This window comes from Pelobates fuscus, chromosome 5, assembly GCF_036172605.1.
Source record: "Pelobates fuscus isolate aPelFus1 chromosome 5, aPelFus1.pri, whole genome shotgun sequence".
Classification (NCBI taxonomy): Eukaryota; Metazoa; Chordata; class Amphibia; order Anura; family Pelobatidae; genus Pelobates; species Pelobates fuscus.
The window spans coordinates 374508569-374580657 of record NC_086321.1 but is presented as its reverse complement, the minus strand read 5'-3'; the positions used below and the strand labels follow the sequence as shown (position 1 = coordinate 374580657).

General features: G+C 40.4%; 1 protein-coding gene and 2 long non-coding RNA genes across 3 annotated transcripts; all 3 read left to right on the top strand.

Moving 5' to 3' along the window:
• Positions 1 to 25273: 25273 nt before the first annotated feature.
• Positions 25274 to 31514, top strand: LOC134611921 (uncharacterized). Its single transcript, XR_010090919.1, has 3 exons — positions 25274 to 25330; positions 26491 to 26592; positions 31458 to 31514. It is a non-coding gene; the product is annotated as an uncharacterized LOC134611921 (long non-coding RNA).
• Positions 31515 to 32998: 1484 nt separating this feature from the next.
• On the top strand, positions 32999 to 37339 carry LOC134610452 (uncharacterized). Its single transcript, XR_010090858.1, has 3 exons — positions 32999 to 33089; positions 34710 to 34829; positions 37282 to 37339. It is a non-coding gene; the product is annotated as an uncharacterized LOC134610452 (long non-coding RNA).
• A 3122-nt stretch (positions 37340 to 40461) lies between these two features.
• Positions 40462 to 61968, top strand: LOC134612296 (uncharacterized). Its single transcript, XM_063456635.1, has 11 exons — positions 40462 to 40524; positions 41031 to 41091; positions 43004 to 43092; positions 44797 to 44940; positions 48598 to 48639; positions 49020 to 49157; positions 50695 to 50759; positions 52061 to 52112; positions 53693 to 53759; positions 56440 to 56540; positions 61786 to 61968. Exons 1-11 carry the CDS (start codon positions 40462 to 40464, stop codon positions 61816 to 61818), a joined length of 855 nt encoding a protein of 284 aa, XP_063312705.1. The 3' UTR covers positions 61819 to 61968.
• The last annotated feature ends 10121 nt before the right edge of the window (positions 61969 to 72089 follow it).

The following is a 72089-nucleotide window of genomic DNA, read 5'->3' as shown; positions in this document are numbered from 1 at the left end:
ATAGATATAGATATATTCAGTAAGGATTTTCCATATTCATGAACTATTTTGTGTGATGTACATTTTGTGTACATTTGTTCCTCTGAATTTCTTTATTTTATTCAATGTTGAGCATGGTAGAAATACACATGTTTTTGTATTCTTTTTGGGTTTGCAATGTTGTGAGTGTTTTGTCCAATCTTTATTTGTATATGGTAAATTTGAAATCCCCGGATGCATTCCTAATAATCTATAAGTTAGTCATTAACACTGATAGTGTCATGAGTGGGCAATCTTTTTTATATATATATATATATATATATATATTTTTTTTTTTTTTTTTTTAACAAAAGTTATACAAAACCATGGTCATGACTTACACAAAATATTATTCACAATTCCGTAGTCACTTTTAAAAAAGCATGCTTCGGTAAATTTCATTGCTTCCTGGTAGAAACTAAATCTAAGTTATATAAGCACCGTCCTATTGGCATACCTTATTTTTAATTAAATGAATAAACTTTGGCTGCAAAAGAAAAGCTGGCATAACAAACATTTAAAGGCAAATAGCAAATATTTCCTTCCTGAAAAACAAACGTTAACACTAACAACTGCCAAGAAAATAAAACCTTCAGCACGATATGTTATTCAGAATCCATGATGGAATGGGATGTTGGCCAAACTGTAGAAACTCAGTGAATCCTGAGCACGAACACTGGACAGATATTCTTAAATGTACGACAATAACTAAATGTGATTAAGGATAATCCAATGCTTTTCTATGGACGTTCTGCACGCTGGATGCGAAATTCGCATCCAGCGTCGCAGATGCACCTCTAGCGGCTGTCAGGAAGATAGCCACTAGAGGCGGGATAACCCTGCTATGTAAACATTGCAGTTTCTCAGAAAATGTTATGTTTACATCTGAAGGGTTAAAACCTGGGGGACCTGGCAACCAGACCACTTCATTGAGCTGTAGTGGTCTGGGTGACTATAGTGTCAGTTTAAAATGTCACCGTGACGTGCAGGCAGGGAGATTTACTTACATTAAGCTATCCCTCCTCAATGCCGCCATCTCCTCGCCGTTATATGTCTTTTCTGTCATCAATCATTAATATAGAATTAACTTGATTATGGAAAACTCAAAAGTGACAGAGCCAATTAACTGGTCACTTAGCAGTGCTTGTGTATTCAGGTATAAGCATGTGTTTGTATGGAGAGAGAGTGTGTATGTGTGTGTGTGTGTCTGTATGTGTGTATACTGTTGTGTATTTTTATGTACTATTGTCATTTGAAAACAGTGGTTAACTTGTGTTGAGTGTTTGCCTTTAGGGATGTTGCGAACCCGAAATTTTCGGTTCGCGGACGGCGAACGGGAACTTCCGCAAACGTTCGCGTACCGGCGAACCGGGCGAACCGCCATTGACTTCAATGGGCAGGCGAATTTTAAAACCCACAGGGACTGTTTCTGGCCACAAAAGTGATGGAAAAGTTGTTTGAAGGGGACTAACACCTTGACTGTGGCATGCCGGAGGGGGATCCATGGCAAAACTCCCATGGAAAATTACACAGTTGATGCAGAGTCTGGTTTTAATCCATAAAGGGCAGAAATCACCTAACATTCCTAAATCGCAATGAATATGGATTGACACCTGACATATGACATATTGACACCTTGACATATGGATTGACACCTTGACATATGGATTGACACCTGTCCTCAGAGACCCTGATGCACACTGACACAGAGCAGAATGGGGAATATTCACTAAATGCCAAACATTGTTATACAGGGGAATATTCAGTAAATAAGGATAAGGTGGGGGACCTACTGTCCTCCCCCCTCGGCCCCCACCCCTGCGTGGTGGGTCGGGGGCATAAATCACAATGGGGGGGCCTACTGTCCTCCCTCCCCGCCCCCACCCGAGAGCGGTGGGTGGGGGCCATAAAAAAAATTAGGGGGGGACCTACTGTATGATGTTGTATCGATCAGGTAGTGTAAGGGTTACGCCCGCTTCACAGTGACAGACCAAACTCCTCTCAGTGGACGTGTATATGGCAGCGATTTTTGGAACAGCGAGATGGAAGAAGATGCTTGGTCGGTCCTCCTACTTCAAATTTGGGGCACTGCGCGTGCAATCTAATGTGCCACCAGATAGGAGTGGTGTGTTTAGTATTATTCTTATCAGTTTAATACCTGTTGCGTCTCCTATCAGTGGACGTGTATATGGCAGCGATTTTAGGAACCGCACACCTGGGACCCGAGCAAAGTCACCTCGTTCAACAGGCTACAACATTTGTCCCTGGAAACCTAGCCTGGACATCATGCACAACTTGAATGGAAAACGGGACTAACAGGTCAACCCTGCGTACAGAGACTCTCAGGTCATTGATCGTGTCAAGAGGAGGGGAACAACTTCAAAAAAAGATTACTGGCAAATTCTTAAAAAAAAAGTGGAAACGGCTGCTGCCGAAAATTCCAATACCTGACTAGAACGCTACAGATCCCATTACCCAATGCGTACTTGTGACGTCTACAAAGGACTCTCACTAGCTTCGTGTGGGCACACAAAAAATATAATATTCAGTAAATAAGGATAAGGTGGGGGACCTACTGTCCTCCCCCCCGGCCCCCACCCCTGCGCGGTGGGTGGGGGGCATAAATCACAATGGGGGGACCTACTGTCCTCCCCCCGCCCCCACCCGAGAGCGGTGGGTGGGGGCCATAAAAATAATGAGGGGGGACCTACTGTATGATGTTGTATCGATCAGGTAGTGTAAGGGTTACACCCGCTTCACAGTGACAGACCAAACTCCTCTCAGTGGACGTGTATATGGCAGCGATTTTTGGAACAGCGAGATGGAAGAAGATGCTTGGTCGGTCCTCCTACTTCAAATTTGGGGCACTGCGCGTGCAATCTAATGTGCCACCAGATAGGAGTGGTGTGTTTAGTATTATTCTTATCAGTTTAATACCTGTTGCGTCTCCTATCAGTGGACGTGTATATGGAAGCGATTTTAGGAACCGCACACCTGGGAGGCATGGCATAAGGATTTGAGTACAGTCTTCTAAGAAAAACAATGGAACCAAGCCTTCATAGCCCATAAAAGTAGATCCAGATGCGCATCCCACCTAGAGCTAATGCGCAAGATACAATATAGGTGGTACTTGGTACCGACTAGACTAGCGATCATATATCCCGACACCTCGAGACTTTGCTGGAGATGTTTAATAGAGTAGGGCACAATGCTCCACATCTGGTGGGCCTGCTCGGCCTTCAGAGGATACTGGAAGGCAGTTGAGGGGGTGATAAAAGGGGCACTGGTCACGAGAACCAACCTGAGACCAGAAAATGCCCTACTCTTCATCTCGATTGACCCATTCCCAAAAACACATGCCGACCTAACATATCATATTTTGATTGCTGCCAACTTATTAATAGCCAGAGGGTGGAAACAACAACAGCCACCGGAGAGATCTAGCCTTCTCCAACAAATCTCCCTAAACCTAGCATATGAAACAAAAACCTGCCAGCGGCTACACCCCCCACACCACATAGTGGAGGCCAGGAACATATGGGAGGTGTATCTGAGGAAGGAGGAGGAGGGGGTCGTGTTAGAACAATAACATATCACATATATATATATACACGAAGGATGAATAGTACCACTCCTAAGACCTAACTGCTCTGACGCGGGGAGACAACGACTCCAAACACCATGGTACAACAGCCAACATTGAGGTATACCAAGCTGAGGTTAAACAATCTACAGGGCATAACGGAACAAACACCCACATTGTACATAGTTAAGTAGTTAGATAAGGGAATAGACCCGGTGACCGCAAACAGCGTGCTAACTAAGAAGGAGACAAAGGGAGATGAGGGGCTTCCGACGTCTATTTCCCCCGTTCTTCTTCCCCTACCATAGCCTGTCCCCAGGTTTCCCCCTTCCCATACCCCGGACCAAACCCAGGTTTAGAAGAGAAAGACAACCATGACATGGTACTAGACCAAAGGCACAAGGGCAGCGGAAAAACTCCCACGAGAATGAATAACTAGTTTGCTCTTGAATGTATAAGATGTGAATAAGATCGATGTACCTTAACCGCTTACCCTCCCTTTTTTCCTTTCTGTATCCCGAACAAGTTCTCTGATAAAATAAAAATTGTCAGATTCAAGTTCTTGTGCCCCACAGCTCAAATTAACATTCAAATGACAATTCATGACAGATCACACAAGTGAATAGCCCTGCCAACGTCGTCTCAGAATTTTTTTGTTATCTAAGAAGAAATAGAAATGCAAGAGCAGAATAGAGACTGTTCCCCGTCCTCAGAGACCATGATACACACTGACACAGAGCAGAATAGAGACTGTTCCCCGTCCTCAGAGACCATGATACACACTGACACAGAGCAGAATAGAGACTGTTCCCCCTACATAGGGTCACTTGGCAGATATGGATTGACACCTATCCTAAGGATCCCTGAAACACACTGACACAGAGCAGAATAGAGACTGTTCCCCGTCCTCAAAGCCCCTGATACACACTGACAAAGAGCAGAATTCACGTTGTTTCTATGATGTGCATAACATGTTCTTGTAAATGTTTGTAAAATTTTTCCTGGAATTGTAATTTTTGAATCTGAATAAAGTCAAATCCCTGATACACACTGACACAGAGCAGAATAGGGACTGTTCCCCCTACATAGGGTCACTATGTGCCTTTTTTTTGGTTTGGTTTTTGAAGCCACAGTGCAGCACCAGAGGGCCTAAAAATTAGGCATGTACACATGCCTGAAAAATTTGGTATTGTTGCAGCCGCTGCTGTAGCAGCGGCCAGAAAAATTGATGTTTGTTTCACAGGCAGAAAGTGCCCTAAAACATGGCGACTTGAACCCTAGTTGGTGGCGGATAAGTCACGCAAGTCAACCGGCATTCAGAGCTAAAATACAGCAGCGTGTGGACCATTTTTAGCCCAAGGCAGCTCATCTCATCAGGCCTTTTTTAATCGAATGTATCGCCCAGTGTAAGTCCCTTCGGGATCCATCCCTCATTCATCTTAATAAAGGTGAGGTAATCTAGACTTTTTTAACCTAGGCGACTTCTCTTCTCAGTGACAATACCTCCTGCTGAAATGAAGGTCCTTTCTGACAGGACACTTGAAGCGGGGCAGGCCAGAAGTTAGTTAGTAGTCAAGGGGTTCATCACTCCTCAGAGTGTCGATATCTGCAGTTAAGGCGAGGTAGTCTGCTACCTGTCGGTTGAGTCGTTCTCTGAGGGTGGATCCCGAAGGGCTGTGGCGATGCGTAGGGCTTAAAAATGGTCTGCATGTCCTCCATCAACAACACGTCTTTAAAGCGTCCTGTCCTTGCCGGCGTGGTCGTGGGAGGAGGAGGATGACTTCCACCTCTCCCCTGTTAGATTCCCGTTGTGCTGTGACATCACCCTTATACGCTGTGTAAAGCATACTTTTTAATTTATTTTGCAAATGCTGCATCCTTTCCGACTTGTTGTAATTCGGTAACATTTCCGCCACTTTCTGCTTATACCGGGGGTCTAGTAGCGTGGACACCCAGTACAGGTCGTTCTCCTTCAGCCTTTTTATACGAGGGTCCCTCAACAGGCACGACAGCATGAAAGACCCCATTTGCACAAGGTTGGATGTTGGATGCCGAGCTACTCATTTCCCGTTCCTCCTCCTCACTGATGTCAATGAAGGTATGTTCTTTCCCCCAGCCACGTACAACACCACAGGTACCAGATAGGTGACAACGATCACCCGGGGATGCCTGTTGTGGTTGGTCTTCCTCCTCCTCCTCAAAGCCACATTCCTCCTCTGACTCCTCTTCCTCACAATCCTCTTCCAGCGTTGCCGCAGGTCCAGCAAGCAATGCTGATAAGGCTGTTTCTGGTGTTGATGGTGACCACAACTCTTCCTCTTCCTCTCCACGCTCATCTACGGCCTGATCCAGCACTCTTCGCAGGGCACGCTCCAGGAAGAAAACAAATGGTATGATGTCGCTGATGGTGCCTTCGGTGCGACTGACCAGGTTTGTCACCTCCTCAAAAGGACGCATGAGCCTACAGGCATTGCGCATGAGCGTCCAGTAACATGGAAAAAAAAATCCCAGCTCCCCAGAGGCTGTCCTAGCACCCCGGTCATACAAATATTCATTAACAGCTTTTTCTTGTTGGAGCAGGCGGTCGAACATTAGGAGTGTTGAATTCCAACGTGTCGGGCTGTTGCAAATCAAGCGCCTCACTGGCATGTTGTTTCGCCGCTGGATATCAGCAAAGTGAGTCATGGCCATGTAGGAACGCCTGAAATGGTCACACACCTTCCTGGCCTGCTTCAGGACGTCCTGTAAGCCTGTGTACCTATGCACAAAGCGTTGTACGATCAGAGTACACACATGTGCCATGCAACTTCAATGCCGCTAACAAATTTGTTCCGTTGTCACAAACCACTTTGCCGATATCCAGTTGCTGCGGAGTCAGTCACTTTTCCACCTGTGCGTTCAGGGCGGACAGGAGTGCTTGTCCGGTGTGACTCTCTGCTTTCAAGCAAGTCAAACCCAAGACGGCGTGACACTGCCGTATCCGGGATGTGGAATAGTACCTGGGGAGCTGGGGGGGTGCCGTTGATGTGGAGCAAGACGCAGCAGTAGAAGAGGACTCAACTGAGGAGGTTATGGAAGAGGATGGAGTAGGAGGAGTAGAGGAGGTGGCAGCAGGACTGCCTGCAAGTCGTGGCGGTGTCACCAACTCCTCTGCAGAGCCATGCATTCCATGCTTGGCAGCAGTCAGCAGGTTTACCCAATGCGCAGTGTAGGTGATATACCTGCCCTGACCATGCTTTGCAGACCAGGTATCAGTGGTCAGATGGACCCTTGCCCCAACACTGTGTGCCAGACATGCCATTACTTCCTTTTGCACAATCGAGTACAGGTTGGGGATTGCCTTTTGTGAAAAGAAATTTCGGCCGGGTACCTTCCACTGCGGTGTCCCAATAGCTACCAATTTTTTGAACACCTCAGACTCCACCAGCTTGTATGGTAAAAGCTGGCAGGCTAATAGTTCGGACAAGCCAGCTGTCAGACGCTGGGCAAGGGGGTGACTTGGTGACATTGGCTTCTTACGCTCAAACATGTCCTTGACATACACATGACTGTGGACAGATGAGCGGGAACTGCTCAAGGCGGGAGACGGAGTGGCGGATGGTTGAGAGGGGGCAAGGAGGACAGCAGTGGTTGACGTGGCTGAAGATGCTGGACCAGGAGGAGGATGGCGGCTTATAGTAGGCGTGCTGCTTGTACTCATGTGTTGATCCCATAGGCGTTTATGATGTGAGATCATGTGCCTACGCAAAGCAGTTGTACCTAGGTGGGTGTTGGACTTCCCACAACTCAGTTTCTTTTGGCACAAGTTGCAAATGGCATCGCTGTTGTCAGAGGCAGACACACACAAAAAATTCCACACTGCTGAGCTCTGCAATGACGGCATTCTGGTGGTGGACACAGCATGCGTTGATTGGCGTGCTGTCGGGCTGACCCCGGGTGCCGATGGATGCTGTCTGACTGTGCCACTAGCTCCTTGCGACGACCTCCCCCTGCTTCCAACTCGTCTCCTCCTCCTCCTCTCTGTCTCCCCATCTGAACTTTCGCCCTGTTCTTCTTCTTGCCGAGCGGGCACCCACGTGACATCCATGGACGCATCGTCATCATCAACCACTTCACTTGAATCTGACAACTCAGCAAAGGAAGCAGCAGCGGGTACAACATCATCATCATCACACCGTACGTCCATGTGTGTAATGCTGCCTGCCTGAGACATATCCCTGTTATCTACATCCTCTGGCATTAATGGTTGCACATCACTCATTTCTTCAAACGGATGTGTGAATAACTCCTCTGACATACCAAGTAAAGCGGCTGTGGTGCTAGTTTTGGTGGTGGCGGCAGGCGGGTGAGTGGTATCTTGAGAGGTGCCTAAAGCTAAGCTGGAGGAGGATGGTGTGTCAAGGTTCCGAGCAGAGGCTGTAGAAGATTGGGTGTCCTGTGTTAGCCAGTCAACTATGTCCTCAGAACTTTTCAAGTTCAGGGTACGTGGCCTCTGAAAACTGGGCATTATTCTAGGGCCAAAGGGAATCACAGCACCACGACCACGATGGCCCCTGCAGGGTGGCCTGCCTCTGCCTCTGTCATTTTTTGGGGTATTAGTGGTACTATGCGTGCAAGCTACTGTGAGACCAGATATGAGTGGCAATGTGCAATGGCAGAGGTCTGCAGAGTACACGCTGTAGGCCTGACACCCGCTTGAAGACAACTAACTGCTATTCAATCTATAACAGTGAAGAAAGTTTTTTGGTTTTAAATGCACAAAATTGTGACACCAGATATGAGTGGCAATGTGCACTGGCAGGGTTCTGCAGGGCACACACTGAAGGAAGGCCTGACACACCCGCTTTAAGGACACTGACTGCTATTAGTTTACACTGGAAAACTGTTTTTCTTTGTAAAAGCACACTACAGAGACACCAGATATGAGTGGCAACTGTCAAAGTACGCTGGCAGGTTTCTGCAGGGCACACGCTGAAGGCCTGAAACACACGCTTTAAGGACACTGACTGCTATTAGCTTACACTGGAAACCTTTTTTTCTTTGTAAAAGCACACTACAGAGACACCAGATATGAGTGGCAACTGTCAAAGTACACTGGCAGGGTTCTGCAGGGCACACGCTGAAGGAAGGCCTGACACACCCGCTTTAAGGACACTGACTGCTATTAGCTTACACTGGAAAACTGTTTTTCTTTGTAAAAGCACACTACAGAGACACCAGATATGAGTGGCAACTGTCAAAGTACGCTGGCAGGTTTCTGCAGGGCACACGCTGAAGGCCTGAAACACCCGCTTTAAGGACACTGACTGCTATTAGCTTACACTGGAAACCTTTTTTTCTTTGTAAAAGCACACTACAGAGACACCAGATATGAGTGGCAACTGTCAAAGTACGCTGGCAGGGTTCTGCAGGGCACACGCTGAAGGAAGGCCTGACACACCCGCTTTAAGGACACTGACTGCTATTAGCTTACACTGGAAAACTGTTTTTCTTTGTAAAAGCACGCTACAGAGACACCAGATATGAGTGGTGGCACTGGGCATATGGGCACAGTATCCACTGAGCCTGACACAGAAGCTGGCAGACAACTAACTGCTCTTCTTCAATCTATTACAGTGAAAAACTTTTTTTGGTTTTAAATGCAAGCTTAAGCTATGATACCAGCAGTGAGTGAGTGGGGGCACTGGGCAAATGGGCACAGTATCCACTGAGCCTGACACAGAAGCTGGCAGGCAACTAACTGCTCTTCAATCTATTACAGTGAAAAAAGTTTTTTGGTTTTAAATGCACGCTATAGAGACACCAGATATGAGTGGCAAATTACACTTGCGGAGGTTGTCAGAGCACACGCTGAAGGCCTGACACCCAGATGCTTGCAGACAACTAACTGCTATTAGCTTACAGTGAAACCCTTTTTTTTTTTTTTTTTTTAAAGGCACGCTATAGTCACACCAGATATGAGTGGTGGCACTGGGCAAATGGGCACAGTATCCACTGAGCCTGACACAGAAGCTGGCAGACAACTAACTGCTCTTCAATCTATTACAGTGAAAAAAGTTTTTTGGTTTTAAATGCACGCTATAGAGACACCAGATATGAGTGGCAAATTACACTTGCGGAGGTTGGCAGAGCACATGCTGAAGGCCTGACACCCAGACGCTTGCAGACAACTAACTGCTATTAGCTTACAGTGAAACCCTTTTTTTGTTTTTAAAGGCACGCTATAGTCACACCAGATATGAGTGGTGGCACTGGGCAAATGGGCACAGTATCCACTGAGCCTGACACAGAAGCTGGCAGGCACCTAACTGCTATTCAATCTATTACAGTGAAAATAAAAATTTCTTTTTAAATGTCAAGCATAAGCTATTGTGAAAACAGATATGAGTGGTGGCACTGGGCAAATGGGCACAGTATCCACTGAGCCTGACACAAAAGCTTGTAGACAACTAACTGCTCTTCTTCAATCTATTACAGTGAAAAACTTGTTTTGGTTTTAAATGCAAGCTTAAGCTATTGTGACACCAGATATGAGTGGTGGCACTGGGCAAATGGGCACAGAATCCACTGAGCCTGACACAGAAGCTGGCAGGCAGGCAGGCAGCTGCAATTACATTACACACAAAAAAAAAAAGCAGACTGATGTTCTAGCCCTAAAAAGGGCTTTTTGGGGTGCTGTTCTTACAGCAGTGATCAGATGAGTCCTTCAGGATTGTAGTGGACACGGAATACCCTGGCCTAGCTATCAATTTCCCTGTCTAATCAGCAGCAGTTGCCCTTTCCCTCCTCTCACTAAGCATGCAGCTTCAGAATGAATCTAAAATGGATGCTGGGAGGGAGGTGGGAGGGTGTGGAAGGGAGGGTCTACTGCTGATTTGCTGGAATGTGTCTGCTGACCGTGAGGCACAGGGTCAAAGTTTGCTCAATGATGACGAATAGGGGGCGGATCGAACCGCCCATGTGTTCGCCCGCAGTGGCGAACGTGAACACGCTATGTTCGCCAGGAACTATTCGCCAGCGAACAGTTCGGTACATCACTATTTGCCTTTGAATGTAGTGTGTCTGTATGCAGTGTTGACATTTGAATGCAGGGTATTCGTGCGTAGTGTTGATGTTTGAATGCCAAGATGTATGAACATATACATATGCACACTGATATACATGCACATACAGACACACATGCAAATAGTGACATACATCCAGATACACACATACACAGGTACATACATTCAGGTAAACAGAAACACAAAGACAGATACACAAACACACAGATACACACACTGACACACATGGAGATACACAGACACACATAATAAAAACATAGATACACAGAATGACACACATTCATATAAACAGAATAACACTCATACAGATACAAACAGTGACACAGAGATACACAGAATGATACTCATACAGATACAAACACTGACACACATAGATATACACAGAATGACACACATACAGATACAAACACTGACACACATACAGATAAACAGACACACACAGATACACAGGGGCATACACTGACACACATGCAGATACACAGACACACAGATACACATGCAGACACACAAATACTCATATACACACACATATACACAGAAACATACACACATGCAAAAATAAAAAATAAAAATGTATCCACCCTCCTGTTTCCTACCTTTTGGGTGCAGGAAGGTGCCTTCCCTGGAGTCAATCTAGCTGACTGAGCCTGTTGGGAGTCAAAGGCCCTCCCTGACCGCACCCCTTCCTCTCTGTTAGCGGGGAGGAAGTGACAGGCTGTCACTTCCTCCCAGCGCTGCCACCATGACCCGGCCTCTGAGGACACATTACTGACAGTAGTTCCGCACATACCATTGTCATTTCCCCCCAAATAAAAAAATCCTGCCTACTTCACTCACCCTTATAAGTATAAATCTAATTCCTAATTCCTGTAAAAAATAATATTTGATACTTACCAACAGGTCTTCTTTCTTCTTAAACCTTCTTTTCTTCAGCCTCACGAAAAAAAAAAAAATATATATATATATAGATTTGAAAAGAAAGAAAAAAACTTTTCCATTTGAGCCCTTGTGGAGCTCTGCACAGACAGAATGAGTTATGGAAGAAATTACAATTAGCTAACGTTGTCTAGGTCTTAATTTAGTGCCCCTCGTTGAAAAGATTTGATTTGACACCATGTAGAGTAGATCTGTCACATGTGGGATCTAGGCATTTTTTTTTTTTTTTGCAAAAACCCTGCAGATACTCATTTTAAGTTCCTATGGTTTGATAGTGACTTAATCTGCTATTATATTATATCACTATTATACGCTATTCACCACCTATATAATTTAGTAAAAAAGTTGATAAACTTTGCCATCTAGTGGTGAAAGTGTATACCTATTTTATATTTCACAGCTACACTATTTGCTATTTTTTAAGATCTAGACAATGTTAGATAAGGGTCATGTCTTCCATAACTAAAACTAGAATTAAATAATTTTTTAATAAATCCAGTGTTGTCAAACTCCTCCCGTATATCCACATCTTAAGATCATTGAAACTGGGCATTGCAAAAATGACTTTCTTCTACCTCGTGTTATTTATTTTTGCATTAATGTAATTTTTTCTTTATTGTTGTTACGTCTATAATTTCACCAACAAAAAAGCAGGTATTCAGCGGTCTCCAAAGATACAAATTCAGAAGCGTTTTTGGAGTCAATTCTTTGTTTGATACCAGTTACCAGTTACCAGTTTACGTCAACTTTGCCGAAAATGCATTTAATAAATATCCAAACTCCAATGTAGGTGAAATCTGGGGAAATATCTTAACGTTTAGGATTTTGAAAAACTAGCACTTAAGACAAAATTGTCAAATTGGATAAATACCTCTCAAGCATTAAATCCACTGTCAACTAAGCACAGTTGTTTAGTGTATAAGTCCCTATGTGTGGTTAGAACTCCGACTTTATTATTGTTGAGTGCATTTATTGTCAGTTTATAAAAATATTTCCAAGTGATTTAACGACTCGGTGACTGTTTGAGAATTCTGCATTTCTTTACTTAGAGGATTAACAAAGATTAATCTGATATGTTTGTGACATTTATGAGCAAATACAGGCCGTAAAATAACCAGCTTTTAAACTGTTAAACATACTAATGTGGTGGAATCTCGGTAAAAATAAATTTAGTAGGCCGAGATTACCACGTGGCATGTGTACGTGCATATGCTGACGTATCGATCAGTTGGTTGCACGAGGCAAGATACGATCAGTAGTGTACGGAGCATGTGCAAGAATACAGGATATAGTATTCCCCTCCTCCATTGTGCTGGACAGGCCATGCGGTCAAGCAGGAAGTTAATTCTTATTTGTATTGATTGGTCAAGAGAATGTGCGGGTGGAGCTTAATATGGGAGGAGTTAGGTGCCTATATAAGGAGCCTGCACTATTGTCCGGGGCTCAGATCTTGCTGTATTTTGGTGACACTAGTCCCTCTGAGTCCCGATCGGTGATCCAATAAAGAATCTCTTCCTTCCTGAAGAAACCTGTGTCCATCTCTCTGTGCTTGGCTTCCGTCAGTTTCTCCGGTATCATTTGGTGCATTGGCCGGGAAGCTCATCGTTCAACGGTAGCTGAGAGGCAGAGGCGTGAGACGGTCTATCTTTGCCCACGTTCTCTACGGCTGCACCCCTGAACTTCTGCGTGGACCTCCCTTCGTCTCGGCGCCACTGGTCTGTTGTCCAGGAGATCATCGGCCTCTACGTAAGAAGTGCTGGGGTGTCCCCGTCGATGAGTGTGAACTCAGGTTCAGGAACGAGGAGGTAAGACAACTGCTGTTTTAGACGGCAGACCCACTAGGGGTATACCGATTGTGCGGTAGGCCCAAAAGGGGTTTAAATCTGTGTATGGAATCTGCCCCCTCTGTCGGAGGGAAGGAGCGAAGGCGCACCGCTCAATCGAACGCTCTTTAGTAAGACCGGTTGATTTGGTTTGGAGTCAGGCGGGGTCCTGTGTAAATAGCCCTAGCCGGACACCGGTGTCTTGTCTAGACTAGCGTTCTAGGGTGTATATTATGTTCGCTAGGTCGGAGGGACCGGGAGACTAAGCGGCGCCTGTGTAAATTCGGTTCGCTAGCTCTCAACCTATCTTGGCTAAGTGGGAAGGCGTGTAAATTTGGAACCCACTAGATTTTTGATAGAGTAATAGACTAAGAGGCGTCTGTGTAAATTCGGTCCTCTAGTTCGCTATATGTGGTGCTTGGGCAGTGTGGCTAACCAAAACGGGTGTATATAGTTTGTTGCTGTATCATAGTGCACGGTACCATAACCCTGTATATTTACTGACACTGTATATAAGTACTAATCATTGTCGTCTATTGCATGTTTAACACCATAACCACTAATAATTGTATTGTGACCTTAAATTGTGCTTTGACCTATGCTAACCGTACTGTAACCGCTATTTGTAAAAGACGATGTTACTGGGGTGTGTTATAGACGGGTAATTCATATATAGAGAATTATAGCGTGGGTGACTGTATAGTTTCGCCAAAGGGCATAATATTGATTATTTAGTGACTGGTGTAACAGCTGTGTGTGTTTATTGTGTTATTGTGTACGTTTCACTTGGTAACCGTACCACGTGGTGCTGTTGCCAGAGGAAACGGGTGCGACTGTTGAATAGAACGCGTGTATAGTATTTGTTGTCAACGACGTTCCATTGATAAGTATGGGTGCGTCGGAGTCAACGATTCCGGATCCCTTAGGTTGTATGGTAAAGAATTTTAAAAAGGGATTCAAAACATGTGATTTTGGGGTTAAAATGTCTCCTGTACGTTTGGTCACTTTGTGCACTAGGGAGTGGCCTACTTTGGTTGCGGCATGGCCGCCACGTGGCAGTTTGGATCCAACTCTGGTACAGCGTGTACACGTGGCTGTATCAGGTAGGCCTGAACTTTACGGGCAGTTTCCATATATTGATTGTTGGAGACAGGCCGTAAACGACTCGCCAAAATGGATTCAGATATGCCACGAGGAGCAATGTCGCCTCATGGTGGCCAGGACTTGTTTGTCCACTAGGACTGGTGTTAGGCCCATTTTGGACACGCCCCCTGAGTCCGAGATCCCTTTGCCGCCCCCTTATTTTCCTTTAAGAGGAAGTGATGCGAATGCAGGAAGTCCTGCACCCCTTCCCTTATTGCCCCCATCCACTTCCACTTCCTCCTCCAGTACAGAATCCACCCCCCCTCGTATTAAATCTCCCCTTCCGGAACCAGGACCAACCCCCATTAGATCTGAATATCCTGATTTGGCGCCACTTCAAACTTCCGGTCAAGCTTCTTCTAGCTCGGCTCGGAGTGTTCTATTCACTAACTTTTCCCAAAATCAAGCTCCCATATCCTCAGCCTATATCGATGCCGCAGGTCAAATGGCACATGCTGACCCAGTCTTCGTATATGTCCCGTTCACGACTACCGATCTCTTGAGTTGGAAGACTCACAACTCCTCGTACACTGAGAAACCACAAGCTATGACCGATCTGTTCACCTCAATAGTTCAGACACATAACCCGGCATGGGCTGATTGCCAGCAGTTATTAATGACATTGTTTAATAATGAGGAAAGGACAAGGATTAATCAAGCGGCCATTAAAGCGCTAGAGGATAGAGCCCGTGCTTTGAATCAAGCCAATCCGGCAGCATGGGCTGCAACACATTACCCTAATACCGATCCCGATTGGAATGTTAATGGCGCAGATATGGTTCAACTCCAAGCCTATAGAGACGCTATAATTGCTGGCATGAAAGCCGGAGGGAAGAAAGCTATTAATATGTCGAAGACAGTTGAGGTGATTCAGAAAAGTGATGAAGCGCCCAGTGTCTTTTATGACCGATTACTGGAGGCATACCGCTTGTATACCCCCTTTAATCCGGAAGACGCTGATAACTCCCGAATGGTGAACTCCGCCTTTGTCAGCCAAGCTTACGGAGATATTAAGCGCAAGCTACAGAAGTTAGAAGGGTTTGCAGGTATGTCTATCACCCAACTAATGGAGGTAGCGAATAAAGTATATATGAACAGGGAAACAGAAAGTAAGAAAGAGGAAGAGCGCAAGATGCGTAAAAAGGCAGATATGCTAGCGGTAGCGATCGCAGGCGTAGATAGACGGGGCCCAGATAGAGGCGATAGTAGATGGAATAGGGAGCCTTTTAGTAGGAATCAGTGCGCGTATTGCAAGGAAGAAGGGCATTGGAGGAACGAGTGTCCGCAAAGAGAGCAGTACGAGAGAGACCAACCCAGGGCAGGTTACGGAAACTTTAGAGGCAGAGCGAGAGGTAGAGGAGGCCCCGAAGGGAGCAATGGTAATAGAGGGAGTAATGGGAACAGAGGAAGTATAAGGGAAGATAGGTACTATCCAGCAGCGCAAAGGTCCCGCGATAGAGAAGGTAGGGACTTTGTGGGATTGGCTGACACGGTCATGGAGGACTATTGATACAGACCGGGCTCCATCCCCCTTGGTCGAGCGGAGCCTATGGTCGATGTATCAATAGGGGGAAAAAGGAGTGCGTTCATGATCGACACTGGTGCTGAACATTCGGTGGTGACTAATCTAGTTGCTCCTCCATCTGGAAGAACTATTACTGTAATAGGAGCAACTGGAAGAAGTGCTGAAAAACCGGTTCTTAAAAGTCGACTCTGTCGACTCTGTACATTGGGAGGCCACGTAGTAAAACATCAATTCCTTATATGCCTGAATGTCCAGTCCAATTGCTGGGACGTGATATGCTATCCAAATTACAAGCACAGATTACGTTCCTACCAAATGGAACAACATCTTTAAAGTTTAATGGACCTTCAGGTATTATGACATTATCCGTACCAAAGGAAGAAGAGTGGCGACTTTATACAGTGTTGACTAGCCAAAACCCTAGGAGTGATGAATCCTTATTCAACATACCAGGAGTTTGGGCAGAAAACAACCCAGGACTGGCCCGCAATATTCCACCTATTAAAATCGAACTAAAACTTGGGGTTTATCCAGTGAGCCTAAGACAATATCACATCCCGCAGAAGGCTAAGAAGAACATCCAATCTTATCTGGATACGTTCATACGGTATGGTATCCTAAAATTCTGTACTTCCCCCTGGAACACCCCATTGCTGCCTGTTCAAAAGCCCGGTACAGATGAGTATCGACCTGTGCAGGACTTGAGAGCAGTCAATGATGCGGTTGTTAGTATACACCCAGTTGTGCCCAATCCATATAACCTGCTTGCTTTAATTCCGGGCGGGGCTACTTACTTTACAGTCTTAGATCTCAAAGATGCCTTCTTTTGCCTCCGAATTGCCGCAGAAAGCCAATGTATCTTCGCTTTCTAATGGGAAAACGCTGTAACGGGCTCAAAACGCCAAATGACCTGGACAAGACTGCCCCAAGGGTTTAAAAATTCACCTACCCTATTTGGTTCAGCTCTAAGTCAAGATCTATTGGATTTCGAGTCTATTCCAGGAGAGTGTGTATTGTTACAATATGTAGATGACTTGTTGATAGCAGCAGTTACAAAGGAAATATGTCAGCAAGCAACGCACGATCTACTACACATTCTCTGGAAGGCAGGATACAAGGTGTCCAGAAAGAAGGCTCAGTTGTGCTTGCCAACTGTCAAATATCTGGGATTCCATATCTCTGAAGGTCAAAGAATTATGGGGCCAGAGAGAAAAGAAGCTGTGTGCCAAATACCAATACCCAAGAATAGAAGACAAGTGCGAGAATATATGGATTCCCAGCTACGCGATACTGGCAAAACCTCTGTATGCAGCTATCAAAGGTACAGAGCACGACCCCTTCTTATGAACTCAAGAACAGCAAACGGCATTTGAAGATGTGAAGAAGGCTTTGATGAGTGCCCCAGCATTAGGTCTACCTGATCACACACGACCATTCTACCTGTATGTACACGAGCAAAGAAGAATGGCTGTGGGAGTATTGACACAGTACTTGGGATCATGGCAAAGACCTGTTGCCTACATGTCTAAGCAACTGGATGCAGTGGCCAGCGGTCTTCCACCTTGTCTAAGAGCCGTAGCTGCAGCCGCCCTGCTAGTAGCTGAAGCCGATAAACTCACTCTGGGTCAAGAACTTTATGTACGAGTTACACATGCAGTACAGACGTTGTTGGATTACAAAGGAAATCATTGGTTTAGTAACAGCCGTATGACCAAGTATCAAGCAATGTTGTGTGAAAACCCAAGAGTGCATTTAGAGACTGTAAACACCTTAAATCCAGCTACCCTTTTGCCACAACCTACTGAAAGTCAACATGATTGTTTGGAAGTAATGGATGAAGTATTTTCAAGTAGACCAGATCTTCGTGATTTTCCCATCCAGAACCCTGATGTTCAATATTACACCGATGGCAGAAGTTATGTGAAAGAAGGGATCCGCTATGCAGGATATGCAGTAACAACGATAGACAAGGTGATAGAAGCTCGGCCACTGGCAAAAGGAACATCAGCACAAAAGGCAGAATTGATAGCACTGACACGAGCGTTACAATTGGCTGAAGGTTTAAGAGTGAACATCTACACGGACTCCAAGTATGCGTTTTTAACCACTCATGCCCACGGAGCTTTGTATAAAGAAAGAGGACTATTGAATTCAGAAGGCAAAGAAATCAAGTACGCAGCTGAAATCCTACAACTATTGGAAGCAGTGTGGGAGCTGAAGTCGGTATTATACATTGTCGAGCGCATCTGAGAGGAGATGGTGATGTAACCAAAGGAAATCGGATGGCAGACAGTGCGGCTAAGCGTGCCGCTGAATCAGGAAGACAGGAATATGTGGAGCATATAGCTGCTCTTATACCAACTCCACTGTCTCAATGGACTCCAGTTTATACAACTCAAGAAGAGGAGTGGTTAAAGACTGAACCTGGAAAGTATTTGGAGAACAAATGGTATCAGTTAGAAGATGGAAGAATAGTTATTCCAGCATCACTAGCGGTAGAAATTGTCCAAAACTATCACAACGGGACACATTCTGGGAGAGACAGTACAGAAGAATCTCTCAGAAAACATTTCTACATACCAAGATTGTCTAACTTGACTCAGGCCATTGTACGAAGATGTGTAACGTGTGCTAAAAATAATGCAAGGCAAGGACCAGTAAAGCCACCAGGAGTCCAGTTTACGGGGGGACTCCCCATGTCCGATTTACAAATTGACTATACAGTGATGCCTAAATCTGGTGGACATCGCTACCTGCTGGTAGTTGTGTGTACCTATTCAGGCTGGGTAGAAGCATGTCCTACTCGTACAGAGAAAGCAGGAGAAGTTGTGAGATTCCTGCTACGAGAAATAATACCCCGATATGGACTACCCTGCTCTATAGGATCAGACAATGGTCCAGCTTTTGTTCATCAGTGCCTACAACAACTGACTCATATGCTTGGTATAAAGTGGAGGCTTCATACGGCATATAGACCCCAGAGTTCTGGTAAGGTAGAGAGAATGAATAGAACTATTAAGAATCAGTTGGCTAAAATGTGTCAGGAAACCTAACTTAAGTGGAACGTTCTCTTGCCCATAGCTCTATTGCGAATCCGCAGTACACCTACCAGAAGGATGGGCCTCTCTCCTTTTGAAATCATGTATGGGCGACCACCTCCCGTACTTAGTAACTTAAGGGGGGATTTGAGTCAGTTGGGAGAAGGAATTACCAGGCAGCAGGTTGTAGAGTTGGGTAAGACTATAGAGGAGGTACAGAAATGGGTACAAGATAGATTACCTGTGAATATTTATCCCCCAGTTCATAGTTACCACCCAGGAGACCAAGTGTGGATTAAAGAGTGGAATAATGTACCGTTAGGGCCCGAGTGGAGAGGTCCTTATGTTGTTCTTTTGTCTACCCCTACAGCGATAAAAGTAGCCGAAGTGACTCCGTGGATACATCACTCCAGGGTTAAACCAGCAGCAGTCGATTCTTGGCAAGCTACAGCAGATCCAGAGAATCCCTGCAAGATCCGGTTAAAACGCACGACTCAGTCGGAGTGACGAGGAACCTTGTGGATTACACATTTTATTGTTTCAGAGATTTGGTAAGTGAGTGAGAAGGCCATAATAAAGCCTGTCCGCTCACCAACGAGTATATAAGTCAGGATAAGTCTCGAAGGGACCCCTGTGAAGACGAGCAGAACTCCATTCCCTGCAGCCCTTACAGCCTGGAAGCTGAGGTGCCTTCGCATGGACGAAGACTGAGGATGACGACGAAAGATGTGCTTATAATAATGTTTTTATATGTGTATTTTTATATTCAGGAAGGTAGAGGTACCGACACTCCTAGCTGTGAGGTATGCATTAAGACTACAAGAACAGGTAACCATATATCCCAGACCCTAATTTGGCATTCGCAATATGAGTGTAAAGGAGATGTATCAAGATGTAGATACCTAAATATAGAATATAGTGTGTGCCATTTAGGAGTAGGAGAACCTAAGTGCTTCAGTCCAGAGTATCAACCCCGTACAATTTGGTTGACTCTCAGGATTGGAGATCCTCAGGGGACCCTAATTAATAAGACGGTATTAGAATCCGTACATTCTTCGGGTGTTCTGCTATTTGATGCGTGTAAGGCGATATCAAGTGGTAGAAAGCCGTGGAATGTATGTGGGGATCTTAGATGGGAGAGAACGTATGGGTCTAACGATAAATATATTTGTCCCAGTAGTAAAAATAAGTATGTGAGTCCTAGATGCCCAAATAGAGATTATAACTTTTGCCCATATTGGTCTTGTGTGGGGTGGGCAACTTGGGGACAGACAGCAGACAAGGACATGATTGTGACTAAGTTGCCTACCAATCCATATTGTAAGTCTATGGAATGCAATCCAATCCATATACTTATAAATAACCCCGACAAGTTCTTAGATAAATATGGTAATTTATTTGGGTTTCAAATATATGGGACGGGTTTAGATCCTGGGACAGTATTGTTTATAGGGATAGAGACTGATACGGTATCCTCCCAGACTCATCAAGTATACCATTCCTTTTATGAAGAGATGAGCATAGATAATAAGATCCCCCATAATGCTAAAAACCTGTTTATTGATTTAGCCAAAAGTATTGCCGGTAGTCTTAATGTTACCAACTGCTATGTGTGTGGAGGTACTAACATGGGAGACCAATGGCCTTGGGAAGCAAAGGAGGTAATGTCCGGTTCTGAGGCAGTTGACCAATTAATATCTACACAAGCCGATTATCATATGAGTGTTAGAGGTAAATCTGAGTGGAGATTAAAGACCTCCATCATAGGTTATGTTTGCATAGCAAGGAAAGGAATGATGTATAATACTTCTGTAGGAGAATTAACTTGTCTAGGGCAAAAAGCTTATGATGATGATACAAAGAATACAACTTGGTGGTCGGCTTCAAATGTCTCAGAACCATCTAACCCGTTTGCTAGATACGCCAATTTAAAGGATGTGTGGTTTGATTTATCCATCACATCTAACTGGAGAGCCCCAGCAAATTTGTACTGGATCTGTGGTAAGAAAGCCTATTCGGAGTTGCCACAGGACTGGGAAGGGGCATGTGTGTTGGGTATGCTCAAACCATCCTTCTTCTTGTTACCTATCGAAACAGGTGAGACTTTAGGTGTTAAAGTGTATGATGTGAATCATAGGAAGAAAAGGGGACCCATAGAGATAGGTACCTGGGAAGATAATGAATGGCCTCCCCAGCGTATTATAGATTATTATGGGCCAGCCACGTGGGCAGAGGATGGTACCTTTGGTTATAGAACCCCAATTTATATGCTCAACCGTATTATAAGATTACAGGCAGTGGTTGAGATTATTACTAACGAGACATCACAAGCGCTCAATCTTCTAGCGAAGCACAATACCAGGATGAGGACAGCAGTCTACCAAAATAGATTAGCCTTGGATTACCTTTTGGCAGTAGAGGGAGGTGTATGTGGGAAGTTTAACCTGAGCAATTGCTGTCTTCAAATAGATGACGAAGGGCAAGCAATAGCTGAGCTTACTAGCCATATGGTTAAACTAGCGCATGTGCCTACTCAGGTATGGAAAGGGTATAATCCAAGTAGTTGGTTTGGTAGTTGGTATGAGTGGTTTGGAGGGCTTAAGGCAGTGGTAGGTGGAGTCCTACTGATTTTAATGTTGTGTCTACTCCTGCCATGTCTTATCCCCTTAGTAGTTAGGTCTGTGCAAAGCCTGATAGAAAATATAGCAGAGAGGAAGGCTGCTGCACAGATAATGGCAATTTATAAATATAAGGCTCTAGATCAGAGAGAACCAATGCAGGAAGATGAGTGTTGAAGATTCACATCATAAGATAAGTCTGGTCTGGTTCAAGGTAACTTGCGGTGTATGCAAACCAAGGTTAAGTGATGCCTCAAGTAATTGTGAAATATCAAGAGGCATCAAAGGGGGGAATGTGGTGGAATCTCGGTAAAAATAAATTTAGTAGGCCGAGATTACCACGTGGCATGTGTACGTGCATATGCTGACGTATCGATCAGTTGGTTGCATGAGGCAAGATACGATCAGTAGTGTACGGAGCATGTGCAAGAATACAGGATATAGTATTCCCCTCCTCTATTGTGCTGGACAGGCCATGCGGTCAAGCAGGAAGTTAATTCTTATTTGTATTGATTGGTCAAGAGAATGTGCGGGTGGAGCTTAATATGGGAGGAGTTAGGTGCCTATATAAGGAGCCTGCACTATTGTCCGGGGCTCAGAACTTGCTGTATTTTGGTGACACTAGTCCCTCTGAGTCCCGATCGGTGATCCAATAAAGAATCTCTTCCTTCCTGAAGAAACCTGTGTCCATCTCTCTGTGCTTGGCTTCCGTCAGTTTCTCCGGTATCACTAATTGTCATTAAACAGGTCTGTATACTAGTGTGCATTAAAAACTGTGCAAGGTAAAAACAAAAAAGGACACTTTGTATTTCTCTTAAAAGATCAGTGGGACACACTAGTGAGACTCGTGGGTTACAAAGACTTGTCTAACGTGACAGTTCCATTATAAATGATCTCCCAGTGTAATGCCTCAAAACTCATGGCAAAAGGAGATATCCCCGTGTTATTTGTTGTGAGTCCGTCTCAGCAAATGAAAACATGCCATCATCACATTACTGCTTCCAAGGCATTGTGGGAGATTACAACAACAGGGGATCTGCATTAGGACTCAATAAATACAAAATGTCCATTTATTACTGAGTATAGGAGTTTAATTTGTAGGTGATATGGGCATCTAAAGGGTTAATACAGTGTGCTTATTCCATTCAAAATATCTCAATTAAAGTGCAAATTAATTTCCCCTCTTTATAATTAATGTTAAAAGGAAAGTATAGTGCTAGGAATACAAAACTGTATTCTTAGCACTATAGTACCCTATAGCGCCCCACCCCCATGTCCCCTGTAGCTTACGCCTCCCCCCCCCCTTTCACACAGCGCAAAAAGGGTTAAAAACCCTTTGTCACTGACCTGAATCCAGCGCCGATGTCCCTCAGAGCTGGGTCAGACTCCACCTCTACTCCTCCTCCACTCATGTTGGCCGACGGACACCCAATGCCACAATCGATTTAGGACAACCCCATAGGTATGACGTTTTAGCTGACACTGGAAGTCCGCATGCAGAGCGTGAGGATGTCCAGCGTCAGCTAGGCATCAAAAAGTCACCTAACAACCTGAAAGCACCTCTAGTGGCTGCCTGGTAGACAGCCACTAAAGGTGGAGTTAACCTTGGATAGTAATTATTGAAGTTTCTAAATAACTACAATAATTACCATCATTGCACCCAGACCACTTCTTTGATCTGAAGTGTTCTGGGTACCTCTAGTGTTAGCTAAGAGTGCTGCCATCATTGGCCATTATGTATTCAGGTGCCCAGATCAGGTGTGCTGGGCCTGCTTGTTGTCTTTTCACACTATACAGTCCAATTGGACAGATATTTCATTTTATTTAGCTGTATGACACACTTACACATTGATTGGCAAATGGTTTAATTTTAATTTGAAATGGGAGACCATTAATCAATAAGAGACAAAATCAATGAGAACCCAAAATCTATGACATTTATTTCAATTGTGTTTGTGCCTACAGTGTTCAATTTTTTTTTTTGTTGAAATTTTTCTATATTGGACTTTTTGAAGAAACCACTTGCGCATCTGTCCAACTTATCCTTTCTTACAACCATCTTTATGTACCTTGGCTCAAACCGTCAATAATCGGACCCAATGCCATTTTCCAAAAGTCTGTTGCGCTTCCAAATAAGCTGAGAGACTGGTAAAAAGAGCACGCAATTTGTAAAAGCAATGGATTATTGTAAAATGAGTGAGCACTGGGGCAGATAGGCAGGGCCGGATTAACATAGGGGGTGATGGAGCTGCAGCTCCAGGCCCATGCCTAGGGAATAGGCCCATTGATTTAAAATATATATATATATATATTTTTTTTATTTAATTGATTTTTTTTCTTTAAATAATATTCTTCACATGCTCTTGCTTAAGTATGGAAGCTTAAAAGGGATGTAGGATAACAAAACTGGTGTGGACTGGCTGAAATTAAATTAGTTAAGGTAAAGCTGACTTTTTGCACTATGCAAATGCTCTTGCCGCTTCAGTCTCTCTAACACTGTGGCATATTCTACAATCACTACATACACTTTTTCTCTGTCCCAGACTGTATAAAAGCAGCTTCTGTCTCCTAAAAGGAAGGTTAGGAGAGGAGTGGACTAGCGAGTGCTAGGGGACAGTCCATAGAAAGTGTTGAGCGAGCACATCATTAGACGCATTTATGTCAAGCTCAGGGTGCTGTCTGCACAGTGTCCCCTTGGTTGGTCATCCTGCATGATTGGCAGGCAGCCTGGTATGCATTCACAACACCGTTCTGGTTACGTGATTCACATCAGTGGCCCACCGTTTTACCCTGCCCACCAAAATCCTGCTTCACCGGACACTGCTCTTAAGGGGTATAGATTTACTTGAACGATGAAAGTGATAGATTAGCACGGGTAATGTGTTTTCTGATCGCTATATCCTGTGAGTTTCCCTCCAGCACCACCTCCACCATGACGCTTGGGAGATATAACTGGTTTAGTGTTTTCTGTCGATAAGATTCTGTAATTAGGCCCATCATAATTGTCAGCACCAGGCCCAATGGGCTCCTAATCCAGCCCTGAAGATAAGTGACACTCCGACCATACCAGCTGACTTCAAATTGTATTTTGAATTCTGACCAAAGGTGCATATAGATGGCTGTTAGAAAAGAAAGAGTGGGGTGGGTAGGCAAGGGATTTCTTCAAAACTTTTAGCCTATGTGAATATATACTTTTTTTAATTATGAGATGTAGTAGTGTAAAAAACTAAGATTATATTAATGCATTAAGTAATTGCCATTAAATGTCAGTGTTCTTTTAAGATTTTGTATAATTGAATTAAATTTTTTTTTGCAAAAGTTGTCTCTCCACATGTGAAAGAAGGAAAGAAAATTCTTGCCAAGGAAGCAACTCAAGGACTTGTCCCTCTTGCACGACAATCCTTGTTTGATTTGGATGACAATCAGATCTTCTGTTTGTCAAGAGGATGATGTATTCACTTGACATTCTAGAACACTTCCTTAACTCAACCCAGTTGTTGGGTATAAATATTCACCTCCCGATGCCATTCTCTCAGCAACAAGTCAGAACTGATCAAAACACAGCATTTTCCGATCATCGAGGTATGTGAATGCTTAAATGAAAAGATCTTTTTAAATTACAAAATACTAAAATCGCATTCATCAAATAATTATCAAATATGTAATGAAATTGATTTAAAAAGGGGATCTCATTGGAGCTAAAATTGAATACCAAGTAGTTTTTTGTTTATGCGTTGATTTTTGTTTATGCGTTGGTTTTTTTCATTTTATTTTTTATTTTATAATGAACGTGCAATAGCCCTTTATTTGTAATTATATTTTAGTAAAAATTAGCAGGGGTAAAACAAAGTCCTGAGAAACATGTAAAGTAATACTCAATACTACTTCTCTTTAAAATAACATTTGTATATTAAGTATTTATAATAAAGTAATTTGAAAAGAAAAATCGTAAAAACTAATTCATTATTTCCTAGCAACTTCGTGTAACATACTTTAAAACATGTTACATAGGCATTTATATATATTTTGTTAAACTAACAATTTTGCCATGTATTTTGTGATTAATTGATATTTTTCAAATACGCAATGTTATCTATATTTCTGCAGGAGGCAAAATTAGACTACAAAAGGCATTCCACATTATCAATATCTGTAAAGGTTTTTACTCAGTTGTGGCACACACCAGATATTAATTATATTAAAATAGCAGCTGAAAAACCAAAAAATATAGAAAACATATATACATTTTTGTGTGTTTATTAATATTTTAAAATGATACTATTTACAGCCAATCATAATAGTTTTTTTTTTTTTTTTTTTTGGCAATAATGAATTATTCTTACATCAAGATTATTTAAAATAGTGCGTGCCATAGTTTCTGGGTAAAAAAAAAAGTACATACAATAAAATCGAGCAGAACATTACTTAAAAAAAATATAAAAGATAAAATATATCCATAAAAATAAAATAGTACTATTTACAAAGTGGGTTGAGAACCCCTGTACTAAAGCATACGTCAATTACCTTTCCTAAAAAAAAAAAGAATTTGGATGATAAAAGGTGGAGGAGTGAAAAAAATTGTAAGATCACAAATTTGTCTGTTATTTACTTTGTGCAAACTACCATGACTAAATGAAACATTTTGATATTGAGACATACCGCATGTATTGTAATGTATGCTACGTTGTATTTAGTACTAATCTCAAGTTTTTTTTTCCTTATGGCGCTGTGTTGTTTGTCAGTTAGCAAGATGTTGAATCTGTGGATCCTGGTCTTACTCGGCTTTGCAGCAAGTGCCGTTCAAAGTTACACTTCATGCGCATCGACCAAGGCTATAGAACAACGTAAGTTCTGTAACATACGTTTATGTCATTGTTATTTGCGTCAATTAAAGACAATATTATTTCAAATGATGCTGTTTCTGCACATTAGTCCATGTTTTACCCAGTTATAGATTTGCAGAAACCTGTTAATCAGGTATTGATTGATTATAAGTTGTTGATTGCGACTTCTGCACAAATGTTACAAATGTTTTGGTGGTAGATCAACTGTGTATCCTGACTACAAGTCCTTAGTAGAGGTGACACTAGAAATGCTTTGGCATGACAGCACTGGTTATCGTAATCACTAACAATGACAGACTATGTGTAAAAACTATCTGGTCTTAAAATAAAATGTCCCACTATTTACTGACAACATGGCTTTATATAAACAGATTTTTATAGACCAGATTGTGACAAAGGAGTAGAACGTTACTGTTTTTTAATGGGTTAATCACTGTATGCTCTCTCCGATAGTTTTTATGCCATCAGTTGCGCCCCAAAATTGCTATTTTCATATAATAGCAAGAACAGGTTCCTCTTAACAAACCCTAGGCAACTGCCCTCAATAAACTAGTTACTCTAAAAAAAACTGATTTCAAAACTACCCCTGTGTCTCGTAATTGTTTAGAATTCGTGTTAATGTATCTATTGATGAATGGCTAATTCCATGTACCTAAAGGGGCCTTCTAGTCATCAACCAGCTTAGTAAAGTGCCTTGGGTATACAGATGCTCATGTAGTCTCACAGTTCATTTTTCTGCTGTTTACGAGTTAAACAACTTTATTTCTACATATTTAGACACACCTCTAGTGGCTATCAATCACACAACCTCCCTACATTCCTCTTGAAGTTTTATAAGGAACCTATCTTACCATTCAGCTTTAATGGCCTCTTTTAGATCTTACAAGGAAGAGGAGGGGGGAGATAAATACATATGGCCGGTGAGATAGCTCAGTGGGCTAATGCATCATCAGTAGAATCTGTTAAACCCTTCATCCTTCTGAGGTAGATAAAATTAATACCATTAAATTGTGTCATTGTAACATTGCCTGAATGTTGGGGAAGAGTAAGTTCCCCAGGACGTACTTGGAAACCAGAGTAATCTGAATGTGCCTTTTCTGGTTAAATACTTTGTTATTATTACCACCCAACTGAGAGCTGTGAAGTATTGACAAATCTGTGAACGACTGCTATGGCCAACAAAAATCCAGTATTTAACCCCTTAAGACCGCAGGGCGTTCTATGCCGTCCTTATTTAGATGGCGTTCTCTAAACGCCGCAGGGCGGCGATCTTTTGTACTTACCCGGTTGCCGGCGATCCCACGCCGGCGATCACAGTATGGGGACTTACCTGGGAGCTCAGGGAGTCCCCCTCCGTCTTCTTCGCCCCCCCCCGGGCCATGTGATCGCGAGGTCCTTGCGAGGACCCCGCGATCACATGGACAGCATAGCCCTCTAAGGCATTGCCAGTGGGGGGAGTGCTTGTAATGACAGGTACTCCCCCTGCTGCCTGGAAATAAAATTAAAAGGTGTTAAAACAGTGTAAAATTAAATAATATATACTTAGATCATATATATATTTATTATATATATGATCTTAGTATAGATACACACATATACACACATACATAAACACTGTCTAAGTGTATTTTTATATTAATATATACATAATTATATATATATTAATATCAAAATACACGTACAATGATATTGATTAAATATATACATAATTTTGTAATTATATATATATATATTTATATATAATAATAAATAAATATATAAATACGTTAAAAAATAAAATTCAAAAAATAATAAAAAATAAATAGATAAAAAATATATATACATGCGTAATTTCGTTCTAACTGTATTTTTAAATTAATATATATATATATTGATATCAAAATACATGTAGAACGAAATAATATATATATATATCTATATACATAAGTATCACTTGATCCTGAGGAAGGTCCCTGTGCGGACCGAAACGTCGATCTTCTTTTTTCTATTTTCGATGGAATAAACACCATTTAAATTTACAAGTCCGAGAGTGCAGCCTGCTTTACTTCACTAACTATATACATAAGTATATACGTATATATCACTCTATATATATATTTATACCTATATATAAATAAAAATAAAAAAATGTAATTCTATACATATATATATACACATATATATGTACACACATATATATATAATAATTATACGTATATATTTATGTAATAATTATACATAATTAGGTCATTTTATTAATTACAATTTGCAGGACCTGCCTGACAACCCAGGCCGAAAGTTCAGGGAATTAAATTTTCTAGCACTATATTTAACCCTGTATCTTTCTAAGACACCATAAAACCTGTACACGGGGGGGTACTGTTTTACTCGAAAGACGCAAATATTAGTGTTTCAAAACAGTAAAATGTATTACAACGACGATACCATCAATGACAGTGAATTTTTTTGCATGTTTCACACACAAATGGCACTTACACTGACGATATAATTGTTGTGATATGTTTTACTGTTTTGAAACACTAATATTTGTATTCAGCGAAGTCTCCCGAGTATAACAGTACCCCTCATGTACAGGTTTTCTGGTGTTTTCAAAAGTTACAGAGTCAAATATAAAGCTTGCGTTTCATGTTTTTCACATTAAAATTCGCCAGGTTGCCTTTGAGACCGTACGATAGCCCAGGAATGAAAATTACCCCTATGATGGCATACCATTTGCAATAGTAGACAACCCAGGGTATTGCAAATGGGGTATGTTCAGTCTTTTTTAGTAGCCACTTAGTCACAAACACTGGCCAAAATTGGCGTTCAAATTAGTTATTAACACTAACTTTGGCCAGTGTTTGTGACCAAGTGGCTACTAAAAAAGACTGGACATACTCCATTTGCAATACCTTGGGTTGTCTACTTTTGCAAATGGTATGCCATCAGGGGGTAAGTCTTATTCCTGGGCTACTATATGGTCTCAAAGGCAACGTAACCAATCTGGCGAATTTCAATGTGAAAAAAATGAAATATGTAACATGCTATATTTGACCCTGTAACTTCCCAAAACACCATAAAACCTGTACATAGGGGGTACTGTTTTACACGTGAGACATCGCTGAATACAAATATGTGTATGTTACTGCAGTAAAAGCAAACAGTATTTTGACATTCACAGTTAAAATGTCACGTAGAACTAAGAAAATTAAAAAAATTCTTATTTTCTCCCATTGTTTTATATTTTTTCATATTAAATTATGTTCCATACCTAAATAGTTGATGTTAAATGAAAGCCCTGTTTCCCCTGAATAAAATGATATATAATAAGGGGGGGGTGCATTTAATATGAAAGAGGTGAATTACGGTTAGACAGACATATAGCGCAAATGCCAGGTTTTGTTTATGTTTTGTTTTGATCACAACTTGTACATTTGGCTGCGGTCTTAATGGGTTAATTGTATACTAATGTTATACGTTGTTGTTTTTTTTGTTTGTGTTTTGCTAATACCTATTTTTATGAATGTTGTTATAGCTTACACAGTCATTGGGGATTTATTGACTAAAGTGAAAATTCAGTTTTAAATTCAAAGTTAATTCCAGAGTAGCCAAACTGAAAGCATTTTTTTACTTTTTCCGATTCAGCTATTTTAACCTTAAATTTGAAATCCATTTTGAATTCACATTGCAAACTGTTATTTGAATGAGTCCCTCAAGAACAAACAGTTTAGTATAAAGGGAGTGGGTCAGCTTCGCTGCAAATTCTGCACCAAACAAAAAGTATGATTTAATACAGTTAGGAAAGGGTTTTTTTTTTTTTTTATAAACTTGAGCATAGAAACATAGAAACATAGAATGTGACGGCAGATAAGAACCATTCGGCCCATCTAGTCTGCCCAATTTTCTAAATACTTTCATTAGTCCCTGGCCTTATCTTATAGTTAGGATAGTCTTATGCCTATCCCACGCATGCTTAAACTCCTTTACTGTGTTAACCTCTACCACTTCAGCTGGAAGGCTATTCCATGCATCCACTACCCTCTCAGTAAAGTAATACGTCCTGATATTATTTTTAAACCTTTGCCCCTCTAATTTAAGACTATGTCCTCTTGTTGTGGTAGTTTTTCTTCTTTTAAATATAGTCTCCTCCTTTACTGTGTTGATTCCCTTTATGTATTTAAATGTTTCTATCATATCCCCCCTGTCTCGTCTTTCCTCCAAGCTATACATGTTAAGATCCTTTAACCTTTCCTGGTAAGTTTTATCCTGCAATCCATGAACCAGTTTAGTAGCCCTTCTCTGAACTCTCTCTAAAGTATCAATATCCTTCTGAAGATAGGGTCTCCAGTACTGCGTACAATACTCCAAGTGAGGTCTCACCAGTGTTCTGTACAATGGCATGAGCACTTCCCTCTTTCTACTGCTAATACCTCTCCCTATACAACCAAGCATTCTGCTAGCATTTCCTGCTGCTCTATTACATTGTCTGCCTACCTTTAAGTCCTCAGAAATAATCACCCCTAAATCCCTTTCCTCAGATGTTGAGGTTAGGACTCTATCAAATATTCTGTACTCTGCCCTTGGGTTTTTATGTCCAAGATGCATTATCTTGCACTTATCCACATTAAATGTTTTTGGATTTTTTTTTTCTAATCGCTTTTTTCAAATGCATTAAAAGGTATTCATTCCGTAATCTAGACCTTCCCGATAATTAAGGTCAGCGTCAAAAATAAGTGATAAACAAATGTTCTAGTCAATGTGTATCAGCGAATACTAAATGTTACATTTCTTTATCTGTGAAATAGAAATCACTGAAATCAGTCAAGGCACTGAAAATCATTAATGTCCGACTAATTTACATTATTTCTATATTTCTACAATTTCAGCAATTAATTCAGCATGTCAGACACATCAAAATGATATGATACCACCTACATTTCCGGATCTTTCTCTTGGTTTAATCGGTGGCCTTACCGGGTGAGTATTCCGTTACTGTTCTAAGTTAGAATGCAACTCTTGGGATGGATAGCAACATGTCACCAAAAAGCACTGCCTAAATCTTAACTAGATAACTCAAATCTAAGACAACATCTCAACTGGTACTTAGAGTAAGACGCATCAATGTGTAACATCTTGGCAATGGGTTATGTAAGGGTTTATTTATTTAAAGGTCAAGTGGAAGCACATGTAACATCAATGCAATTGTGTAGATGTGAGCAGAGGCAGCTTGGAATGTTAGTGTCCATCTTTTAAACAGCACTGTGACCATCTGTGGACTTTGTAAAATTTGCCAAGACCCCTGACGGTGACATCGCCGCTGATGGTCCGGTGGCCAGGTGGGGGGCAGGGAAAGGTGTGATTTGCGTACCTGAAGCTGTCCCTCTCAGGTGCTGCCATTTTCTTCTGGCCTTTCCTCTTCAGTGTCAGGAGCTGACTTCACTGATGTACTCTAGATGGGTGTAGCTCCACCCAGTGTCTAGAAGTGTCAGACAGTCAGTACGAGTATTTCATAAGGAGTTTATCTCTATGAAATGCACATTTTGCGAGAGCGGGAGAGTGGGGGCAGCTTCTCTTTAAAGCTAAGCAACAAAGCAACTGTAACCTAAAGGGTCACTCTACTGTCCAAATAATAATAGAAAGAAAGAAAGAGAAATACTATTTAGGAGGAATACCCCAAATGAAACCATGCATGCATTTTATTATTATTTTTTTCTTTCATTGGAGATATATCTAAAACAGCTTTTTATTTTTCAAAAGCCCAGACTTTCTGTGGCTGTCCAATCACAGATTTCCTAATGCAGCTCATTGAGAAATCTTTGCCAGGCAGGTGCTCTGGGCAATTGCTGCCTCTTGAGTTTAGCTTCACTGAGCTAAACAACCAGGAAGTAACAGGACTGATTGACAGCCAGGGCAGGGGAACAAAGTTAATTTATAAAAGTGCCAATTTCTATTGAAATGTTCCCTTTTTAAGAAAAAAGAGGCCCTACTCTTCCTCATACATGAAGCATTTTAGCAAGATAAGGTACTTTATGCTTCCCTGCCAAAAGAGCGCACTTTTGTACAGCAACGGAGTGTGCGTTGGTTCAGAACACTGCTAATCAGATCGATGGTGAGTAAAGATTGCTGTCAGAATGAGGGAGATAGTGTATACATCAATTAAAGGTGTACAAGATAAAGATTATATCAATAGGCATTGTGTGTGTCAGTGATCCCTTAAATATATAGAATGTGAAGTTTCTGGAATGATAAATATCACCATTGCGGTGTGTTTTGGAACATTCTGGTTACAGCACTAATTAGTTTGGGGATTATTCGAGAGTTAAGTCACATACAACATAAGAAGTATGAAATAGAAGCTTAATGTTCCCACCTCCCAGGGTGATTCAGAAATATAATGTAAACTCTCTCTTTGTTTTTTTCAGAATAAAACTTGTTAACATTGCTTCAATTAAAGCCAGTGTAGACCCTTCTAACTTGGCGTTGTCTATTAATGTCGAAATTAGTTTATCCTGCAAAGAGTAAGTACAAACATTAATTATTATTATTATTATTATTATTATTATTATTATTATTATTATTATCAGGATGAATGTTTCAGAAACCAATGTCACATTATCTGCAAAAATCAAGTAACTGAATTAAAAGAGCCCAGATCCATTCGTGTTAACCCTTTCTGCATCTCAGAACCATCTTGACTTTTCATTACTTTACTGTACACTCTCCCACTTTGTTGTCACTGATTTCTTTCATCTCAACCCCACCCCCAACCATATCTGCTGTTAATTGGCAATCCATATAAAGCTCTCCTCTACATCAGTCACCCGCAGCCCTTTCATGTAGGTTCTGTCCTCCCTCTTTATTTTAGTCCTCCCTATATCAGTCCTCTCTCAGCCCCTCCATGTTGGTTCTATCCTCCCTCTTTAGTAAAGTCCTCCCTATATCAGTCACCCGCAGCCCCTCCATGAAGGTTCTATCCTCCTTCTTTAGTAAAGTCCTCCCTATATCAGTGCCCCCCTCCCTATATTGGTCCTCATCTTTTTTCCCAAATTGGCTGTCTTTTTTCTCCTTATTTCAGTTCTTCCTTCCCAAGTCAGTTATTTTAACAGTCCCCATTTTGGGTAATTTCTTCCTCCACATATTGCTCTTCTTGTCCTTTCCCATATCAATTTACTTCTCCCTCTCAATCTAATTTATCTTCCGCCTCCCTCTATCGGTCCTCCTCTCTCTCATTGTATTTATCTTCCTACTCATATTATTCCTTCTCTCCCTCCTTCAATCAGTCCTCTTCTCCCACCCCCTATCAGTCCTTTTCTCTCTCTGCATATTATTCCTCCTTTCCCATCTCCTATCAGTCCTCTTCTCCCACCCCCTATCAGTCCTTTTCTCTCTCTGCATATTATTCCTCTTCTCCCACCTCCTATCAGTCATTTTCTCCCACCCCTATCTCTTCTCCCACCTCCTATCAGTCCTCCTCTCCCACCCCCTATCAGTCCTTTTCACTCTCTGCATATTATTCCTCCTCTCCCACCTCCTATCATTCCTCTTCTTCCATCCCCTATCAGTCCTCTTCTCCCACCTCCTATCAGTCCTTTTCTCCCACCCCCTATTGGTCCCCTATCGGTCCTCTTCTCCCACCCCTATCAGTCCTCTTCTCCCACCCCCTATTGGTCCTCTTCTCCCATCCCCTATCGGTCCTCTTCTCCCATCCCCTATCAGTCCTCTTCTCCCATCCCCTATCGGTCCTCTTCTCCCACCCCCTATTGGTCCTCTTCTCCCATCCCCTATCAGTCCTCTTCTCCCATCCCCTATCAGTCCTCTTCTCCCATCCCCTATTGGTCCTCTTCTCCCACCCCTATCAGTCCTCTTCTCCCACCCCCTATTGGTCCTCTTCTCCCATCCCCTATCAGTCCTCTTCTCCTTCTTTGTGAGATTCAGCATTCCTTATAGTCCCTGCTCTGATAAAGTAGTTCAGAATTGTTTTGCATCGAAACAGTGTGCTCTTATTAATAGCCAGAAATATCATATTTCTGTTTAATATATTACTGATCTGTAGGAAGTCTTTTCATCTTAGAAATCCTGTAGTTTTGTTAAGTATTTTCGTTTCCCTGAAACTGTTTCTCTAACCTAATGTTTTCTAGATTTCCAGGTATCATACTGGATTTGAACATTAACGCTGGAAAATTGTTAGCATCAGCATCTAATGGTGTTCTTTCACTGAAACTAGACAAAGCCGTGACCATCATAGTTAGTCTGAATGGGTAAGTGTATCAGTGGAAATCCAGTGAAACCAATTCATTCTTCATTCATCTGACAAATAATTCCTTGTTATTTTGTATACTGTCCAGGGTTTAGCTCAACAATAATTAAAAAAGGGAAAATGCTGTATACAAAGAAAAATCCTAACAGCACTATTGGATACATATCTTTTGTTTAGTTTTTTGTAATCTTTATTCAAAATGCTTTTTTCCCAAAAGACAAAAAAATATAAATACAAACACATGAAATAAAATACATGCAGAAGACGACACAATTCCTTGGACAATAAACAATAAACGTGATATTTTTATGCCATATGGATACATATCTAAATATACAGAAAGGAAATCTGTTACAGTACACTTTGGGAGTGATTGGAAACATAGTAAATACTTTCTTTGAAGTTGTAGATGTTATATTGAACTCTGTCTGCATTGAAGTTTTTCTATCTCACTTGCTATGATATTTAAACAGAATTTTCCATTTTGTTAACTTAAACTGGTGTCAACACAACGTGATTGGACCATGGGTTCAGAGTGGCCCCATGCCAGTTACTGTGCCCTAGTTACTAATAGTCGAGTATGAATAGTGTGAGAAAGCAATGAGATGCCTCTGGTGATTGACACGTCTTCTCTCCTGCTTCATCGGAAATTCTAAACAGCAGAATGATTACATCATATGCACAAATCTCCTGCCCCATTAGTGACTGTGGGCCGATGGGTCTGAGAATATCGGAGGCACAGTTCTCCTGCTTCGTTAGAGACAGTGATATAATGCGTACATGACACATATATACCAAAAGAAATACTGCGTAGTATTATAAGTAGTCAATACCAGCCACTGGTGGGGAGGTTAAAGGGGCATTATAGGCACCCAGACCACTTCATCTCGTTGTAGTGAACGGGGTGCAGTGTCACTGTCCCACTTAGCCCTGCAGTGTAAAGCATTGTAGTTTTAGAGAAACTGCACCGTTTACATTGCAGTGCTAAGACTGCCTCCAGTGACTCTTCCTGTAGTTTCATTGAGTTTGACTCAATGAAATGACATTGAACATCCTCACAGTTTGCATGAGGACATTCAGCGTCTTCTAAATTCCAGTGATAAAGCTGTGATTCAATGCTTTCCAATAAGGAAGACCTAACGCCCCCGCAGCACTCACCGCTCATGCGCATTTGGTTTCCCCTATCAGCTAACATCAGCAGAGGAGGAGCATGATCTTGGTGCTGGAATCAGATAAGTGACTGAAAGGTTTTCTTTACTTTTAAATCATTCATGAACAGGGGGGGGGGGACAGGGGGGGGAGGGGGAACCACGGGTCTTTGTATTCCTAACTCTACAGATTTCCTTAAATGATTCAGCATCTAAATGATTCAGCATCCAGATACACAGAAATGTCCACAATTTAGCTGTAAACAACACAAACCACATGTACGGTAATATAGTTGTGACTCCCAAACCCTGGTGAATATAAGTTGCACTTACAATCGGGAAGTATTGAGTGCACCTCTCTCCACTAAGAGGGGTATTTACGCTTTAAAAATTCTTCCAGGGTAGATTCATCGCATATAATATAGACAAACAGTAAATAGTGCAGTATTGTAATTCACTAGAATATAATAAACAAATTGCACTTACAGGAGACATGGTAAATCCAGGCACATCATCATCCAATTGCCAATTTTGGCATCTGGAATATTTATGTGGTGACATGCATTGCTTTGAGTGTTCTTTGGTGAGATATCCTAGAGGTGGACTCTAGTGTTAAGTTTATTGGGGGCGTGTTGTAGTATTAAATTTTTGGATATGATATGATATAATAACTGTACACAGGGGATAGGACATAACTACTTATAGAGGATATGATCTATATCTAATTAAACCAGGTAATTAAAATGGTAACAGTGAGGCTGTAAATTTTTAATACTACAAATGTGCAAAGAGTGTGAATTTAAAAGAAATGGAGAATCTCATGAAAACAGGTTTAACACAATTTGTAGGTGATTTTCAATGTTTTATTCATAGAAATATCGAATGTGACGGCAGATAAGAACCATTTGTCCCATTTTCTAAATACTTCCATTGGTCCCTAGCTTTATATTATAGCTAGGATATTACTGTGCCTATCCCTATTCTTGTGCCTATTGATTAAACTCCTTTACTGTGTTAACCTCTACCACATCAGCTGGAAGGCTATTCCATGCATCCACTACCCTCTCAGTAAAGTAATACTTCCGGATATTATTTTTAAACCTTTGCCCCTCTAATTTAAGACTACGTCCTCTTGTTTTAGTAGTTTTTCATGAAATGGTTCTGAAAGAAGGAACGCAGATCAGGGGAAAGTTCTTATGGCTGCACAATACTGCGTGAAGTAATAGCTGATAATCAATTAGTGAGAACGACTCAATATCTAACCTGAGCTTTTTTTCTCTTTATTCTTTTGTTGTGAACTGGTAGAAAAAGCACTGTCAACTTAGGTGCTCTGTTGACGCCCCTCCTGACTAGCATTAGTGATACTTTGACATTCAAGGTAAGTTTAAAACCACCTTTTTGGTAAAAAGGGCATTTATGATCTTGGTCGCTGTTTATCTGCTGTATCCTCTCAGTCTGGTTGCCAGCCTTTGCTTAGCTGTTTCCAGAGCCTCGGACATGAGAACACCCGCATATTTACTATTTACTATGTGTTGCCTTTATCTTGGCTTCCAGTCTTAGTTTTCGTGTAGTCAAACATTTTGAGGACCACTAATGCAGTGACATATATCAGCTCGATGGTCTCTGTTAGTTGGGATGACAGCACCTCTTTAACTGCTGCTAGCATACTGTCTGGAAGCAGTTTTCAATTGACCTTTGGTAATCTTGTCCGGTGGTCAAGAACTGCTAGCTTTTCTATGATCATCTTTCTTATATCTACTATATACAGTGGTGTATTTTGGATAAGTGCAGCCCTAAGCATGACAAAACTCGGGCACTCCCCTATCTACATTTGCCCCTCTTCAAACACGCAGTTTGACTGACAGATACAAACTGGCACACCCACTCACTAACAGGCACAAACTCTCAGATATACATACAGTGATATACATTTACTAGCAGACACAAACTAACTAACAGATACACACTTATACATACACATTTTTCATTTAAATCCACTCAGCCTCCCTATCATTTGGAGAGCTGGAGTGGATTTTTTCCTGTGGTCCAGTGTGGCTGGGCTGGCTGGGCTGCTGGGTGGGCAGACAGGTGCACAGTGAAGGTGGCAAGGGAGCTGTAATCCTCCTGCTCAGCCCCTCGAGTGCTGCTTAGTGATGCCGGGAATCCAGAGTGACGTCATATTCTGACTCCTGGCATCACTGCGGCATAACAATGTGAGCAGCTGAACGCCTCGAGGGGCCCTGAGGTGGTCAGTCGGCCAGCTCTTGGGTCCCTCAAGAAAGAGGCTATCAAGGCATCTGCCAGGGCGCTCGTGGGGTGGCCTTTTTTTCCACCCCCCCTGAAAGTGTCACCCAAGGCAAAAATGCATTGTTAGCCTTGTTGGAAATATACCACTGACTATATATCTGCTCTATATATCATACAAGATCCAACGCACTCATTCGTTCACTATACAGCAATTTCAAAGCTCACAGAATGTAATATATATTTTTTAGAAACACAACTGTACCTCTCTTTCTCTCTCTCTCTCTAAAATATATATATATATTAGAGAGAGCGAGAGAGAGAGACAGAGAGAGGAAGAGTGGTACAGTTGTGCAGTCTCTCTCTTTCTAATATATATATATATATAAATATATTAGAGAGAGAGAGAACAGGATGCACTCACGGTCCTAAAAAGGTTTTTCAGTTCCTTTATTGATGTCAGTCAAATTACATATACACTATACTTTGTGGAAATACTGGTATGCAGTGTGGGTCAACGTTTTAGTCCCTCCTGGGGACCTAGCTCTGGACCACTAAAACTGGGACCAATTGTACGTGTAGCATAGGCAACCTAGCTGAGCGACCAGCATCATTACTTAATTTTATCTTACTTGGACGAATCAACTGTTTAGTTAATCTGTTTAATATAAAATTTGTGCAAATTATCATGCCACTATCTACCTTGAAAGAAACTTGAATTACGCTGTTGTGGCGCTTGTTTGAAATACTGTGTTTATCTGCACTACAGAAATAAAGAATTAAAAAAAAATAATGTAAAAAAAAAAAAAAAAACTGGGACCAATTCATACAAAACACAGGCTCCGGCGCACTCACTCATCCACTGAACAGCAACTTCAAAACTTCCAGAGTCCAGGCCAACTCCTTGGATTTGCACCCCTCCCTGTCACAGGTGCCTCATTCCAGGGCCCTATTTAGCCTTGACTTGCAGGGAGCCCCAGATGAAAGTGTACTGGATTCTTTTATGCAAACCAATAAGTTTGAATGACTATCTGTTCCTGTCCAAATTAGAAATAATAAAGTTGCGTGCACGCAGAAGTAAATTCACACTGAGACACGAGGTTCAGGTTAATGAAAGAACTTCAGGAAATTTAATGGCATCTGTTAAAAAGTGGGTGCGCAGACCCTTATAAAGGCATAATTACATCACTAAAGAAATTCAAGATAACAACAAGTAAACATTATTAATTGGTTTAGGTGTTAAGTGGTTAGTTAAATTCCCTCCCTACTGGGTGTACCATCTTATGTCATTACTGTCGTCATGAAATGCTCCTCCGGATTCCAGCACCATCTTGTTAGCACGAGGAGTTCACTCGATGGGAGGGGGGCTTTGGCAGCCATTTTGAGTAGTTGGCACGTTAGTTTCAAGGTTAGTTTCTCAAGGCTTTTAGTAACTTCACATTTTATTAAGACTAGCTGCTACAATGTTTCACTCAACAGGAACCTAACATTTCCTGCTGACACACAATTTTCTATGAACAAAGCATTCTTGTAAGACTTGAACTATGAGGCCTCAGGAAGAAATATAGGGTATAGATTTATAGGGGCCTAATAATTATACAACAGAAGCTTATCCCCAAGTAAGTGGGTTAATCTCATAATAGCAGACCTTAGGCTGTTAGAGTAGGACCTGCCAAGAATGGGGTACATTGACTTTGTGGCAGGCTTATGCAGTGTATGATCATATACTGTAACTAAGCCCCCATTATTTTTGTCTAGATAAGGCGTTTAAAAAAAAAAAAAAACTATTAAAATCTGTAAGCTTTGAAGTTGCTGTTTAGTGGATGAGCATGTGTTTTTCAAGTCTTGAAAGTTAATTTTAGCTGTTAATTCAGTCAAGACAAATTTGAAAACATAGATTGCTACGGATTAACTATCCCTTAGCCTTTGCTCTCCCTCACCCCTTCCCTTTCCCATCTCTTGTTCTTCTACCCCTGACATCTTCACTCTCAGGACTTTCCCCTTCATTATTTTTCCCCTGTCAACTATCTACCTCCTAACCTCCCCTGTCACCTGTTCCCCATCAAATGTTTTTATCCCCATGAAATCATTTTTGTTCATTTCATTATTTTGTGTTGGTTAATCTGTTATTCACCAAGTAATTGGTAAGGAATTGTTACTGGGGATAAATATGCAGCATAGATTATTAACAGCACATATACCTCCATCATATTGGGGGATTTATTTGGGGATAATCTTCCCATGCCCCAAAGATGCGCAGTTGGAATTTCACTTAACCTTCGTCGATTTACTTCCTGTGACTTTGTAACTGCCTTTTTTTTTATATCTACTAAATAACGAAAATTAATAAGAAGAGCTAAGAACTCATTTTAATATATACATTTTAACCTAATGTGTTAAAGTTCCATTTTAATCTCTAGTTTATTTTTTTTTAAATATTATCTCAGTAGAATTGCTGCGACCATTTAATAACACAAACAACTAAACGTGGCATTGGTCATCAAAAGTTAGAATTCAATAAATGAATTCAATAAAGTTATTAATTCAATAAATTGAATTTAAATATTAACAGTGAGGATTCATAGTGAACACAAAGTGATTTTCAAATTTAAGGCCAGAGTAGTTGAATGAAAAGCATCGCCGACTTTGAGAATGTTTCGCGTTTGTCAATTTTGACCTTAAATTTGAAACTTACTTTCAATTCCATTTGAATTCTAACTTTAGGAATAAGAATGTGTGATTAGTGGTATTCTACCCCAGTTACTATGCTACTATCAGAAATGTTCTAATTGTTCTCTTTTGTTTTACAGCTTGGATTTGTCTTAGATACTATTCTGGGAGTTACCAATGAGGCGTTAATTCAAGCACAATGTATGTAGAAACACCGAAAAAAATAGCGAGCCAAATAATTACTAACCCCTGAAAAGTAACAAAACTGAAGTTATGACTATAAAGTGTATCCCAATGGGGAACTAGTCAGTGAGTATTGTGGACTAGATCGGTATAAATAACTCTCCTCATTCAGTGCAATCATAGGTATCAGGAAACACTTTATGGTCATCATTTTAGTTCTGTAGAAATACTCTGAATCGCGTGTTTATTGCATTTTTGTGCACACTTTAAAAAAAATTCTAATAATAAAATAAAGAAAAAAATAGCAGGGTTATTTTCTAAACTGAGAATTCATAGTGAATCTCAAATTTAAAGGGACATTCCTAAAATAATCTAAATAAAGTTGTTATGGTACCAGGAGGCCCCCAGACGCTCTCTTTCCTCAAGCACCTAAACCATTCTTGAATGGTTTAACCTCAAAGTTGTCTCCAGCGGTGATCTCCACTCCTCCCCTGACGGTATAAGACTCCTGAATTGTCAGATTTTGGAAGCACAGAGTGCTGGCAGGCAGGGATACTACTGATTGGCTGAGAGCAGTCAGCTGAAGTTCTCATCCAATCAGTGACTCCCCATTCACTAAACCGGCTTGAGAAAGGTACCAATCACCCAATCAGCAGTATCCCTGCCCAGCACACTCCGCGCTTCCTGGATATGATAATTCAGGAGCCTTATACCATCAGGGGAGGAGTGAATATCGCCTCTGGAGGCAAGTTTGGGGTTAAACCGCTCTCGTAAGAGGACGTCCAGGGGCCTCCTGGCACCATAACAACTCAATTTAGATGAAGTTGTCTTGGTACCTGCAGTGTTCCTTTCACTTTGAATTCTCTTTAGTGATTTTAGCATCTGTACTGTATTTTTTCATGAACATTTAGTGCACAAATTTCTTATCGACCACTGACAGAGGGAATAACTCTGTAAGTCCTTCTGTCAGTGGTCGATCAGAAATTTGTGCACGAAATGTTCATGAAAATATCCAGTACAGAGGCTAAAATCCCCCGTGAATGCACATTAGTGTGTTAGTGCAAACTCGTATTTTCCATGTATCATTGTATCTCACCAAGCTACTGTCTGTTATTTCACAGGTCGTAATTAGTGTGTTAGTGCAATCTCATATTTTCCATGTATCATTGTATCTCACCAAGCTACTGTCTGTTATTTCACAGGTCGTAATTAGTGTGTTAGTGCAATCTCATATTTTCCATGTATCATTGTATCTCACCAAGCTACTGTCTGTTATTTCACAGGTCGTAATTAGTGTGTTAGTGCAAACTCGTATTTTCCATGTATCATTGTATCTCACCAAGCTACTGTCTGTTATTTCACAGGTCGTAATTAGTGTGTTAGTGCAATCTCATATTTTCCATGTATCATTGTATCTCACCAAGCTACTGTCTGTTATTTCACAGGTCGTAATTAGTGTGTTAGTACAAACTCATATTATCCATGTATCATTGTATCTCACCAAGCTACTGTCTGTTATTTCACAGGTCGTAATTAGTGTGTTAGTGCAAACTCATATTTTCCATGTATCATTGTATCTCACCAAGCTACTGTCTGTTATTTCACAGGTCGTAATTAGTGTGTTAGTACAAACTCATATTATCCATGTATCATTGTATCTCACCAAGCTACTGTCTGTTATTTCACAGGCCGTAATTAGTGTGTTAGTGCAAACTCGTATTTTCCATGTATCATTGTATCTCACCAAGCTACTGTCTGTTATTTCACATGTCGTAATTAGTGTGTTAGTGCAAACCCATATTATCCATGTATCATTGTATCTCACCAAGCTACTGTCTGTTATTTCACAGGTCGTAATTAGTGTGTTAGTGCAACTCGTATTTTCCATGTATCATTGTATCTCACCAAGCTACTGTCTGATATTTCACAGATCTTACTGGGAATGCTGGAGGTGCTGTTACAAAACTTTTATTAACAGGTGTTTCACTCGTTGATGGAGTATTGTATTGTATATATGATGTAAGTCTATTTTTTTAAACATTTCACCTTTTTAATAGTTCCTAGAAATACATAAGAATCTATAATTGCTAAGATACACTGTGTTTAAATTCGAATTCCTAGTTATTATGACTTACTAAGTATATTCTTGGTTGAAGAACATTTAAGAAAAATACAATTTTCGATAAAGCTTTCCGTACATTATTCTCTATGGAAGAGCTCTGTTTAGTGACTGAATTTTATCGGTTTACAGCCCTCACTGGATGTCAATAACCCAAACATCTTAGCACTAGCCTCTGATCTAGCACAAAGAAGTTAATAAAAGCGAACTCCCTATAAGATTGATGTAAGGAATTCATTTTGGAGGGATGAGAGGAGTGTGGGAGGGGGCAAAATACATCTTTACCTGCATAGCCAAAATATTAGTTCACCTGCCCTGCACCCTAGTTGCAATATAATTAAAAATATATAAACAGAGCATATTTTTTTTTTTTTTTTTTAACAATCACCTTATGAGCATACAGCCTTTTTTTCTCCAGTGTTCTGCTTTCCCCACCTTTTAAGCTTGATCATTTTTATTTTTAATTGTTACAGTTAGTGGGCTGTGCTTTTACTTCGCTGAGTCTCTTTGACAAGCTGAGTTGAGTTTCCCCTGAGTTGAATTGTTGATACATTCACTAACAGACAGATTTTAAACTATCTAACCTATTTAGATAGTGACAGCGTAAATAGAAATACTGACATTATTTGTAAGACACCATAGCCTTCGTTTGACAAAATACAGGAGATTGCACTCACCGACCTGCCATAACCGTTACCAAACAATAATTAAAACCTACAAAACATCAATACTACTATTGCAGTCACACACACACAGGCAGACAGTCACACACACACAGGCAGACAGTCACACACACACAGGCAGACAGTCCCACACTCACAGGCAGACAATCACACACACACACACACAGGCAGACAGTCCCACACACACAGGCAGACAGTCACACACACACACACAGGCAGACAGTCACACACACACAGGCAGACAGTCACACACAGGCAGACACACACACACAGGCAGACACACACACATAGGCAGACAGTCACACACTCACACTCACAGGCAGACAGTCACACACACACACACAGGCAGACAGTCACACACACACACACACACAGGCAGACAGTCACACACACACACACACACACACACACAGGCAGACAGTCAAACACTCACAGGCAGACAGACAATCACACACACACACACACAGGCAGATACACACACACAGACACACTGACCTGCTTCTTACCTCCACATCCCGTGGAGCTCCTGGAGGCTGGTTGTTGGGGAAGCAGGGACTCCCTCCTGCTTCCTTTGCTGCAGTTACCAGGGCCCCCACGCCGCACAGTAAGCTCCGCCCCGCCGCAAAATTGATTTCATTTTTTGCTTTTTTTTTAAATCCCGGCGCCCCCTTCTCCCGTGGGGCCCCCGGGATTACAGGAGCCTGGTTAATGTTGGGACAGGGGGGCTGTCAGCCCAGCCCCAGGTGCCCGGTATCCCAGTATCTCCTGATTATGTGAAAATCGTACATTCACTAGGCTTTTCTTTTATTTTATACATTTACAGGTTGTTGTTTTTATACATTTACAGGTTAATATGTGTAAAGATACATTTCTGTAATTCTGTAGTCATTCCTAATGGAACATGTTTGCACTTTGTTCTAGTTTGTTAATAGAGCTACAGGTGAAGCATACAACATCGGCAGTGATACCCCCCCGACTCCTCCATCAGCCGGATATTGGGCTTCATTTTCTTTTACAGAACAAACTGTTACTTGGATCACAACCACAGCATTGAAGCCCAAAACAGTAAGTATACATTGGATTTGATCATTTAGTTTAAACAATGTTTGTTATATTATAGAAGATGTCTTCTGAAGCACATAAACAATATGTATATAATATAATATATAATATAATGTATAATATGTATATAATATAATGTATAATATAATGTATAATATGTATATAATATAATATACGATATAATGTATAAGATGTATATAATATAATGTATAATATGTATATAATATAATATATAATATAATGTATAATATGTATATAATATAATATACGATATAATGTATAAGATGTATATAATATAATGTATAATATGTATATAATATAATATATAATATAATGTATAATATGTATATAATATAATATATAATATAATGTATAATATGTATATAATATATATATAATATAATGTATAATATGTATATAATATATATATAATATAATGTATAATATGTATATAATATAATATACGATATAATGTATAAGATGTATATAATATAATGTATAATATGTATATAATATAATATATAATATAATGTATAATATGTATATAATATAATATATAATATAATGTATAATATGTATATAATATATATATAATATAATGTATAATATGTATATAATATATATATAATATAATGTATAATATGTATATAATATAATATATAATATAATGTATAATATGTATATAATATAATATATAATATAATGTATAATCTAATGTATAATATGTATATAATATAATATATAATATAATGTATAATATAATGTATAATATGTATATAATATATATATATAATATAATGTATAATATGTATATAATATATATATATTCCCGAAAGAGTGCACTCGGAGGACTTGAATAAACTTCAAATAAATGCTTTTATTGAGCAATAATGTGCAGAAATATGCAGTTCAGGTCGACTTTTCAGTCCAAACGGACTTTTATCAAGATAATATAATGTATAATATGTATATAATATAATATATAATATAATGTATAACATGTATATAATATACTAAATAATATAATGTATAATATGTATATAATATATAATATTATGCATAATATGTATATAATATATATATATATAATATACTATATAATATAATGTATAATATGTATATAATATAATATATAATATAATGTATAATATGTATATAATATATAATATAATATATAATATAATGTATAATATGTATATAATATATAATATAATATATAATATAATGTATAATATGTATATAATATATATATATATAATATACTATATAATATAATGTATAATATGTATATAATATAATATATAATATAATGTATAATATGTATATAATATATATAATATAATGTATAATATGTATATCATATAATATATAATATAATGTATAATATGTATATAATATATATATAATATAATGTATAATATGTATATGATATAATATATAATATAATGTATAATATGTATATAATATATAATATAATATATAATATAATGTATAATATGTATATAATATATAATATAATATATAATATAATGTATAATATGTATATAATATATATATATATAATATACTATATAATATAATGTATAATATGTATATAATATAATATATAATATAATGTATAATATGTATATAATATATATAATATAATGTATAATATGTATATCATATAATATATAATATAATGTATAATATGTATATAATATATATATAATATAATGTATAATATGTATATGATATAATATATAATATAATGTATAATATAATGTATAATATGTATATAATATAATGTATAATATAATGTATAATATGTATATAATATATATATAATATAATGTATAATATGTATATAATATAATATATAATATAATGTATAATGTAATGTATAATATGTATATAATATAATGTATAATATGTATATAATATATATATATAATATACTATATAATATAATGTATAATATGTGTATAATATAATATATAATATAATGTATAATATAATGTATAATATGTATATAATATAATATATAATATAATGTATAATATAATGTATAATATGTATATAATATAATGTATAATATAATGTATAATATGCATATAATATAATGTATAATATGTATATAATATATAATATAATGTATAATATAATGTATAATATGTATATAATATATAATATAATGTATAATATGTATATAATATAATATATAATATAATGTATAATATATATATAATATAATGTATAATATGTATATAAAATAGAGTTTCTGTGCTCATTACAAAATGTTTCAATGCAAGAGCCATCCTGTATCCTCCATACCCGGCTCAGTAATATAGAATGATATCGGCACAATATCTGATGCCCAAAGCCAACGAGGTTGGCTGGCCATTCATTTTTATGTTTGTAAGTACTTTTTTTTTTTTTTTTTAGCAGCTCCTGCTATTGTAGCCAGCTGCCATTATTACTGGGAGGGTGGATGGGTTCAGAGGAGAAGGGATAATTCTGTGCATGTATTTATACAGAGTTGTATTTCGGTTTGTAAGTTTTATGTTTGGCTGGTAAATGTTTCTATGTTATCGTATCTGTGAGTGAGTAGACAGGCTCAGACAAACATACTCAAGCATTTCGAGTACACATAGAGTACAACACGTAAGACACACATTAAAACAAAACACCTATAAAAACAAGACCGTATGTACATGCACACAAACGGAGAAGCAGCACACCCACCATTACGGAATACACTGCGTGGAGTATTTGCTTAATCAAATGGAAACACACTAGTGGGCAATGATGTGTCCTTTCCCTCTCTCTACCCTGCATGTGGCTCTCTGCACAGAATCACAAGATTCTGTGACAAAGGAAAGAGCTGGGGGAGGATGAGATTTGGACCTGTGGACCTGCGGTGATGTTGTCTGTGTGTGAATATGCTCCCTGCACAGTACTCATACAGCACATGGGTCCACTGACCAACAGACTGAGATTTGTCATTTGGGAGGCCTCTCCAGCCTTGTAACACTGTGTACCCAGTGTTACATTCTACCCAGGGAGATACAAAACTCCCCTTTGTGATCGCCAGTGAGGTAAATCCCCTGACTGCAAAGCCTGTTCAAAAATGCAAGGTCACTGGTTCAAATCCCAGCAGGGTAAGCTTAGCCCTTCATCCTTCTGAGGTTGATAAAATGAGTACCATAAATTGGGTAATCATAACATCTGTTACTATTCAGCTGCCGATTTGGTTAATTTCGAGAGCGTGTTCTGAAAAGCGCTTTGAGTCCCACTCGGAGAAAGGGGCTATATTAATTCTAGTTATTATTATGATGGATTCTTTTCACAAACTGCAGTTTTTGAGTTAGTCAGGCCCTACAACAGCCACTGGGCACCCTGTCTCTGCATATCTCTAACTGTATATGTGGGGTAACGGGTGTGTCCCAAACCTCTACCTATAACAGAAATTACAATCATTGGAAATTTAAAGGTAATTTCAAAATTTAGGCAAAAAAAAATGAATTTGTACGTTTTTGTTTTTTTTGTTATCTAAGACCTTAGTTCTGGCATTAGATTGAATCAATATTATAGACTTGTTTTACATAATTAAAAAAAAAAAAAAAAGTTCTGTAGAGATTCTGCATTTTGTACAGAATTAACTTGTTCTTTATTCTGCAGATATCGATCGATGCATCCGCATTTTCCCCTCTGTTTCCAGAGGTAAGTAAAGCTGTTTAGCAGGTTTTAGGGAGATGGGTGGATAAGTGGCCCTGAATCATTCATTTTCCTTATATTATTATGTAGCAGTATAAGAAAGATGAAATAAAGATGACAGACTGGAGAGCAGTAAAAATTAAAAATAAAAACAAGTCTGTGAAATAAACCTGATCTAATATGAAGAGCAATGAACTGACATACTGGTAGACGCAGTGCCAGCTTTGGATTTCAACAAAAAATATTTTTGATGCAAAAATTGCAATATGAAAAGTAAACATTCTCTGTAGATCATAATGTTATTAAAATTGGGCATTCAGACAGTTACAGGTTTATTTATTGAAGACTCAAATGAACAGTTCATGATGTTTCTTTTTTTCCCAAAGCCTGTATCATCTCTGGATTTGACATTATCTGTTGCCACTGGAAAGTGTACAATTCTAGAAACTGGGGCAAGCGTTAATTTAGGCATAGATGTTCTAGGAGTGTGTCCCATTTATGGAAAAGTCCTGGCTGCAGCAGTGGTAAGTACCAGTGAGATCATTAATATACACAAAAACATGAGTTATAGCATACACATCGGTTATCTCTCAGTATGGAGAGGAAAATGAAATGTGAGCCTAATCACTTTGGGGAAATATATACCAATGGGAAATACCTAATCACTTCTTAACCAACTACATGGGACTGACAGAAAATGGGGGCATTAAGTGTGAATCCAGCGTTACTCTCCACAACGCACATTAAATGGGGTACTACATTAACTGAAGTGGTGTGGGTGCACTGCCCCTGTCCACTTAGCCCTGTAGCTGCAAACATTGCAGTTTCGAAGAAACATTGCAGGGCTAAGATGGCCTCTAGTGGCTGTCTCCCAGACAGCAACTAGAGACTCTTCATGACATTTCACAGAGTTCGAGTTCGTGAAACAACACTGGACACCCATGCTGTTTTCATGAAGACTTCCAGCATCTTCTAAAACCCCATAGGAAAACATTGAGTCTAGGCAATGTTTTCCTATGGGATGAGGAGCCCAGCCCAATGCCGAGGGACATCGGTCCTGGAATTGGGTAAGTGTTTAAAGGGTTTTTAACTTTTTATTTGCTAATGGTGATGTGAGTGGGACCCTTTTAGTATTTGGAATACATATTTGTATTCCTAACACTAACGTTTTCATTGAAATTAACCAACCAAGCGCCATAACCACTACTGCACGTTCCCTACCTCCTCTCAGTGATCAGAAGAGCAAGAGGCTCCTGCTTAGAAGATTCATTTATCTCTCCTGTTAAAGCCCTTCAAGACATAGCTCAAACAGAGAGCTTCCGACTCTATTGAAGTATGTAGTGGAGGCAAGGAGCGGGCACCCAGGTAAGAAGTCAAACCATTCTAAAAGGGCACTCCTGGCAGTGTGCTGTAGTGGTCATGGTGCTTGGAGTGTTCCTTTAAAAACACCTCAGTGTTTCTTTGGACACCTCAGGTATACAGCTGGCTGGTATATGTTGTCTGTATTTAATCTCATGGTTACGTCTGATTAGCAGATCCTTCTTTTGTAATTCTTTATACCTCGAGTTTGTTGTGATCCAAGGTCCATCCCCCTTACTGCTTAATAGTTGTGTTTTTGCAAAGACCAGGAAAACATTTTACTTAGCCTTGGGTGCACGCAACCCAGAGACTCCTCTGAAAACGGTACACTTGAAAATGTTATATATTATGCTTTCACTGTGTATCTTTTATTTTATTTATTTTTTTGCTGTTTCTGTAGTCTTTTTTAGTCTGTTTCTAATTTGTATTCAGTAAAAGTACGTTTTTTTTTTTTTTTTTTTTACTAACGATTTCAAAAGCAGATATTGTGCCCCAAACTACTGCAATTCGATTTTCAATTTGCAACAAACAGGAATATTCAACAGAAAATTTAGCACGTGGGATAAGCCAGTTTGTGTAAATGGAAGTGAATAAAAGTGAATATGAAATAATAACTACGTTATTTATAAAAACAGTACTTTCTAAATAAGCCTATTACATATGTGTGTATAGAAATTAATATTACTTCATTTTATCTTACAGAACCTTGATGTGGCTGTCTCCCTTTCAATCAATAAGGGCATTGGACTTCAACTTGGTGCAGTAAGGTAATCTTGATTAGACTTCAATTTACAAAAAAAAAAAAGTATTCAGATTTTAGCTATTTAACTAATTGAACAAGCTCAAAATGTTTGTGAGCACACTTTCTAGGCATACGTTTCTCAAGTTTAGAAGTACCCTGTGGATCACCATAATTCAAATGGATCCGTTCTCCTTCCAAGCTCAATTGCAGAGACTATCAGAGCTGCAGGCACAGTTATCTTGACACCTTGAGAGTAAGATACTTGAATTCATGTTAGAAAGCAGCATATCCATTGGTTTCCACAGAGAAATGTTCCTCTGGCTGTGACAGAGGTGAAACTGCTTCTTCAAGAGGCAAAGAGTTTATGAATAAATTGCCACTTTTTGCTTTTTTCCTCCGAGTGGACAATTTACCTCCATGCTGCCATGTTTGTCTTTGGACAGTCTAATAACAGTAAGGAAGATGCATTAGAATGTTGCCGACACTTTAATGTCTAATTGTTGGTGCAATTTATTAGATTTGTTGGGATTTTTTTTATTTGTTTCTTCTTTTGCACCCTAACTGGCAAAAAGAAGGACTGCAAAAAAAGATGCAATGGATCAGTTTTCTACCATTTTCCCGACAGAAGAGTTTTGTGTTTCATTTTTTCTTTTTTTCTTTTCTTCTTTTTTTCTAAATTTGATGGTCTTCTGTAATGGAGATTTCTGTGAAAACTGGTGAAATTCCCTGTAACAAAAACTGTCACTTTCTAGATCGATTTTAGTAATAAATACTAAGTAAATGATGGAATGTAACCGTCATATTTCAGAACACTTTGAAAAATATTGCAGGAGTACCAATAATTTAGCAAACCCTCTGCACTTCAACCTTGTGCCCTCTTGACTCTACTTTTCTTTTTCTGCTCGTCTAATTCCCTTTCCTTCCTCCCTCGATTATCCCTCGATTATCTTTCACTTGCCTTCCTTAACGCTGTTTAGAGAGTACCGAGTTATGTATGTTTTCAATTTGTTAGTAATTGCGCTTTGCATGCCTCCTTCTATGGGAAAATAAAAATGTATAAAAATGAGGTCAAAGTTTTAAAATTGAGAATAATTTGGCCTTCATTCCCTTAGTTTTGTTTCTTGGTTTTTTAGAATAAACCTGTTCTCCTGAATCCTTTATTTCCACATAACAATCTTTTGACGCCTGATGAACTGTGGATAACGATGTGCTAAATCTGTCTAATTACTACATATGACCTTCAAAGAGTTAGGCATTTCTTTGGTATCTACTGATATGACTCAGGTGGCTTTTTTAATTTCTTGTGTTTTCTTTAAATTTATCTAGTAATGTGAAAATATCTGTGACATTTACAAGCGATCAATGTTCATGCAGTGATGTAAGTATATATTTACTTTTATATTATATTTACTTTTTCCATTTTTTTTACATGTGTTTGTAAAGTGGAAAAATTAAAAAGTCGAAATCTGTAATTCTTAATGTACCTCTACTCTGGAACCTCCATTTTGGCTGCCTATCAATCATTGTTACAAACTCCACTGTTTGCCCCTGTCAGTCCTCATAGAGAGCGCGTAGAGGGAGGAGGAGAAATTAGAAGAGAGGGAGAGGGAGAGGATAGAGTGGAGGAGAGGAGAGATTAGAACAATGTTTCTTATTCTCCTTTTAAAATGCAATGTGTGCCTGGAATGAACTAGATTTTGATACCAATTGCTAAATACTGCAATGCAACAACTTTATTTAATTGAAGTGGTTATAGTACCTGGAGTCCCATGGCACCATCCCTCCATTCAGTGCTAAACTGTTCTTGGCCGTGTAACATTAAATGAGGGTCTCCAGGCACCACGCAGTCCAGACCCTCTGCTTCTCGAGTCACTGCTTCTTCATTAGCCCAAGCACTAATGAGTGGCAGTGATTGGCTGAGAGAATCAGCTGTGCACTCTCGGCCAATCATAGTCACCCATTGCTGGTACAAATTGGTATGGGTAGAGCACATTGTAATCTGTACCTTAGTCATGGGCAGGGCTATTTGCTAACGTGGGAATTCAAAATGAATTTAAAATTTTAGACCAAAATAGCTGTACTGGAGAAATTTTAAGTAGGTTATTTTTGCCCTAATTTTGAAATTCACTTTGACTTATCTATTTAGTGACTAACCCCGATAGTGAATAAATCTCCAACCCCGATAGTGAATAAATCTCCAACACCTGTGAAAGATATAAAAACATACATGAAAATAGATAATAAAGAGGAACTTCCCTGCAAAGTTTATGATTTCTAGAACGTAACATTTAATATTGTCATTAAAAAGACTGTGTCACAAGGTGAAGTGGTGTAGGACATAGACCCACTTAATACAATTAAATCAATATTCTATAAAGAATTTATAGAGGTGTTAACAAGGGAGACCACACATAGTCTGTTCGGTAACCGAACACAAGAGAACAATTATCTGGTAGTGATTCCATTCGAATGCCGGGGGATATCAGACGAAACAAAGTAAAAATAAGGGAACACGTATGAGGTGTCCTATCTCCCGCGACACACACGTTATAGAGGATTTTTCAGTTTTATTCAGCAGTGAGTGCTATTTCGCCTTCAGAGTGCAAATTTTTCTAAATTCCTTCCTATAGCATCTTTCTGGATTTGAGAACTATCCGTTCGGTGTAATCTCAACTAGTTCGTTATTAACTCCAAATACAAATATACTGTGGTAAAAAAAAAAAGAAATAATAAAAATAATAAGTGACCAAAAGTATATTTGTTTCACACAATCACTTTGTTGCACTTGTTTTACTGAATTAAAAAACGGTATAAAAATGTTTTACAAGCTCCTACGTCAGTTACTTTCTTGATTTAGTTAAAATGAAATAGATTAAAAATTTACCATACATGCAATCATAGAAAAGTGCATTTAATATAGTAGTAAATATCTTATTTGCTGTTTTTGATTCTTTTTAGGCACTTCCACTTATTGAAAACATGATTGAATTAAATGTGAAAACCTACCTTGGCCTTTCAGCAGGCTGTAAGTATTTGGTCCATATACAAATCTGACAATTATTGAGTTACTGACAGGGATACTTATTAAATGAGAACTCCAAATGAATTCAAAGTGATGTGCATGTTAAATTTATCAACAAAACTTGATATATACTCAACAAAACATGCATATATACCGAGTTTAAAGCTTTTATGAAAAAAATGTTTTTTTTGTTGTTTTTTTTTTTTTAAAAGCACATTCAGAAGCGCTTGCATGCATGCTGGGATATATTCTATTCAAAGCGTAGAGAAAGTAATATTGGATGGAATGATATAGGAACATATCAGTGGAAATGTGATGAAAAAAAACACAATGTGCAGATTTCTGATCAAGGCTTTGCTAAGGAGTTTATTCAAACAAACAGAAAATGTGCAGCTTTAAAACAGAATTGCAGATTTTAAACCGATGTAACCAAAATGTCAAATATTAATAAGATTCATCAAATTATAGCAATCGTTGTCACCTGCCTCTTGCCAGTTATGTGACATGATAGAGGTGGTTATGTGAGGTTATAGAGGTAGTTATGTGAGGTTATAGAGGTAGCCATGTGAGGTAATAGAGGTGGTTATGTGAGGTTATAGAGGTAGTTATGTGAGGTTATAGAGGTAGCCATGTGAGGTTATAGAGGTAGTTATGTGAGGTTATAGAGGTAGCCATGTGAGGTTATAGAGGTAGTTATGTGAGGTTATAGAGGTAGCCATGTGAGGTAATAGAGGTAGTTATGTGAGGTTATAGAGGTAGTTATGTGAGGTTATAGAGGTAGCCATGTGAGGTAATAGAGGTAGTTATGTGAGGTTATAGAGGTAGTTATGTGAGGTTATAGAGGTAGTTATGTTATCGTTATAGAGGTAGTTATGTGAGGTTATAGAGGTAGTTATATGAGTTTATATAGGTAGTTATGTGAGGTTATAGAGGTAGTTATGTGAGGTTATAGAGGTAGTTATGTTATCGTTATAGAGGTAGTTATGTGAGGTTATAGAGGTAGTTATGTGAGGTTATAGAGGTAGTTATATGAGTTTATATAGGTAGTTATGTGAGGTTATAGAGGTAATTATGTGAGGTTATAGAGGTAGTTATATGAGGTTATAGAGGTAGTTATGTGAGGTTATAGAGGTAGCCATGTGAGGTTATAGAGGTAGTTATATGATGTTATAGAGGTAGTTATGTGAGGTTATAGAGGTAGCCATGTGAGGTTATAGAGGTAGTTATATGATGTTATAGAGGTAGTTATGTGAGGTTATAGAGGTAGTTATGTGAGGTTATAGAGGTAGTTATGTGAGGTTATAGAGGTAGCCATGTGAGGTAATAGAGGTAGTTATGTGAGGTTATAGAGGTAGTTATGTGAGGTTATAGAGGTAGCCATGTGAGGTAATAGAGGTAGTTATGTGAGGTTATAGAGGTAGTTATGTGAGGTTATAGAGGTAGTTATGTTATCGTTATAGAGGTAGTTATGTGAGGTTATAGAGGTAGTTATATGAGTTTATATAGGTAGTTATGTGAGGTTATAGAGGTAGTTATGTGAGGTTATAGAGGTAGTTATGTTATCGTTATAGAGGTAGTTATGTGAGGTTATAGAGGTAGTTATGTGAGGTTATAGAGGTAGTTATATGAGTTTATATAGGTAGTTATGTGAGGTTATAGAGGTAGTTATGTGAGGTTATAGAGGTAGTTATATGAGGTTATAGAGGTAGTTATGTGAGGTTATAGAGGTAGCCATGTGAGGTTATAGAGGTAGTTATATGATGTTATAGAGGTAGTTATGTGAGGTTATAGAGGTAGCCATGTGAGGTTATAGAGGTAGTTATATGAGGTTATAGAGGTAGCCATGTGAGGTTATAGAGGTAGTTATATGAGGTTATAGAGGTAGTTATGTGAGGTTATAGAGGTAGTTATGTGAGGTTATAGAGGTAGTTATGTGAGGTTATAGAGGTAGTTATATGATGTTATAGAGGTAGTTATGTGAGGTTATAGAGGTAGCCATGTGAGGTTATAGAGGTAGTTATATGATGTTATAGAGGTAGTTATGTGAGGTTATAGAGGTAGTTATGTGAGGTTATAGAGGTAGTTATGTGATGTTATAGAGGTAGTTATATGATGTTATAGAGGTAGTTATATGAGGTTATAGAGGTAGTTATGTGAGGTTATAGAGGTAGTTATGTGAGGTTATAGAGGTAGTTATGTGAGGTTATAGAGGTAGTTATGTGAGGTTATAGAGGTAGTTATGTGAGGTTATAGAGGTAGTTATGTGAGGTTATAGAGGTAGTTATGTGATGGTCTGTGATGTGAGTACAAGTTCCTCCCTTTTTTTTTCTTGGATCACCCCTCCTATCGTTCTAATTTCCCTATTAATTATTCAGTTTTTATTCAGTTTTAACTGCCTGAAGTAATCCTAAATCCTAGTCTAATAGGCATACATTTAATAAATCCTCCTGAAACACTGGATACATTGTATTTACTCGATAAATTGCTACTAACTTGTATATAGTATCCCTATACTGTGTCTATATACTGTACCAGATTCTTTCCCTTAATTGGCTTTTATCGTCATTGTTCTCACAAATGTCACTCATCAGCTAACCTTTATTTGTGCCAACTGCATTAAACTAATGTAGCCAAACGAAGCGCTTTCTGGAGGTGTTAATCTATTGAATGAATTTTATTCCAGGTGACATAGCGAACGTACTGCCTGAACCTACACCCTTTTCAACACCGCAATTTTATGGAAACAGACATGACAGTTACATACCAGAAGTTCACTATTATTCTGTACGTATATATATCTTTTATTTTCTATTAGGTACACATTTCATCGCATCCATTTACATCAAATTATAGTCTTGAAATAACTCAATCAAACAGTGTGAAATCTATGTGGCGAAACAGCAGAAAAGTTGTGGTTGAAAAGGTAAAAACCCTCATTCTTTGTGTGTTCTGGTTGAACCCCCTCATTGCCAGCACCCAGCTTATTTAGGATTTATCATTTATAGCTGAAGGTAGTGGTTATTTGGCAGTACTATAAGGGCTCTCAGCACAATTCCGTGTAAACAGGCTTTAAAACAAAGTAGTTTAAGAAATAATAGAAAAAATAAATATACAGTTTGTTATTTGTGTTTTTCGAAGAGTTATCTGAGCAACACTACAGCCCTCATACACATACATTACACCCCATATACACACACTACATCTCTATACACATACTACACCCCATATACACACACTACATCTCTATACACATACTACACCCCATATACACACACTACATCTCTATACACATACTACACCCCATATACACACACTACATCTCTATACACATACTACACCCCATATACACACACTACATCTCTATACACATACTACACCCCATATACACACACTACATCTCTATACACATACTACACCCCATATACACACACTACATCTCTATACACATACTACACCCCATATACACACACTACATCTCTATACACATACTACACCCCATATTCACACAGTAGAAAACCCATGCTCATACACTACACCCACTATACACACACTCTATACCCCTATACACAAACTATACTCTATGCACACACTATATGCCCTATGCAAACTAAAACCCCTGTATATATACACAAATTACACCCCTTACACACACACTGCAGCCCCTATAAACACACACAAACGCTACAGACCCTAGGTGCACTGCACTCCTTGGTTACACACACTGTAGAGCCCCTCCTGCCACATAAACACTCTCTACAGCGACAGCCACACACACAATCTCTAAAACCCCATAGATGCACACACACACTACAACCCCTAGTCACACAAACAGACCCCTTTACACATACCCTACACCATAAACATCACCCTATATACACATGCAATCCCGCAAGCAGCCTCCAAAACCATACAACACCAGAGGTAACCTCTAAAAGTATGCACAACACGATCCTCTGGTATTCCACTTTTCGGGGACACTAGAGACTGGTGACTTGCAAAGGCAATGCCAGGGCTGAATGCTTTTTCCCAGTTTGGCCCTGATTATAGATCAATCTAATAAGTGTAGAAAGCTTATTGAATCCATGACAGATTACTGCAATAGAACACTAAAATGTCTGAAATTACATTGATGATATAAATGACAGGAGGAGGGCCAGCAATGAGTTGGATTGCTCTAGAAATTATTCCAAGTGTGGGTCTGAAAACCATTGTTGTGATTGGATCCAATATAGTGCTTGGTGGTCTGTTTGTGTACTGTCCTCGCCACCATGAGGGCTATGCAACGTAGATTGAAAGAGCTTGAAAACAAGTCACAGATAACTAAAGTATTTATTATTATTTTCGCCATTTATATAGCGCCAACAGATTCTGTAGCGCTTTACAATATTATGAGAGGGGTATTTAACTATCAATAGGACAATAGGTTGAAGAAGACCCTGCTCAAACGAGCTTAAATTCTATAGGAGGTGGGGTGTAAAACAAAACAGGACAGGAGGTAGCAATCAAATAGGGTGGGAGTGAATCAGAGCTGGAGGAGAGAGTAAAGTGCTGCCCTTTAACAGAGAGCAAGAGACAGGTATGTGAGGTAGAGGTTACTCTGGGAGGCCATAAGCTTTCCTAAAGAGACGGGTTTTAAGGCACTTCTTAAATGATTGAAGACTAGGGGAGAGTCTAATGGCGGTAGGCAGGCTATTCCATTGGAATGGAGCCGCCTGCGAAAAGTCCTGGAAGGTCTTTGGTTTACCATTTAGCGTTGCACTTGTTATTTGGATTTCCTGGCTACGGATATTTGGCTTTGACTCTCGTTATTCCATCTCTCTGTTTCCCTTGACCTTGGCTCGTGTTTTGACTATCCCTGTTTGCAAAACCCGACCATTCTAAGGATTGGAATTGCAATTCTCTCTACTCTATCCTGTCAGCGTGTTAGGGTTCCCTAGTGAACATTACAGACACGTTGCAGGATGGCAGGGGAGAGGTCTGGGGAGGAGAGATATATCTGGGTGTCATCAGAATACAGGTGGTAGTGGAATCCAAAAGAGGTAATAAGTTTGCCAAGAGAGGCAGTATAAAGAGAAAATAGAAGGGGACCAAGGACTCCAAATGAGACAGGACAAGGGGAGGAGGTATCATTATAAAAGTAGATGCTGAATGAGCGCTGGGAGAGATAAGAGGAAAACCACAAGAGGACAGAGTCACACAGACCGATTGATTGAAGAGTTTGAAAAAGTAGAGCATGATCAATGATGTCAAAGGCAGCAGAGAGGTCAAGAAGAATTAATATGGAGTAGTGGCCTTTGGATTTAACTGCGATTAGGTTGTTAGTAACTTTGATAAGAGCAATCTCACTAGAGTGGAGAGGGCGGAAGCCAGATTGAAGAGGGTCAAATAGAGATGTTGGAATTGAGGAAGTAAGGGGTAAAGCCAAGTCTTTCCAGAAGCTTTGAGGAGAAAGGGAGCAGGGATATGGAAAGATAGTTAGAGGGTGAGGACGGGTCAAGAGATTTTTTTTCAGGATAGGTACTACAGTGGCATGTTTATGGTCAGTAGGGACAATGCCAGAAGAGAGAGAGCAGTTGAAGATGTGTGTTAAGGAAGGTGCAAGACAAGGGGAGAGAGATCTGATAAGGTGAGATGGGAAAGGATCGAGCGGGCAAGTGTGAGAGGAAACGAGAAACGCAGCCACCTCTTGTTTAGTAGCCGGGGAGAAAGTCTGGTGGATAGGAAAGGCAGGATCTACGTGTGGTTGAGAAAGAGGAAGGCAGGGTGGGGAGAATTATTTCCTTAGCTGTTCAATGTTGTCGGTAAAATAACATGCAAAGCTCTCGGCTGTAAGGTTAGTTTGAGGGGTGGCCAAAGCAGGGCAAAGAAAAAAATTAAAGGTGTTAAATAGACACCTGGGTTTGCGGGAGCATAAACTAATGAGAGAGGAAAAGTATGACTGTTTGGTGAGGGCAAGGGTTGCGCTGTATGAACACAATATGAATCTATAATGGAGAAAGTCTGACTGGGTGCGAGACTTCCTCCAGGAGCGTTCAGCACAACGGGAGCATATTTACAGGTAGCGTGTTAATTTAGTATGCTATGGTTGGGGCCGTGTCCTCCTCGAGGTGCATGCTTGGAGCGGGGCTGCAGCGTACAAGGCATAGGTGAGGGTAGTGTTATATGTTGAGATGGCCAGTGAGGGACAGGAGAGGAAAGGGATGGATAGCAGTTGTGAATCAATATCAACTGACAGCTGGAGGTAAATAGAATTAAGGTTCCTCCTGAGTTAAGGGGGGTTAAACTGAGGTTGTTGGGTGAGGGGGTACTCAAGAGCAAACAATAAGAGGTGGTGATCAGAGAGAGGAAATGGAGTGTTGCGGATATTAGATACTGTACATGCATCAGAGAAAATGAGGTTGAGGGTATTGCCAGCTACATGGGTGGAAGAATTTGCCCACTGTGATAGCCCGAGGGAGGAAATAATTGAAAGTAGTTTAGAGGCTGTAGAGGTCAAAGGTGGGTTTGTGATGGAATATTAGAAGAGAGGAAATAGGGTAGCCAGGCAGCAAAGTCATCAAGGAAGGTTAGAGGAAAACCAGGGGGCAATATGTAACAGCAATGTTAGCAGAGAAGGGTTTAAAAAGGGAATTGAATGAATTTTGAATGAATTTTGAATGATGGGAAAGAGAGGGAAGGGGTTATGGTAGAGGTTTGAAGGAGCAGTGAGGTGAGAGGAGAAACCCTACACCACACTTTTACATTCAGAGTGTCTTGGGTTGTCGGTAAGTTAAAAACCACCAAAGGACAAAGATGCAGGGGTAGCAGCGTCAGAAAGGGAGAGCCATGTTTCTGTTAAGGCTAGTAAATCTAGAGAACGAGAGATGAAGAGGTCGTGGACAGCAGTGGATTTTGTAATATTGCAAACAGAGCATGCATTCCAGAGGGCAGTATTGAAGGAAGATTTAGAGGAAGAGTAACATGAGACGTGTATGAGATTGGTGTGGTTCCTTGAGTTAGTATGTACAAGTAATCCAGCTTGTGGACCTTGTTCTAGGAACGCAGAAGGCAGTTAAGAGCATATAAACTGTGTTGGAGCAGGATGTACTTAGAGCGGCTTGGTCTAGTTGCTGTATTACGAGGATAACCTGTTAGAGATTTCAAAGAGTCAGAAAATGAGACAAATCGGTTGTGGATTGTGAGATGGACCACTGATAGATCAGATAGATGATAGCGGTGTGATGTGGCACCTGACGCAGTTTACATCACGAGATACGCTCCACCGCTGTGATGCTCTACTGTGCGAGGTGTATGTAAAGGAATCTGAGGATTCTGCCCTTTAATGGGTATACACTGCCTTTATGCTTTCTGTGGCGCCTTTACTGGAATTTGCGGCCTACACCACAGACCTCTCTTCCAGTGAGTTGCCTTCAAAAGATCAGTAAAAACTCACGTCTGTAGGAAAGCATATCAATTAAACTGTTAAAAGCTTCCCCACTGCACCTTGGGAGCCCAACCTGCATCCTCTCTTGCAACCGTGTCATCCAACAAACTAACCCTTCATTATAAACTTTTCTAGTAACCTACTTCTTCCTGTAAATGAAACACATCCTACCCTTACCTCTTGTGTCACTATAGCCCACTGCCTCTAGAATGTAAGCTCATTTGAGCAGGGCCCTCAACACCCTCTGTTCCTAGGCATCCAGCTCGTCTTGTTGCAAATACTTGTCTATCCACACCATGCATTGTACAGCGCTACGGAATTTGTTGGTGCTTTATAAATAGTAATAATAGAGCTTGTATGGGCGCCCTAGATATATAGCCCGATGGGGAAGCTGTAGGAGGTGACTACACTGTGGTTTTAATAAGATGAGCGTCAAATGTGGATGGATTGGAGTTCCACGCTGGGAGCTGAAATGGAATGTGGCCAATTAAGATGGTGGCAGAACTGGAAGTCTCATATCTAAAATAGGGTCACTATGAAGTCTGGGTTTGTGATGTAGTGCTGCTTTGAAAATACCATTCAGTGATGTGTTTTTCCCTCTTTTAGGGCTATTGCGGTGTGGAGTTTCCTACTTACTAATGAGCTTAATATCAAGAATCCTATTCTGCCGCCTCTGTTGCCATGGAAATTACCTGAGGAAACTTAATCAAATTACTGCTGCAAGGCTTCAATCCCAAATGTACTGTCTGTGCATTGTGTACCACAGCTAATAAATGATCGCATTGCAAATGATATTTTGATTCTTTTATTTTATTTGTTAACACGGCTTCCATGTGCAACATCCGTTCATTGGGTTCAGAACTGTTTAAAAAATGCCGCTATTTTGCCAATTCTCACAGTTATGGACAAAGCACATATTTGGGTGATACAAACGACAATATAAACATTTTAACTTAACCAAAACACAACAGTGTTAAAAATTGACAGGATGTGTGTGACATCCTCCCACCGAGAAGAAAGGACACATAAAGGTGCCACAATTCATGAGAAAACTCTCTCTCTCTCTCTCTCTCTCTCTCTCTCTCTCTCTGTCTCTCGCTCGCATTTCACTATATATAGTTACATAAAGAATAACTCAGGCTCAAAATTGCCTAATGGAAAGACGATAAACTTTTACTTACAAAGTACACACAAAAGGAAAATGGGTGTGAGGATTAACCATAACTTAAAGGACCACTATAGGCACCCAGACCAATTCATCTCAATGAAGTGTTCTGGGTGCCAGGTCCCTCTAGTTTTAACCCTGCAGCTGAAAACATAGCAGTTTCAGAGAAATTGCTATGTTTACACCGCAGGGTTAACACAGCCTCTAGTAGCTCACTGACAGCCACTAGAGGCCGCTTGCACCATTTACACGGAGTAAATCACACTTATTTGACGCTGGATGTCCTCATGGACCTCCAGCGTCAAATAAAACCCCTATAGGAAAGTATTGAGCAATGCTTTCCTATGGGCAGGTTTGAATGCACGCACGCACGCCTCTGGCCACGCATAAGAATTCGGCTCCACTCGGGAGCTGACGTTGATGAAGAAGGAGAGGTCACCAGCACAGGGGGAGCCCGGCGCTGGATTAAGGTAAGCAAATAAATGGTTAATTAACCATTTATTCGCTGCAGAATGGGGCCCTAGTCACCGTTTGGGTGACTAGGGCTCTATAGCATTAGGAATATATATTTTGTATTCCTAACTCTATAGTGTTTCTTTAAAGGGACACTATAGGCATCAAAACAACTTTAGCTTAATGAAGCAGTTTTGATGTATAGATCATGTCCATGTAGTCTTACTGCTTAATTCTCAGCTATTCGAGAGCTAAATCACTTTTATTTCTGTTTATGCAGCCCTCATCACACCTCCACTGACTGTGACTGACAGCCTGCAGAGGAAAAAAATGATTAGTTTTCAATCAGAGTTTAACTTGCTTTAGAAGTGTTTATCTCCTACTCTGTAAATTGAACTTTATTAACACACAGGAGACTCGTGTAGGGTCTAGCAGGCTATTAACAGAGCAGGAGAAATTCAATTCTAAATTTAACAGACTGTGCAATAAAGGAAATTCAAACATTAGATCTCTCTTTACAGGAAGTGTTTAACAAGGCTACGAAAAAAGCCAAATGCAGGGAGGTGTGACTAGCGCTGTATAAACAAAGTGATTTAACTCCTAAATGGCAGAGAATTGAGGAGTGAGACTGCAGGGGCACTAATTATACATAAAAAAAACTGCTTCATTAGGCTAATATTGTTCTGGTGCCTATAGTGTCCCTATCATGATTGCAGGTGAGAACCTTAAAAAACATAACTACACCAAATAGAATTTGTTTAAAGGGACACTATAGGCATCATATCATTGAAGTGGTCTGGGTGCAATGTCCATGTTCCCTTAACCCTGCAATGTAAACATTTTAGAGAAACTGCAATGATTACATTGCAGGGTTGAGACTGCATCTATTGGCGGTCTATAGCGAGGGGTGGGGGAGCAGAGGTCTCCTTTACTGTTAGGATTTCAGCTTTGTATTTCTAACACTTCAGTGTTACTTTAACCCTGGTAACTGAACTCTTCCAAGCCTCAACCTTACCAGTCTTAGATCTCACAGTCTTTAGCCTCCCGTGCACATATTTCTGTACAAATCCACATACATAAACAGGGTTCTTTAAAAAAAATAGAATGAATAAGGCTGTAAGGGTAGGAGGAAAAAAAACAGGTAACAAGCAATGAGGAGAGCTGGTTAATACTAAAAGTGCAGTGTTAAAGGGACACTCCACTGCCAAAACACAAAATGTATAACAATCACTGTTTAGTAGATATACCATAAATGAAAACTTGCGTGCATTTCATTATGCATTTTTTTTTTATCAAGAGTATATCTAAAAACAGCATGTGAAAACTGCACATCTCCTGTCTGCAGCCTTTGCAAGTCCTCCCCTTCTAACCCCGCCCAGACTTTCTGTGTCTAACCAATCACAGACTTCCCAATGCAGCTCAATGAGAAGTCTTTGCAAGTCGAGTGCTCTGAGCAATTGCTGCCTCTTGAGTTCAGTACAAATACGCTAACCAAACCAGGAAGTAACATTACCCGTTGTCTGCATGACAAGCCAGGGGGGTGTAACCAGGTTAATTTATAAAAGTGACCATTTCTATGGAAATCTGCACTATTTTCAAAATGAAAAAAAAAAAAAGAGGACACACTTCAAACAAAAGGGTTTTCAGCAAGCAAGGTGCTTTAGGGGTCTGGAGTGTCCCTTTAATGCTATGACACCTCTACACATAAGAAGACTGCCAAACTTGACTATATGAGAACACAAGTTATCCATTGCCATCAATTAGCACAGGAAGAATTCTATCAGGAACTGACACACACCATTTCAAAGTCAACATTTTTGTCAGTCTTTTTTTTTATTGAATTGCATTTTTTTAAAAAAAAATATTATAGACAAGGCATACAGAGTACAAGTGAAAAAGCTGACAATCACATTGCATGAAGACGACTGTAAAAACATGAATGCCACTTTTTTGCATTAATGAAAATAAAAAAGATAAAGATAAAACAATGATTAGCATAAATCTCATACGAGAATAAGGAAAGCAAATAGATTGTGCAGATAAAACAGAAAATATTATAACTCCACTGGAGCCAAAACTGAGAGCAAAGTTTGTGGAATGCACAAAGAGAAATGTTCAAAGACCACCTTCTGAAGCACAGAACCAGCGTGTTGCTGTTGAAGTTGGTGTTCTGCCATGTGCATGTGGGTGGTAGCCATCTTGGGTAGGCAATGCCTAGGGATTCTTGTAAGAAAGTAATATAACAGTGACCGGCATAACCCCCACAAACAAATCCAAAGAAGAGGTAAAAGGGAAATGAGTAAGTTGCCACATTGGCTCAGATTGCTCCAGGCTGTGAGATCATCCGCCTCTCCCATCTATAGTGTGCACTATATAGAGTAAAGGACTCTGTGCATACTGCTGAAAAAAAATAAGGTCGGCAGTCACTCTAAGTTGAATCAGCCAGGATGAGAATTAAGTAAGTCTCTTCCATTCTTGTGACGAGAACAAAATAAGGCAGTTAAGCCTTCAGTGTTAAAAGATAAGTAAGGAGCTCTCACGCAGTATTTCTATCCAACATGGCAGTCAGGCCCTGCCCCCTCTCAAATGTGCCATTTTGATACTGTTTGGAAGAGCTATGGCTAGCACCCTTCTTGTTCTTCATCGACCATGTGGATCATGACGGGATGCTAAGAGGGGTCCCGGGGACCTTTGCTATACCTGATGAATTCCTCCATCTCTGAACATTCTCCTATGCAATTACAATCACAATTATATTGTATAGCACCAACATATACCACAGAGATGTACAATAGGAAAGAAAGAAAAGTCTGTCATAAAAACTTATCAAAATGTCTTGGAAGACAGGTCTTGGAAAATGGGCTCTATAAACTGACACATTTAATCTATTGTATAACAATCAGACTCAGTGACTCTACATGTCCGCGTCAAACAACACTGATTTATAATGTTAATTAAACAAGACACAGACCAGATCATTTAAAGAAACACAGAATCAATATAAGCCCTGAGCTAAAACTAACATTACTCCTGGGCAACATTGATGGTTATAGTATTCATCAGTCAAAATCTATAAACAGAATAAAATATAGGTGCAAACAAAAAGGTGTCACCACAATATGAATGTGTTTAGTGAATACTAAGCAAATAAATACGTATCTTAACAATAAATGAAATAGCCTCCCCAGGTCATCACCCAGAAAAATTACCTTTACATTGCAAGTTATGAAGAAACCAGAAACATTTGGGATATGGCTGTAAAATACAAAAAACAAGGGGAAGGAAGATAGTACAATAATCTTACTCCTGAGCGGGGGTTAACCCCTAGTGCAACGAAATGCACTATAAAACTAAACAATAAGGAAGGGAGACAGGAGAAGGGACAGGATAAATGATAGAGTGTCCTGCAGAGTGGTAGTTGCCTCGTTATAGAGCGGTGCCAGTGACCTTAGGATAGGTTGGGCTCGGGGAGATCACAAAAGAGGAAAGATAATTAAAACTTCACTTTTAATATAAATAGTTAAAAGGGGGGTATACAAACACATTTTAGTTCAAATAACTGTTGTAAGAAATCCTCAAGTGATACAGTTACACTTCATTCAAATGACTGTTGTAAAAAATCCTCAAGTGATACGGTTACACAGCCTGTTAACAGAGTGAAATGCCACTGTGGGAACAAGAGCTACAAATTAGTAGTATCAATAATGTACCAGTATTCGGGCTAAAGGAAAAATAGCCAAGTCCCAGTGATCTGCACTGAAGCTGTTAAAGGACCACTATAGGCACCCAGATCAATTCAGCTTAATGAAGTGGTCTGGGTGCCTGGTTCAGCTAGGATTTACCCTTTCTTCTATAAAATGGTTAATCCAGCCTCTAGTGGCTTTCTCATTGACAGCTGCTAGAGGCGCTTGCGTGCTTCTCACTGTGAAAATCACAGTGAGAAGACGCCAGCGTCCATAGGAAAGCATTGTAAATATATGAGACTTGCCGCGCATGCGCATTCAGCCGAGGAGGCAGAGAGGAGGCGGAGAGGAGGCAGAGAGGAGGCGGGGCGGAGGAGGAGAGCTTCCCACCCGGTGCTGGAGAAAGAGGCAAGTTTAACCCCTTCCTCACCCCAGAACCCGGTGGGAGGGGGACCCTGAGGGTGGGGCCCCCTCAGGGCACTATAGTGCCAGGAAAACGAGTATGTTTTCCTGGCACTATATTGGTCCTTTAACAAAGCTGATAACAATATTTAACGAAACTGCAGTGTCTGGACTCCAAAACAAGCTTGAGAGTGCCAGTAGACAGCAGAAAATAGCATCTCAGAAATGATGACAGGGTCCTGTGTTAAAGACCGTGAGAAATAGCATCTAGAGGTATGTGCTGGCGGGCGTATCTGCAGTATGGTAACTAGGAGGTACAAACTGCAAAATGTTGCCTGGTAGGTTCTGCAGGGACTGGCTTAATGACCAACAAGCTATGGGTAAATTAAAATCAATGTAAATAGCAATAACAATGACAAAGCAGCCTAATACCCCAATCTACTAGTCCCGTAATATAGGGCTACTCCCCATGTCCATTGGTGAAATCGTGGGTGTTTCCATTCATCCCGGTTTTCATTGGCATAGTCGTCGTTCCTCTTCCGCTGTTGTAGTTTAATTCTTCATTCTCACTTCATCCCGATTGGAATCTGTAGCACCTGTGGCCAACCGGAACTGGAAGTGCGGACAGAATAATACTTCCGCATTCCATGATCGCATGCGTTCCAAATTAAAAAACTTTGAAGTGTGGACCTATAGCCCCCTGGTGGTCCTCAATATAATAATCCAATAACATTGAAAAAAAAAAGAAGAAACTGTGGACGATATGTATCTGTTGAAAGAAATAAGATTAGTATCAGCAGCCACATAATAGAATAGTATTATAATACACTATATATATTATATCTCCAAATTAGAATTCACCATAACTTTTTAAGGACATTTTCACCCTATATTTGAATATAAATTACAATAGACATTCCTTAACATAACCACAATTCCCATCATCGTAAAGTGACAAGTGCAAAAGTAACCATAATAATAATTATCAAGTGAAAGTTGTCCCTTTAGCTATTTAAATAATTCTCCATATAATTGGATAAAGCAACACACATATCCATGATTCTATAATATCATACACATATAAATGTTAAACTATGCATTTTAAAATACTAGACTACCAAAATAATCCCCTTATTATATACACCTGTACAATGATACACTGTGTGTCCAGCTCTGTACAATGATACACTGTGTGTCCAGCTCTGTACAATGATACACTGTGTGCCCAGCCCTGTACAATGATACACTGTGTGTCCAGCCCTGTACAATGATACACTGTGTGTCCAGCCCTGTACAATGATACACTGTGTGTCCAGCCCTGTACAATGATACACTGTGTGTCCAGCTCTGTACAATGATACACTGTGTGTCCAGCTCTGTACAATGATACACTGTGTGTCCAGCTCTGTACAATGATACACTGTGTGTCCAGCCCTGTACAATGATACACTGTGTGTCCAGCTCTGTACAATGATACACTGTGTGTCCAGCCCTGTACAATTATACACTGTGTGTCCAGCTCTGTACAATGATACACTGTGTGTCCAGCTCTGTACAATGATACACTGTGTGTCCAGCCAGTGGCGGATCCAGAGCCTGATCTCGGGAGGGGCACTTGTAGATTATTTAAATAAATAATCATGGCACAATAACCACTACAGCTCAGTGTAGTAGTTATGGTGCCAGTAGTGCCAGGATCCCACCCCAGAGTAAGTAGTCATACCGTTTAAGAACAGTTTGACAACTTACCTGGGGTCTGCTGGGATATAGGGCATAGGAGAAGTGGTGTGTGTGAAAGGTGCAGTGTGTGTGTGAGCGGTAAAGTGTGTGTGAGTGCGTAAGGGCGGCAGTGTATTTCAGGGTTGCAGTGTGTGTGTTAGGGGGCAGTGTATGTGTGGGGCAGTGTGTGTGTGAGGGTGGCAGTGTGTGTATGGGGGGCACTGTATGTCTGTGGGGCAGTGTGTGTATGGGGAGCACTGTATGTATGGGGAGGCACTGTATGTATGTGTGGGGCAGTGTGTGTATGGGGGGGTCGTGTGTGTGGGGCAATGCGTGTATGGGGGGCAGCAGTGTGTGTACGGCACTGTATGTGTCTGTGTGTGTGTGTGTGGAGTGTGTGTATGGGTGTGCAGTGTGTGTATGGGGACAGTGTTTGTGGGGCAGTGTGTGTATGGGGGCAGTGTGTGTATGGGGACAGTGTGTGTATGGGGGCAGTGTGTGTATGGGGGCAGTGTGTGTATGGGGACAGTGTGTGTATGGGGACAGTGTGTGTATGGGGTCAGTGTGTGTATGGGGACAGTGTTTATGGGGTCAGTGTGTTTATGGGGTCAGTGTGTTTATGGGGTCAGTGTGTGTATGGGGACAGTGTGTTTATGGGGACAGTGTGTGTATGGGGACAGTGTGTGTTTGTGGGGCAGTGTGTGTATGGGGTCAGTGTTTTTAAGGGGTCAGTGTGTTTATGGGGTCAGTGTGTGTATGGGGACAGTGTGTTTATGGGGTCAGTGTGTGTTTATGGGGTCAGTGTGTGTTTTTGGGGCAGTGTGTGTATGGGTCAGTGTGTTTATGGGGTCAGTGTGTGTATGGGGTCAGTGTGATTATGGGGACGTGTGTGTATGGGGTCAGTGTGTGTATGGGGTCAGTGTGATTATGGGGACGTGTGTGTATGGGGTCAGTGTGTGATTATGGGGTCAGTGTGTTTATGGGGTCAGTGTGTGTATGGGGTCAGTGTGTGTATGGGGTCAGTGTGTGATTATGGGGTCAGTGTGTGATTATGGGGTCAGTGTGTGTATGGGGTCAGTGTGTGTATGGGGTCAGTGTGTTTATGGGGTCAGTGTGTGTATGGGGTCAGTGTGTGTATGGGGTCAGTGTGATTATGGGGTCAGTGTGTGTATGGGGTCAGTGTGTTTATGGGGTCAGTGTGTTTATGGGGTCAGTGTGTGATTATGGGGTCAGTGTGTTTATGGGGTCAGTGTGTGTATGGGGTCAGTGTGTTTATGGGGTCAGTGTTTTTAAGGGGTCAGTGTGTGTATGGGGTCAGTGTGTTTATGGGGTCAGTGTTTTTAAGGGGTCAGTGTGTGTATGGGGACAGTGTGTGTTTGTGGGGCAGTGTGTGTACTGGGGGAGGAGGAAAGGGAGGTTTTTTTAATAAAAAAAAAATGTATTTAATAAAATGAATATATTTATGTCCCCCCTCCCTTCTTACCTTTATTGAGGAGGAGGAGGGGGGACATTTCTCCGTCCCTGGTGGTCCCAGTGTGATTCCCTGGTGGTCAGGTGGGGAGAGTGAACTCTAGCCCGCGCTCCAGGGCTAGAGTTCACTCTCGCGAGATTTGGAGCGTTGCCGTGGTTACCGCGGCAACGCTCCATGCTAGTGAGAGGAGGACCCGGAGGAGCTGCAGGCTGAGCTCCTGCCGGGTCCTCTCTCACTCTCCTGCCGGCTGCCAGCACAGTGCTTGCGGACCGGGGAGGGAGATCACTGATCTCTCTTCCCGGTCCGCAGGCACATTGCAGGGCTGGCACTTGGGCAATGCCAGCCCTGCACTAGCCGGCCGGGGGGAATCTCGGGGGGGGCAATTGCCCCGTTGCCCCCCCCCTGGATCCGCCAATGTGTCCAGCTCTGTACAATGATACACTGTGTGTCCAGCCCTGTACAATGATACACTGTGTGTCCAGCTCTGTACAATGATACACTGTGTGTCCAGCCCTGTACAATTATACACTGTGTGTCCAGCCCTGTACAATGATACACTGTGTGTCCAGCCCTGTACAATGATACACTGTGTGTCCAGCCCTGTACAATGATACACTGTGTGTGTAGCGGAATGCAGTAAGCCTGTCCTGTAACATGCCTGTGTGACTGTATTCGGTATATTTTGCCTGTGTTCATTTTCCTATTTCGTATGTTTTCTGTGTGAATTGTATGCTATTCGGTAGTTTCCATCCGTACCATATGCTTATGGAAACTACCGAACTGAGGGACCACCCCAGAGAGAAGTGTGTTAGCAATTAAGGTTCACATACTTTCTAAAACCGCAAGTTAACAAGCTCGTTAGGAGTGTATCTGGGTGGCCGCCATTCGGCATGCGTACACGTGGCGGCGGCCATCTTACGCATGAAAATCTCAGCGGTGTTTGGTCGTCGAGTGTCTGGAACTCAAATCGGACACTCAAACAACCGAACACCGCTGAGACCTCCAGAGCTCCGTAACTGCCGAACGGAGAGTCCTAACGAATCCTCATTCGGTAGAAACAAAGTACCGAATGAGGGAACCAATATCTAGGCGGATGGAAGTATGGATGGCAATTATAAATGTATGTTTTAACTGCCGAACGGAGACCGACCGCAGGGCCCAAACTTATGGAACCCTTTTCGGATACCAACTTGTGTGCGGTCGGTCAAACTTCACCTCCACGTAACTACCGAACCACTGGTCCGATCTGGGTGAATTTTGGATATTATAGTCACCCAGATCAGGGCTACCTAGCGGTACCCTAATATTAATGTTAGGGGATGGTTTAGGGGTACATCCAGGTTTGGGGTAAATTACTGTGTCAGTTAAGGGGATTATGAGTCACTCTGAGGGGAGGAGAGGTGTGGGAGGTAACAAGCACTGTATTGGTTACTGTCCTAATTACTGTGAATCCCTCCCTTGCATGGGACCAGGCTTTATAAGAAACCCTGAAATAAACGATTGTCAGTTCTACTCCTGAAACTGTGTGTCGTCCAGTTATTGGGAGTGCTGTGGGGATATTGCTGTACCTTTTTACCTGCTGGAAACTCTGCTGTGGATTTACTAATGACTTGTTCCTGAGCCTCCCTAGGATCTTAAGTGGAGAATAGCTGCGAGAAATCAGCTCTCCGCTACAGTGTGTCCAGCTCTGTACAATGATACACTGTGTGTCCAGCTCTGTACAATGATACACTGCGGGTCCAGCCCTGTATAATGATGTATGTACAATGATACACTGTGTGTCCAGCCCTGTACAATGATACACTGTGTGTCCAGCCCTGTACAATGATGCACTGTGTGTCCAGCCCTGTACAATGATACACTGTGTGTCCAGCCCTGTACAATGATACACTGTGTGTCCAGCCCTGTACAATGATACACTGTGTGTCCAGCTCTGTACAATGATACACTGTGTGTCCAGCCCTGTACAATGATACACTGTGTGTCCAGCCCTGTACAATCATATACTGTGTCCAGC

Coding starts and splice junctions, on each gene's coding strand:
- LOC134612296 (XM_063456635.1), top strand. CDS start 40,462: ATGCCCCAAAGATGCGCAGTTGGAATTTCACTTAACCTTCGTCGATTT. Junction 49,158..50,694: donor AAGTCCTGGCTGCAGCAGTG/GTAAGTACCAGT, acceptor TTTATCTTACAG/AACCTTGATGTGGCTGTCTC. Junction 56,541..61,785: donor CAGAAGTTCACTATTATTCT/GTACGTATATAT, acceptor TCCCTCTTTTAG/GGCTATTGCGGTGTGGAGTT.